At 48.4% G+C, this 52219-nt stretch overlaps 2 protein-coding genes across 3 annotated transcripts in view; both read left to right on the top strand.

Annotated features, from left to right (window-relative positions):
* The first annotated feature begins 525 nt into the window (after positions 1-525).
* ttc13 (tetratricopeptide repeat domain 13) lies at positions 526-31408 on the top strand. The gene is made up of 23 exons (XM_056294537.1): positions 526-691; positions 5255-5349; positions 5886-5961; positions 6914-6984; positions 7101-7166; positions 9062-9154; positions 10976-11092; positions 11187-11297; positions 12197-12279; positions 12381-12522; positions 13513-13687; positions 13827-13983; positions 17469-17599; positions 18900-19032; positions 20668-20760; positions 21036-21119; positions 21609-21693; positions 21966-22075; positions 22907-23042; positions 23702-23781; positions 24545-24623; positions 26116-26195; positions 27988-31408. Exons 1-23 carry the CDS (start codon positions 526-528, stop codon positions 28100-28102), a joined length of 2478 nt encoding a protein of 825 aa, XP_056150512.1. The 3' UTR covers positions 28103-31408.
* Positions 31409-46403: 14995 nt separating this feature from the next.
* The window catches only part of selenol (selenoprotein L), a 42271-nt gene continuing 36455 nt past the window's right edge, over positions 46404-52219 (top strand). Inside the window, exon 1 of one of the 2 annotated variants that reach the window (XM_056294799.1) lies at positions 46404-46492. The gene's annotated coding sequence lies outside the window, so the exon portion shown is untranslated. The remainder of the gene's footprint in view (positions 46493-52219) is intronic. The other variant, XM_056294798.1, reaches the window with a different exon arrangement.

The following is a 52219-nucleotide window of genomic DNA, read 5'->3' as shown; positions in this document are numbered from 1 at the left end:
CCGTAATGTACCCGGGTATCGAATCCCGCACCGGGCAAGAAAAGAACCGGTTACAATAATAATAATAATAATTACCTCTGTAATGGGTGAAAGGAAGAAAGATAACCGTAATGTACCCAATATTGCGTTTATCTTTTCTTTACTAATGTCATTGTATTGTAGCGAATCTATTTTCACCCCTTGTTATTCATGTTCTTGATCGCTCTCTGATGTTTGTAAGTTCATAAACGTTGCTATTAAAAAAAAAGAGAGAGAGAGAGAGAGAGAGAGAGAGAGAGAGAGAGAGAGAGAGAGAGAGAGAGAGAGAGAGAGAGAGAGAGAGAGAAAAGCTCAACAGATGCGCCAGAAAACGATAAATAGAAAAAGCGGGTTGCGGGAAGCGCGTACGGGAAATTCCCGGCGCATCCCAGCTGCGGTTTGGCGTCGGCAGATTCGCCAGGGGTGTGCGCGCGCGCGCGCGCGCGCGCGCCGCGAGGCCGCCGTCGCCGCGGCTTCCGCTTTCGTCACGCATACGCGAAGCGCAACATGGCACCTGCCGACTGGACTGTTGTGCTAGCGCTCTCGGCGCTCTGCCTGCACCGGGGAGTCTCCTCTACCGAGTACTTCTCCACCCTCACCTTCTTCAACAGCGAGCTGCACAAACACGGATGCGCCTCGCCTTCCGAATGGGAGGAGTACGCAGCCGACTGCGGTAGGTGTCTTTAGCTCGCCACGTCCTCGCCGGCGGTGGAGCCGCTAGCCGCGGTCACAAGCTAGGTTGACAAGTGACAAGCCCTCGCTGCTCCGCGCCCCTCGGCACGCCGGCACATCGCTCGCTGGACCCCGCCAGCCCACCGGGGAGACAGCAGGCGTGTGGAGCCGGAGGTCAGGGCGGCGGGCGGGGGGGGGGAGGGGGGGTCGAGTCGGTGTGGCAAGTACTGTGTGGGACCCTACAACTTGACTGCACTGTGCACTCGCCAGTTAAGGTGAGCCGTAATCCCAGTGGGCGAGACACACCCTCCTGACCCCTTTACTACCCCCGCACCTTATGAACACCCGACTTGGTGGTGGTTTTTGGTTCGTCGTCGTCGTGTCTGCCTGCCCCTTTTGCGGGCGGCTTATTGGATGCGAACTGTCAAATGAGGGGACGAGCGGCTTCCGTCCAGCGCGCCGCCCTGTACTTGCAAGAAGTGCTCCCTTCTTATGACGTCACACAGCTTGAGTATCTTAAATATGCCCCATTTAAATTGTATGCATACACAAGTATTTGTTTTTCCACCATGTGCCCAAAATGCATCCAGCTTTCAACTGAATGCATCGCTGTGATCAATATGAACGTTAACATAACCCATCTTACACTTTTGCAATGTTGACTTGGATTTTGCTTTCACTTGGGTCAGATCAAGGGCTGAAAGATAATGTGGGGATGCGGATGCTATAGCGGTATATGTTTTGCCATATATATGTTACAATATGATCAGCTGCTGGTCTGTAGGATGACTTTTGGAGCTCAAGAAGAGGAAGAGCGTGATTGCAAAGCCAAGGATGAAATGGAGGAAGTTGAAGAAGGAAGACTTGTGGAGTTCAGGCAGGAGTTAAGACAGGCACTGGGTGGTGGTGAAGAGTTGCCGGATGGCTGGGCAGCCACTGCAGAAATAGTGAGGGAGACAGCTGGGAAGGTACTTGGTGTGTCATCAGGACAGAGGAAGGAAGACAAGGAGACTTGGTGGTGGAATGAGGAAGTACAGTAAATTATACAGAGGAAGAGGTGGGCAAAGAAGAAGTGGGATAGTCAGAGAGATGAGGAAAGTAGACAGGAGTACAAGGAGATGTGGCGTAAAGCGAAGACAGACATGGTGAAGGCAAAGGCGTATGGTGAGTTTTATGTGAGGTTGGATACTAAGGAAGGAGAAAAGGACTTGTATCGATTGGCTAGACAGAGGGAGCGAACTGGGAAGGATGTGCAGCAAGTTAGGGTGATCAAGGATAGAGATGGAAATGTGCTGACAAGCCAGGGGAGTGTTTTGAGAAGGTGGAAGGAGTAGTTTGAGGGGCTGACGGATGAAGAAAAAGAGAAAGAAGGTTGGATGATGTGGGGATAGTGAATCAGGAAGTGCAGTGGATTAGCAAGGAGGAAGTGAGGGCAGCTATGAAGAGGATGAAGAGTGGAAAGGCAGTTGGTCCTGATGACATACCTGTGGAGGCATGGAGATGTTTAGGAGAGATGGCAGTGGGGTTTTTAACTAGATTGTTTAACACAATCCTGGAAAGTGAGAGGATGCCTGAGGAGTGGAGAAGAAGCATACTGGTACCGATTTTCAAGAACAAGGGCGATGTGCAGAACTGTAGCAAATACAGAGGTATAAAGTTGATCAGCCACAGCATGAAGATTTGGGAAAGAGTAATAGAAGCTAGGTTAAGAGGAGAGGTGACGATCAGCGAGCAGCAGTATGGTTTCATGCCAGGAAAGAGCACCACAGATGTGATGTTTGCTTTGAGAGTGTTGATGGAGAAGTATAGAGGAGGCCAGAAGGAGGTACATTGTGTCTTTGTAGATTTAGAGAAAGCTTATGACAGGGTGCCGAGAGAGGAGGTGTGGTATTGTATGAGGAAGTCAGGACTTGCAGAGAAGTATGTAGGAGTGGTGCAGGATATGTATGAGGGCAGTGTGACAGTGGTGAGGTGTGTGGTTGGAATGACAGATGGGTTCAAGGTGGAGGTGGGATTATATGAAGGATCAGCTCAGAGCCCTTTCTTGTTTGCAGTGGTGATGGACAGGTTGACGGACGAGATCAGGCAGGAGTCTCCATGGACTATGATGTTTGCGGACGACATTGTGATCTGTAGTGAGAGTAGGGTGCAGGTAGAGGAGAGCCTGGAGAGGTGGAGGTATGCACTGGAGAGAAGAGGAATGAAAGTCAGTAGGAGCAAGACGGAGTACCTATGCTGAATGAGAGGGAGGACAGTGGAATGGTGAGGATGCAAGGAGTAGAGGTGACGAAGGCATATGAGTTTAAATACTTGGGGTCAACTGTCCAAACTAAGGGGGAGTGCAGAAGAGAGGTGAAGAAGAGAGTGCAGGCAGGGTGGAGTGGGTGGAGACGAGTTTCATGAGTGATTTGTGACAGAAGGGTATCAGCAAGAGTTAAAGGGAAGGTTTACAAGATGGTTGTGAGACCAGCTATGTTATATGGTTTGGAGACAGTGGCACTGATGAAAAGACAGGAGGTGGAGCTGGAGGTGGCAGAGTTGAAGATGCTAAGATTTTCACTGGGAGTGATGAAGAAGGACAGGATTAGGAACGAGTATATTAGAGGGACAGCTCAGGTTGGACGGCTTGGAGACAAAGCAAGAGAGACAAGATGGAGATGGTTTGGACATGTGTGGAGGAGAGATGCTGGGTATACTGGGAGAAGGATGCTGAATATGGAGCTGTCAGGGAAGAGGAGAAGAGGAAGGCCAAAGAGGAGGTTTATGGATGTGGTGAGGGAGGACATGCAGGGGGCTGGTGTGACAGAGGAAGATGCAGAGGACAGGAAGAGATGGAAACATGATCCACTATGGCGCCTCCTAACAGGAGCAGCCGAAAGTAGTAGTAGATATGTATTACAATACTAAAGAAAAAATAGTTACATAATTTCACCATATATACTATATATATATATATATATTACTTAGCACAGAAAGTAAGGAAATGTGTGTTTGGTAGAGGATTTCTTTGTTGTAACAATGCTTCTTGGCAGTAAATCTTATACCGTTGGAAAGCCTGTTTATTTGCCTTTTAAATGGCGCCACATGTGTAAGGAACATGCATTTGTGGGATGAGCAGCAGAGCTGAGTATGTGGGTTGCGCCCATGAAAAATTTGCCAAATCTTCTCTGCCAATGCCCAGCAGCTTATTTTGCTGCTGCTATTGACTCTTGTTTTGAGCTTCTGGTACCCCAGGTGCTGACAATCAGGTGCCTGATTGCCAAAAAGCATTGTTACAACAAAGACATAATCTACCAAACACACATTTCCTTACTTTTTGTGCTAAGTTTATGTATATGTCTCCCCACCTGCCGCCAAATGCCTGCTGGCATAGGCTCCAGCATCTCCGGCATCTTCCCAGAGTTAGGATAAGTGCCTTGGCTAATGGATGGAGAGAATATGCATACATACATATATATATACATATATATATATATATACATACATATATATATATATATACACACACACATATATACACATATATATGTATGTATGTATGTATGTATGTATATATATATATATATATATATATATGTATGTATATAGGAAAAAAACGTAATACACAGCATTACAAGCTTGTTTCGTGCGTCCTTTTTCTCCCCAATTGTACCCGGCCAATTACCCCACTCTTCCCCGAGCCGTCCCGGTCTGTGCTCCACCCCCTCTGCTGATCCGGGGAGGGCTGCAGACTACCACATGCCTCCTCCCATACATGTGGAGTCACCAGCCGCTTCTTTTCACCTGACAGTGAGGAGTTTCACCAGGGGGACGTAGTGCATAGGAGGATCATGCTGTTCCCCCCAGTCCCCCCTCTCCCCTTTGAACAGGTGCCCTGACTGACCAGAGGAGGCGCTAGTGCAGTGACCAGGACACATACCCACGTCTGGCTTCCCACCCGCTGACACGGCCATTTATACATAAATTTATTTCTGATTTTTCCCTTTTTTCTCCCAATTTTAGTGGCCAATCGATCCCTATTTTGGTTCAAACACCACCCTCGTACTGCATGCGTTCGCCAACTGCATCTCTCCGGCCGGCAGTCTCGAAGGAGACGCCTCCCCACTTTCGTGACAAGGCGAATCCAGGCCGAACCACTGCTTTTTCCGACACACACAGAGACGCATTCATGTGACGAACACAAGCCGACTCCGCCCCCCCTCCCGAAGACAGCGCTGCCAATGATCGCTGCTTCACCGAGTCCGGCCATAGTCGGATCTGACGAGACCGGGGTGCGAACCCCCGGTCCCCAGTGGGCAACTGAGACATGGCCAATTATGTCTGTAGGGACGCCCGACCAAGCCGGAGGTAACCTGGGGATTCGAACTGGCGACCCCCGTGTTGGTAGGCAACGGAATAGACCGCCACGGCACGGGGACGCACCTGATTCTTTCTTAAGCATATGTTCTGTTGTTGTTGTTTTTATGTTTTTGGAAGTGTTTGCAGTGGCTGTTCTGCTGAGTCTGCATGCTGTCGCAGCCGATCCACTCCCCACCACAGATGTTGTGAATGTGTTTCTCTTCAGAGCCGTCCATTTTACAGCTGGAGGACCCAGACTGCGAAGAAGGAAGCAACCCTCCCTGTGAGTCAGTCTTCTCTCTTAACGCAGAGAAAATCCTGGTGAGAACACAATTCACTCAAACACGCACTCACACACACACACAGCCCTACACAACCTTACACGTCCAACAAGATCTGATACACGTTCCTCTCCGTAAGTATTCTGGGTTGGAAAACGAGCACATGTGGTCGTATCTGAAGTCTAAATTGGTCTGACACGGATCAGATATCCCAACGTTTTCCCGAAGGCCGATATTCCTGTCATTTGATGTTGATCTATCAGGCGATCTAACCAACGCTTTTAATGCGCTGACCTTGGACGCCCTCAGATAGTGAACCTTTTTCCTAATTCTGACATCCCTCCCTCTGCCGTCTACTGCCATTCGGCCATTTTGTCACGGCCAGTTTCAGACAGGAAGACACTATTGTGTTGTTTTAACGTGTTTCTTTGCTCTCTTGCACCCTCTCCTGCATGCGCCTGTGTGCCTGCATGCTCCGTTTGTGCGTCTCCATACTTTCACCGTTTTTGCTCATGTATGCACATGCTTCTTTTTCGCTGTTGAAGTGGTTTTTCTTTTCTTTTCTCAATCCCTCAGAGCCAGGCCAAAGTGATTATAGAACAGAAGAAAATCCCTTTCCCTGTCGATATCCACAGCACAAATGAAGAACTGGGTAAGTAGCCGAGATATAGCGGTAATGTTGCCATTCTCCCACATGTGTGTCCCCTTTGGTCTGTGAGCTTCGTTTTTCCTTCGACTTGCCTCGTTACCTGTCTCATCACGGTTTCCTGTCTCATCACGGTTTCCTGTCTCACCATGGTTTCCTGTCTCATCACGGTTTCCTGTCTCACGGTTTCCTGTCTCATCACGGTTTCCTGTCTCATCACGATTTCCTGTCTCACCATGGTTTCCTGTCTCATCACGGTTTCCTGTCTCACCATGATTTCCTGTCTCATCACGATTTCCTGTCTCACCATGGTTTCCTGTCTCATCACGGTTTCCTGTCTCACCATGATTTCCTGTCTCATCACGGTTTCCTGTCTCATCACGATTTCCTGTCTCACCATGGTTTCCTGTCTCATCACGGTTTCCTGTCTCACCATGATTTCCTGTCTCACCACGGTTTCCTGTCTCACCATGGTTTCCTGTCTCATCACGGTTTCCTGTCTCATCACGGTTTCCTGTCTCATCACGATTTCCTGTCTCACCATGGTTTCCTGTCTCACCATGATTTCCTGTCTCACCACGGTTTCCTGTCTCACCATGGTTTCCTGTCTCATCACGGTTTCCTGTCTCACCATGATTTCCTCTCTCACCACGGTTTCCTATCTCACCATGGTTTCCTGTCTCATCACGGTTTCCTGTTTCATCACGGTGTCCTGTCTTACCATGGTTTCCTGTCTCACCATGGTTTCCTGTTTCATCACGGTTTCCTGTCTCACCATGGTTTCCTGTCTCACCATCGTTTCCTGTCTCATAACGGTTTCCTGTCTCACCACGGTTTCCTGTCTCACCACGGTTTCCTGTCTCATCACGGTTTCCTGTCCCACCACGATTTCCTGTCCCACCACGGTTTCCTGTTTCATCACGGTTTCCTGTCTCATCACGGTTTCCTGTCATTGCAGCGATCGGCTATGTTCTGATAGGCAACGGCCTGTATGATGAAGCCATCAAACACTTCTCCCTTTTACTCCAGGTGTGTTTGCTTCTTGCTAAAATAAAAAAGCCACCCAATTCTCTCGTGGTGTGCGACATACAGTGTTTTACAGAGGGTGTTGTGTTGTGTTGTGTTGTGTTGTGTCCTTGATTCAGGGAGACCCGGAGTTGGTCAGCGCCATCTATGGCAGAGGGATCGCTTATGGAAAGAAAAGTCTACAAGTGAGTGGTAATGTTTTGACCGCTTGTTCTAGAGCATGCACACGATAAGAAGAGAAATAGCAAAAGCAAAACAAACCTTCCCTGATCAAAAATTGAAGGTTTTAGGGGGTGTCCGGGTAGTGTGGCGGTCTATTCCGTTGCCTACCAACACGAGGATCGGTGGTTCAAGTCCCCGTGTTTCCTCCGGCTTGGTCGGGCGTCCCTACAGACACAATTGGCCGTGTCTGCGGGTGGGAAGCCGAATGTGGGTATGTGTCCTGGTCGCTGCACCACCACCTCTGGTGGGTTGGGGCGCCTGTTTGGGGGGCAGGGGGAACTGGGGGGGAATAGCGTGAGCCTCCCACGTGCTACGTCCTCTTGGTGAAACTCCTCACTGTCAGGTGAAAAGAAGCTGCTGGTGACTCCACATGTTTGGGAGGAGACATGTGGTAGTCTGCAGCCCTCCCCGGATCGGCAGAGGGGGTGGAGCAGAGACCGGGACAGCTCGGAAGAGTGGGGTAATTGGCCAAGTACAAGTGGGGAGAAAAAGGGAGAAGGAAAAAAAAGAATGGAAGGCTTTTAAAGGGTATTAAGGTTTGGTTATTGAGGTTTTTGAGGTCTCAGTCTGTAAGTCTTGTTCTTCAAGCTACACGTGGTATTACTGATGATACAAGGGGTTCCACCTGAAGCACAAAACACAATACTGTATCTAAAATGGGGAAACAATGCTACTTTAATATTATTCAGTCGCCGTTTTAAGTACTGAGGTGGTTCTTCGAGAGAAAATAAGGAACTACTTTTTTTTTTGTAAGGTGTGTGTGCACGCTCTATTTGTCGGGTATGTGTGTGCATGTGCACATTTGGGGAAGTTGTCTGTATGAGACTTTGACATGTTCATTTTCTATATGCATTATGCACTTTCATCACTGGTTTGCGTAACTGTGAATATTTTTTGTTCTAGTTCCCTTATGTGTTGACGGTGCTATGCAGATGACACTCCACTTAAGATGACATAAAAACGGGTCCACGGTGGTGTAGCGGTCTAAGCATCGGCTTTGTGTCGATGCAGTTGCCCACTGGGGACCGGGGGTTCGCACCTCGGTCTCGTCAGATCCGACTATGGCCGGACTCGATGAAGCAGCAATAATTGGCAACGCTGTCTTCGGGAGGGGGGGCGGAGTCGGCTTGTGTTCGTCACATGAATGCGTCTCTGTGTGTGTCGGAAAAAGCGGTGGTTCGGCTTGGACTCGCCTCGTCACGAAAGTGGGGAGGCGTCTCCTTCGAGACTGTCGGCCGGAGAGATGCAGTTGGTGAACGCATGCAGTACGAGGGTGGGTGTTTGAACTAAATAGGGATCGATTGGCCACTAAAATTGGGAGAAAAAGGAAAAAATCAGAAATAAATAAATGATAAAAAAAGAAAAGATGACATAAAAACAAAGGCGCCCGTATCATGCTTTAGATTTACTAAACATTCAGTTCCAAACTAGCCGCCATCTGAAAAGTAAGGTCTTCATGTCATCCTAGTGATACTTAACCGATAATTTGATTGGACTATTTTATTTTTACACTTCTTACTTAGATTTTAAATAAATTTATTCTGTCATTTAAAATAACTATATGTAGCCTCAAAACCGACTGGTCTTTTTGCTCAGAGATTTTTACAAGTTGTGTCATGCACATTTCAAACACTTCAGTGTTCCCATAATGTTATAATGTTATTCATATCGACTGCTTACAGTTTCAGTTTTAAGATGGTGTGTGTGTCACAGTTTGAATAGTCACCCCTGGCTCTGCTGTGAAACCCTGGAGTACCTTGGTCAGCAGTTTTGTGTTGTTGCCCTTTGACTCCTGTTTGTAGGTTTTTGTTTTATAAAGTGGCCCATCTGTTTCTTTCTGTCGCCACCTCTGCACCAGGACATAAAGAACGCTGACTTGGCCCTGTATGAGCTCAGCCGAGTCATCACCCTAGAACCCAACTGGCCAGAGGTCTATGAGCAGAGAGCGGAGGTAAGGCCTGCACACAGCAATGTCTGTAGACGAGAGGAAGGTGAAAGGGGACAACTACTGTATGTTGTAATGCCAAAGCTGTCTGTCCGTATGGTTAGACGTCTGTCGTCTGGTCAAAATGTCCTATATGTAAGTTCAGCGCACTCTCTAGGGAGTTGTTCCTTATCCCATGAGAGGGTCTAACGACAGGATGTTGTGTTGCTGTAAAGCCCGCTGAGGCAAATTTGTGATATTGGGCTATGCAAATAAAACTGACTTGACTCTGCTGTGGGTTAAAAATACACCAGCTGCCACCAGACAGAGTTTTGGTTCCTCTTTTGTACCTGGAAGGAAGCTGTTCATTGTCGTGTCATCGCGTAGTTTTGACAATTTTGTAGATATTCAGGTGTCTTACAGCTGCAGCACTGACGATTGTCTTTTTTGTTTACCTTGCTGGCACCTTAGGCGATACTCGTGAGTGCATTGGGGTTTGACCCCTCTTGAGTCCCAGCGATCCATGCCTAACTCAACTGGAGTCGCCGTTGTTGTTAGGTCAGCGCCTCCCCTGTCGCTCAACAAAAATCATGGTCGAACCAGAGTTTTGGCGTTTCACGTTGTGTTTTCTGTTGGCCACGGTCATTTATGAGCTCTTCTGTCTCGTTCACCTGCTTGTGAGAAACAACAGCTTTAGTTCTTCAGACCTACCGCCACCCGTTCTGTTGCTTCTGGCTCCGATGGTGGTAAAAAGGGGGGGTGGGGAAACACCGGGGAATGGTCTTCATGACCAATGAGCAGCTATGAAAGTGTTGCCTATTTGCTCAAGTGTTGTGAACATGATTATTCATGGATTAGTTGTTGTCTTACAGGACAGATGGGCAGCTTCATTAATCCCCAGAAAGGCAGCGTGGATATATCCACACTAGACAAAGACTGCCAACACACAGTAAAAAGTAGTCACGGACTTGACATGATACGCAGAAAAAGGCACCACATCTAAACTGATGCATGTAGAAGCAGCTGGATAGCTCAGTAGGTAAGAACGCCGGCTTAACCACCAGAGATCGGGGGTTCAAAGCCCGGCCGGGACGAGCCTCCAGTGAGAGTCCATGGCTTAGACTTCTAATGCTGTACAAGCCAACTACCTCCCTGATGTACGTCGCTTTGGAGGAGAGCATCTGCTAAATGAAACTGTAAATAAACGGCAACAATAAAAAAGACCAACTGGGGCGTCCGGGTAGCGTAGCGGTCTATTCCATTGCCTAGCAACATGGGGATCTCTGGTTCGAATCCCCGTGTTGCCTCCGGCTCGGTCAATTGGCCGTGTCTGCGGGTGGGAAGCCTGGTGTGAGTATGTGTCCTGGTCGCAGCACTAGCGCCTCCTCTGGTCGGTTGGGGGTGCCTGTTTGGGGGGAGGGGGGACTGGGGGGAATAGCGTGATCTTCCCACGCGCTACGTCCCCCTGGTGAAACCCCTCACTGTCAGGTGAAAAGAAGCGGCTGGTGACTCCACATGTATCGGAGGAGGCATAGTCTGCAGCCCTCCCCGGATCGGCAGAGGGGGGTGGATCAGCAACCGGGACGACTCGGAAGAGTGGGGTAATTGGACGGGTGCAATTGGGGAGGAAAAAGGGGGAGAAATGAAGAAATAGATAAATAAATAAGAATAGAAAAGACCAAGTACAGTTACAATCCAGACAAGTTCAATACACCAGCATCTGGCCAATGACCATGTTAACTGATTTTCTGAACTGTTTTTGAAAATGTTGAGCTTTCTCATGACTGTGTGTGTATTTGTGTGTGTGTGTGTGTGTGTGTGTGTGTGTGTGTGTGTGTGTATCTCCAGATCCTATCTCCACTGGGTCGTATCAGTGAGGCATTGGGAGATTTGACCAAAGCCATCCAGTTGCAGCCTTCTGCTCGCCTCTACAGGCACAGAGGAACGCTGCTCTTCATATCGGAGGTTGGAATCCCGTACTGGCTTGTTTGTGGGTTTGTATGTTTGGACAAGATTGCATTTACCTGTGTGTTGACTCTGTGCCGCGCCTCCATGCCAGGACTATGTTGCAGCTATGGAGGACTTCCAGCAGTCTTTGGACCTCAAGAAGAACCAGCCTATCGCCGTGCTGTATAAAGGTCTCACCTTCTTCCACCGAGGCATGCTGAAGGTACAGAAACTGATTCCCCATCATTTCCTCTTCATTTTATCATACTTGTGATGTTCGTGGGTGGGGTTTGTGGTAAAGTCTTCAAAAATCAGAGCTATTACTCTGTTCTAACGGTTAGTTCTTATACGGCCATGCAGGGTTACTGTTTAAGACCCTGACCCTGGCCCTCCTGAAGGAACATTCAGTCTTTTTATTTTTTTTTTATTTTTCCCTTTTTCTCCCCAATTACCCCACTCTTCTGAGCCATCCCGGTCTCTGCTCCACCCCCTCTGCCGAGCCGGGGAGGGCTGCAGACTACCACATGCCCCCTTCGATACATGTGGATTTGCCAGCTGCTTCTTTTCACCTGACAGTGAGGAGTTTCGCCAGGGGGACGTAGCGCGTGGCAGGATCACGCTATTCCCCCCAGTTCCCCCTCCCCCCTAAACAGGCGCCCCGATCGACCAAAGGAGGCGCTAGTGCAGAAACCAGGACACATACCCACGTCTGGCTTCCCACCCGCAGACACGGCCAATTGTGTCTGTAGGGACGCCCGACCAAGCCGGAGGTAACACGGGGATTCGAACCGGCGATCCCTGTGTTGGTAGGCAACGGAATAGACCGCTATGCTACCTGGATGCCCAAGAATGAGAAAAAAGTCTTGTGGTCAAATTTATGGCTGGCTAGCTCCCAAGTCATGGCTTGGTCCAAGAACTTTGAGTATTCAAAAAGACAATTCGTATTGGACACTTGAAAAATCTCAGTCAAGGTTTACAACTGTTGAAACCCCACCTAAGATCTGTTTGCTTTGTCACACGTACCATTTTTTTAGTCCATCTGCATTATTCTTTGTAATGAACTCTGTGAACTGGGAGTTTTCCTTTTCTATGAGCCTCAGTTCTTGCCCCTCTCCTCATCAGGAAGCCATTGAGACATTCAAGGAGGCTCTGAAGTTGAAGTCTGACTTCATTGATGCCTATAAAAGCCTAGGACAGGCCTACAGGTAGGACTACTAGATGTTGACCTCATTGTTTCTTGCATTTATGTTCTTAATGTTGGAGTCCTACTAGTCTCCTATACTCATACATTGTTTTCTTCCCACAGAGAGCTAGGAGACTTTGAGGCAGCGATGGAGAGTTTCCAGAAAGCTCTAATGTTAAACCAGAACCACATCCAGTCTCTCCAGCTCAGAGGCATGATGCTGTACCATCATGGCTCACTACAGGAGGCCATAGGCAATTTCAAGGTAAAGCTACTCACAACTCTATAAATCTTGGCTGTGCTCCGCTCATCTCTTGTCAGCCATCCATCTCAACATTTTATCTGTGAAGATCAGTACAGTGCCCTGTGATGGCCTGGCGGCCTGTCCAAGGTGTCTCCCCACCTGCCGCCCAATGACTGCTGGAATAGGCTCCAGCATCCCCGCGACCCTGAGAGCAGGATAGGCAGTTAAGACGATGGATGGATTGATGGATGGCTCAGTACAGTTTCTTTACATAGCACAACTATTTTCAATGGTTCTCTTGCCAAAAATGTGGTTTAGTTGGGTCACGATTCACCAGTCACATCTGACTCGCAGCACAAGACATTCACGAAGAGATGAGATGTGCGGGGGTGTCTGGGTAGCGTGCCGGTCTGTTCCGTTGCCTACCAACATGGGGGTCACTGGATCGAATCCCCTTGTTACCTCCGGCTTGGTTTGGTGTCCCTACAGACACCATTGGCCGTGTCTGCAGGTGGGAAGCCGGATGTGGGTATGTGTCCTGGTCGCTGCGCTAGCGCCTCCTCTGGTCGGTCGGGGCACCTGTTTGGGGGGGAGGGGGAACTGGTGGGAATAGCGTGATCCTCCCACGTGTTACATCCTCCTGGTGAAACTCCTCACTGTCAGGTGAAAAGAAGCGGCTGGTGACTCCACATGTGTCAGAGGAGGCATGTGGTAGTCTGCAGCCCTCCCCGGATCGGCAGAGGGGGTGGAGCAGCGACCGGGACAGCCCAGAGAGTGGGGTAATTGGCCAAGTGCAACTGGGGAGAAAAAGGGGGGGGGGGGATCCAAAAAGAGATGAGATGTGTATATGCAAACTACTTTGAGGCCGGTTTTTGTTTTCAAAGTGCCACTCTTTAATGTTGTTATTTCCTCATCGTCATGAAGGAAAGGGTCATCAACCAATACTTGTCAAAATGTTCTTTGCCATAATTAACACTGCTTCTTTGTCCCCCCCTGCTGTCTGTCTGCTAGCGGTGTCTCCAATTGGAACCATATAATGAGGTGTGTCAGTACATGAAGGGCTTAAGTCACGTGGCCATGGGACAGTTCTATGAAGGCATTAAAGCTCAGACCAAGGTAATGTTGAACGACCCTCTACTGGGACAGAAGGCCAGCTCCGAATACCTCAAAGTCAAATACCTCAGAGGTTGGTGCAAATGCACAAGTACATCTCAACTGTTGGTTCGTTTTTTGACACTTCTGTTACTGTGCTATAATGTTGTCTGATTTCAAGCTCATCTCTCCTGTATAAAAGGCAAAAACTTCTCTCTCTCTCTCTCTCCCAGAGTACTCTCGATACCTGCACTCCCACCTTGACATCCCAGTAGCAGAGTACAACGTGGACCAGGACCTACCGGGAAACTTCAAGAATCACTGGGCCAAAAACCTGCCTTTTCTCATAGAGGACTACGAAGAACAACCAGGCCTGCAACCACACATTAAGTAGGTTGGGGGAGGTCAGGTCTTTTCCTGCTGTACTGAACCATTACAGCAGACAGGCGTGTGTAGCTCTGAACGAAATCCAAGGCTAAATAACTCTGGACAGCTCTTTCAGTTGGATCAGTCAGTTCGAGACAGGCTCTTGGTCACTGCATTTCAATTATGTAAATGAGACTTAATTTGTTTAGCATTTTGTTTACGAAATATACAGGCATCGTGTTGGGCTGTCTTAGATAATGCCAGGGTCGAACAGCTGGGCTACCTTAGTTCGTGTTACTCATCTTACCAGTCACTCCAGTGGACTGCGATCCTTGTCGTGCCAAAATGTCACTCTCCGTCTGGATTCCACTCCCCTCTGAGCGTTAAGAATCTCTGCCATCGTGTAAGCTGCAGTTGTCGTCTTCATGGCGGTACTCTTTCTTAAAGAAACAAACTATTTTCAGAAGTGCCTGACTCATACAATTCAGGCAGGCATAAAAACAGCCTTGCCAAAATTCAGTGGGGGAGTCTACAGAGTCATGCGTTTGGCAGCAAAAGGGTGTCAAGGACACATTTCTGGGTGGCGCCCAGCCCCTGAGAGCGATTTCAAGCATCATTATTCTGCCACACATAATTCCAAATGCACCCCCACCTCAATAGCTCCCTTTGTGTCCCAAAAAGCCAAAAAAACTTCCCCGGCAAGATTTCCCCGGGTGCTGCACGGCAGCTGCCCGCTGCGCCTAGCTACACAGCTAGGATGGGTTAAATGCAGAAGAAGAATTTCCCTACGGGATCAGTAGAGTATATCAAAATAGAAATAAATCAGCCCTCCATCAACATGGGCCCCCACAATGCTGCACAGTGGACACCCCCCCCCCCATCTGCTCTGGTACTGGGTGGCCATAGCCATGTCATAAGCACTGCAGTTTACATAGCATGCAGAATGGCTGTGAAGCTTCGTTCACTCCCACATGTTAGTGGAGTGTGTAAGTCAGCCGCCATTACATGCAGAATACTGAGTAAAGTCTGGTTTCAGTGTCCAGGCTAGTGTCTAGTTGAGTCAGTGTTAACAGGTACACTGTGTCTGTAATACTGAGTAAAGTCTGGTTTCAGTGTCCAGGCTAGTGTCTAGTTGAGTCAGTTGAGTCAGTGTTAACAGGTACACTGTGTCTGTAATACTGAGTAAAGTCTGGTTTCAGTGTCCAGGCTAGTGTCTAGTTTAGTCAGTGTTAACAGGTACACTGTGTCTGTAATACTGAGTAAAGTCTGGTTTCAGTGTCCAGGCTAGTGTCTAGTTGAGTCAGTGTTAACAGGTACACTGTGTCTGTAATACTGAGTAAAGTCTGGTTTCAGTGTCCAGGCTAGTGTCTAGTTGAGTCAGTGTTAACAGGTACACTGTGTCTGTAATACTGAGTAAAGTCTGGTTTCAGTGTCCAGGCTAGTGTCTAGTTGAGTCAGTTGAGTCAGTGTTAACAGGTACACTGTGTCTGTAATACTGAGTAAAGTCTGGTTTCAGTGTCCAGGCTAGTGTCTAGTTGAGTCAGTGTTAACAGGTACACTGTGTCTGTAATACTGAGTAAAGTCTGGTTTCAGTGTCCAGGCTAGTGTCTAGTTGAGTCAGTGTTAACAGGTACACTGTGTCTGTAATACTGAGTAAAGTTTGGTTTCAGTGTCCAGGCTAGTGTCTAGTTGAGTCAGTGTTAACAGGTACACTGTGTCTGTAATACTGAGTAAAGTCTGGTTTCAGTATCCAGGCTAGTGTCTAGTTGAGTCAGTTGAGTCAGTGTTAACAGGTACACTGTGTCTGTAATACTGAGTAAAGTCTGGTTTCAGTGTCCAGGCTAGTGTCTAGTTGAGTCAGTGTTAACAGGTACACTGTGTCTGTAATACTGAGTAAAGTTTGGTTTCAGTGTCCAGGCTAGTGTCTAGTTGAGTCAGTGTTAACAGGTACACTGTGTCTGTAATACTGAGTAAAGTCTGGTTTCAGTGTCCAGGCTAGTGTCTAGTTGAGTCAGTGTTAACAGGTACACTGTGTCTGTAATACTGAGTGAAGTTGGTTTCAGTGTCCAGGCTAGTGTCTAGTTGAGTCAGTTGAGTCAGTGTTAACAGGTACACTGTGTCTGTAATACTGAGTAAAGTCTGGTTTCAGTGTCCAGGCTAGTGTCTAGTTGAGTCAGTGTTAACAGGTACACTGTGTCTGTAATACTGAGTAAAGTCTGGTTTCAGTGTCCAGGCTAGTGTCTAGTTGAGTCAGTTGAGTCAGTGTTAACAGGTACACTGTGTCTGTAATACTGAGTAAAGTCTGGTTTCAGTGTCCAGGCTAGTGTCTAGTTGAGTCAGTGTTAACAGGTACACTGTGTCTGTAATACTGAGTAAAGTCTGGTTTCAGTGTCCAGGCTAGTGTCTAGTTGAGTCAGTTGAGTCAGTGTTAACAGGTACACTGTGTCTGTAAGAGTTCTGTATAGTGGGGATCTCGGAGCGAGAGAGTTCGCGGGTTCACTTGACTAAATGGGGTGGCGCAGTGGTTAGCGCAGCAGCCTCACAGCAAGAAGGTCCTGGGTTTGAACCCCGGGGTAGTTGGGGTTCAAACCCAGGACCTTGGGGATCATCCCGGGTCGTCCTCTGTGTGGCGTTTGCATGTTCTCCCCGTGTCTGCGTGGGTTTCCTCCGGAGGTTCCGGTTTCCTCCCACAGTCCAAAGACATGTAGGTCAGGTGAATCAGCCATACTACATTGCCCCTATGTGTGTGTGTGTGTGTGTGTGTTGACCCTGTGATGGCCTGGCGGCCTGTCCAGGGTGTCTCCCCGCCTGCCGCCCAATGTCTGCTGGGATAGGCTCCAGCATCCCCGCGACCCTACGTAGGGTAAGTGGTTTGGATAATGGATGGCTGTCTGGTCTACTTTCTTCATGTGCCACACAGCTTGCACAGAAATAGCTTGGGGAAATGCACTTTATAGGCATTTCCGAAGAAATCAAGTGCAGTCGTTTCAGATTGTTGCATATGGAGAGACACACTCGTCCAGTTTACTGCACCTGCTGGTCCAGTTTATATAACAAGCTGTCACGGCCCTTTAAAATCCCCCCGCAGCCATTCTGTACGCCATGTAGACCCGAGGGGAAGCCAGTAAATGCCAGGGGACAGGAGGTAAATCGAATTTTGTTCTGGGTCATTTAGGGGAGTTTGCATTGGGGGGGTGGGGGAGGGGGGGTAGCCGCCATTCCATACCACTCTGGTGGCTTCACCACTGCCAAAGTCTTACCCCCTCCTCCTCATTTTGTCGCTGCTGCCATCAGAGTCGAGGACAACTCGGGTGTCGTCGGTCTCTGTAGCTACACAGTGTGAGAGAGTCTTCATGTGCGTGGACGCCAAGCGGGTGGAATCCCGGCCGGGACTAAGACAGTGATTTGTGTTTCCGTGGCGGAGCTACCACAGACCTCCGAGTTACAGTAAATCGGCGCTGAAGATGCTGCGTGGTTTATTTTCTGGGTGTTGGTGTGTTGGGTTGCAGGGATGTGCTACCTCAGAACTTTGACAGCTACAGCAGCGACGTTAAGAAGTTGATCTGTGCAGCCGATCAGCTTGGCGCCCTAATGCAATACAACACACCGGGCTTCCTGCCCAACAGAAGAATACACAGAGGTACCACAACACAATCACAACACAATCACGATATGTGTGTGTGTGTGTGCATTCCTGAATAACTGAACGCCACTTAATGTAAGGCAGAGTCATACTGTGATGGTAAAACTACTGTGATACTAATACTGTGTCTGCATAGTAATGTCACTGATGATAAATACAAGGGTTCGAGCCCATGATGGCAAATGCCTTGTGAGGGTCGTTTGCACCACAGTCGTATAGATTCATCGCTGGGTTGACACAAACGTACACGGAAGGATATTTTTTTTTTGGATTTCCCTTTTTCTCTCCCCAATTGTACTTGGCCAATCACCCCACTCTTCCTAGCCGTCCCGGTCTCTGCTCCACCCCGTCTGCTGATCCGGGGAGGGCTGCAGACTACCACATGCCTCCTCCCATACATGTGGAGTCGCCAGCTACTTCTTTTCAGACAGTGAGGAGTTTCACCAGGGGGACGCAGCACATGGGAGGATCACGCTATTCCCCCCAGTCCAGCCCCCCCCCCCTCCAAACAGGTGCCCCGACCGACCAGAGGAGGCGCTAGTGCAGCGATCAGGACACATACCCACATTCGGCTTCCCACCCGCAGACACAGCCCATTGTGTCTGTAGGGGACGCCCAACCAAGCCGGAGGTAACACAGGGATTCAAACCGGCGATCCCCGTGGAGGTAGGCAATGGACTAGACCGCCACGCCACCCGGACGCCTAGATGGAAAGATTTTGACCAATATTTATCACTAGAATGTGTGCAAATGTAGAATTTCTTAAGTAGAGGCAGTTTGAGATGTTCTGTTTCTTTTCTTTTTTTAAACATTTTTTCCCCGCCCCTTTTTCTCCCCAACTGTACTTGGGCAGTTACCCTACTCTTCACATCTGGCTCCCCACCAAGCCGGAGGTAACACGGGGATTCGAACCGCCGACCCCACACTACCCGGGCGACTACCTCCCTTGACTCATATTTACTAAAACTGGAAGAATTTTTATTGAAGTCTGAACTTTGTGCCGTTAAGCCATGCACTCGGGGAGGTCACTCGGTTTAGTTATTACATTTTCTACCCGGTTTCATGTCAGTTGGACTAGACTGTGAGACACATGGCCTCTTAAGTGGGACATTTTTTATAAAACCGGTTTTTCTCCCGTTGGTTGTTTAGTCCGTGGACACTGTTGTGGACCGTTTTGTGTCTTGCCGTAATGTCCATCATGCGGCGTCTTACGCAAAATCATGAAAACCCGGGAAACCAAAAACGTCCCCTGCAACATAGCTGAGCTATCTAACAGTGGCGTCCCGTTCTTTTACAGCGATGGGCTTAGCAACGCTGGAGGTGATGCAGGCCATACAGCGGACATGGAGCAACTCCAAGGTGCGAGTCAACGGCAAGACCAGGCAAATGCAGTGGAGAGACATGTTCGACATCGCCGTCAAGTGGAGGAGGTTTGGCCTGTTTTTGCTCCTGTACGGTAGTCTGGCTTAAGAGATAGGAAACATTCATGCAGTGCTCTGAATGGTGCTGTCCAAGTCAAGCTGGACACATCCTGCCCCTTCCCCCATTGTCTTACAGATGTCAACATCCCCTTAGCAACACTAGCAACGGCTGCAATTCAACATCATGATGAAGAGTTTGACCGCAGTCTCTTCAAGACCTGTTTGACTTGTTCTGTCTGAAATGCAAAGATTTGCAGACTCAAAGAAGGTTGAATCAGTTCGTCTGGATACCACAGATACTCAGCTAAGTGACCTCTTCAGTCTAAACTGGCTGCAGGTATCCCCACCCTTATAAACAGCACAATACAATACAGCTGTATGACGACCGAAACCGACGACCGGTTTCATGTGCAGACATGGTAGTGACCATTAACTGCAGTGACTTATACACTGGGGTATTATACGATGGTACAACACAAGAGAGCTGAGGGCCCAGACACACCACACCGACTAGCGGCGACGAAGGCCAACTGTTGCGTCGCCTCACGTCACCTGCCATCTGGGCCAAAAAGTAGCACTTGAACACATGCTAGCTTAGCACCGATTCGCCAAGCTGAACAGCCAATCGGAGTGATCTCTCTCTCACCGATGGGCTCCGCCGATTCAGCATGTTGAATCGGCCGAAAAGCTGCCGACAGGGGTCCGACTAGTGCCAACAGTGTGGGACACACCGCAAAACCTAGGGTCACAGACGCCGACCGTCAAGCCTGGTGTGTCAGGGCTCCAACGTGTCAGGCCAGGACTCTGCAGTGTACACCCACCTACAGGCCAGTGGCCACTCTTTCAAGGACGAGGAGGTGCACGTCCTTGATAGCGAGCAACGCTGGTTTGAACGGGGAGTCAAAGAGGCCATCTATGTGAAGAGGGAACGACCATCCCTGAACTGATGGGAGGGGGGGCGGCTAAGAGTACATCTGTCATCATCTTACAATGCTGTGATTGCAACCGTCCCCCAGTCCCCTATGAACAGTACACCTGGCCCTTGTAACTCTAGTTAATGGTCACACCCATATTTACAAATGAAACTGATAGTTGGTTTGGGTGGGTATGCAGCTGTATTGTTTATAAGGGTGGGGACACCTGCAGTCAGTTGAGACTGAAGAGGTCACCCAGCAGCATCCCCGTGACCCTGAGAGCAGGAGAAGCGGGTTGGATAATGGATGGATGGCTTGATGGATGGATGTCACTTAGATGAGTGATGACACGTATCCGTCAGTAAACCCGTCCAGGTGAACTGACTCAACCTTCTGTGATCTTTTTACCTGGACTACTGAGCGTGCATCAAGACCATCTCTTCAGCACTTAGTTTCGAACAGCAGTGTCCTGGCCCGTTTGCCAGCTGGCGACGGTAAAAGCCTGGTTTTCCCACCACAGTCCTTCTTCTGTAAGGAGCTGGCACACTGCTCGCTCCGATGGGCCCGCTTCTTTCACATTCAAAGAGCTTTGCTGTTTTATGAGCTCATTTTATAATACCATGAGATCATACTTGTTCCTCTTGTCTTTATAACCCCAAAGCCAACCTTTCTTTATTTTAATTTTGTTGTGCGTTTGTGTGTGTGTGTACGTGTGTACATGTGCCTGAAGAATTGCGGATCCAGACCAACCAGTTCTGTGGCTCGACCAGATGCCCGCTCGGAGTCTCAGTCGAGGCTTCAACAATCACATCAACCTCATCAGGTAACACACCGGCCTCGGTCTGCTGCGACTCCGGGCTGTATTCGGTTACACACGGCTTAACTGACTGGCTTGTGTTGCTTTGTGTTAGTGTGTAACGTTAAAACCCGTCGTGGATTGTATCACATCGTCTGTAAAGGGCCCCCCCCCCTCCCTTTTAGAAAACGCTGACTTTCTGCAGAGTTTAAGAGGGAAGAGGGAAGCGAGCGTTGCCCGGGGGTGGTCTCCCTCTCGGGGAGCTTTCCTTGTGTCGACAGAATCTGTTTTTCTGTCTCTAGAGGGCAGATCATCAACATCAGATACCTGGCCTACTTCGACAACATCCTGGATTTCATTAAAGACCGAATACTGGTGTACCACGGGTGAGTTGCACTCCTACGCCACTCGGTGTTTTGCAGCGGGTTTCTCTGTCTTTCTGGGTGCTTCTGTCTGAAGGCTGCTGCATGCAGGGATGTCCTGGAAAGCCACATTTTAGTCACCCGTGGCGATATCATAGAATACTCCCGATCACACCCCGCCACTACGAGATACCCCCACAGCCCCCGGTTGTCTGGTTTCTGGGCGGGCTGGTGGCAGTTTGTGCCATCTCTAAATTAACATAAAATCCACTTTAATTGAAGGTGCCCTGCTGAAATCTATATTAAATACCTAACCTAGTCGGGACGACTCGGAAGAGTGGGGTAATTGGCCGGATACAGTTGGGGAGCAAAAGGGGGGAGAAATCCCCCCCCCAATAAAAAATGCAGACGACAAATTCATTGTAACATGTACAGCTGTACAACAACAACAACAAGACAAAGTGTCTCTCTTTCTTTCTTTCTTTCTGACTTGCTTGTTCATTTATCTTGCAGAGCCTACAACCCCAGAGGCTTGCTAGAGGTCCGCCAGGCTCTGGAGAATGTTAATAAAGTAGAGGATCTGCTTCCTATAATGAAGGTAGAGGGAGAAAAGGGAGAACAGTGAGGAGAGGGTATGAATGATGTCAGAATGAAGTGGGCGTGTCTCCATTCACTAAATGAAACATGTCTTCTCTTGCTTAAACCTGAGCTGCAGTTAATGGAGCTTGTGTATGGATGGATGGATGGATGGGTGTGTGTGTGTGTGTGTGTGTGTGTTTTGAAGCAGTTCTGCTTGATATTTATGTCTCGGACCAGTTCCTCAGTGAAAACCCAGAGCTGTGTGTGTGTGTGTGTGTTTGTTTCTTGAAGCAGTTCAACAGTAAAACCAGGGATGGCTTCACCGTCAACTCCAAGGTGCCCAGCATGAAGGACCCCGGGAAGGAGTATGACGGTTTCACCATCACTATAACTGGAGACAGGTGTGGTCTGCTACTCGAGTTGTTTTTTAGTGCAGTTTTCAGCTGCAAGCCTACTACTACTACTACTACTACTACTACTACTACTACTACTACTACTACTTTTGGCTGCTCTCTTTAGGGGGCGCTACAGCGGATCATCCGTTTCCATCTCGTCCTGTCCTCTGCATCTTCCTCTGCCACACCAGCCACCTGCATGTCCTCCCTCACCACATCCATAAACCTCCTCTTTGGCCTTCCTCTTCTCCTCTTCCCTGGCAGCTCCATATTCAGCATCCTTCTCCCAATATACCCAGCATCTCTCCTCCACACATGTCCACACCATCTCAATCTTGCCTCTCTTGATTTGTCTCCAAACCGTCCAACCTGAGCTGTCCCTCTAATATACTCGCTCCTAATCCTGTCCTTCTTCATCACTCCCAGTGAAAATCTTATCGTCTTCACCTCTGCCACCTCCAGCTCCACCTCCTGTCTTTTCATCAGTGCCACTGTCTCCAAACCATCTAACATAGCTGGTCTCACTACCATCTTGTAAACCTCCCCTTTAACTCTTGCTGGTACCCTTCTGTCACAAATCACTCCTGACACTCTTCTCCACCCACTCCACCCTGCCTGAATTAAAATAGCCCCCCCCCCCCCAAAAAAAACACTTCCCTAATTACTTGGTTTATACCATGTGATACACCAGTATGTATAGGCCTGGTACAGTGCTAGTTATCCGCAGTATGGTGCACCAGCGAGTTGTTGGGAGGAAATCTTGCCCCAGCTCTACCATCCCAACCTGTTGATATCAAGTTATAAAGTGCTTTGTGTGTGTATATGTGTGTGTGTTAGGGTGGGGAACATGTTGTTCTCGGTGGAGACCCAGACAACAGAGGAGCGGACCCAGCAGTACCAGTCGGAGATAGAGTCCATCTACAAAGATCTGACTGCCAAAGGGAAAGCCCTGATGCTGTCCACAGAACTGGGGGTAGGTAGGATGTGTCACTGCTGTGAGACAGTCAGACCCGTCCTGCATCAGTAATGTTACCACTGGGATTGCCATTGTGGTTTTCTGGAGCATCCCCTCGATGGCGTTGTCGTTTTCCAAGAAAGAACATAGTGCTGTGGATAACTCAAGTGTGCAGCCCGTATCACAACCCAGATGAAGGATCAGGTTTTTCACCCGGGGTCTGACTAATGTCGGTACTCATGGTGACTACCTAAGCGTTGGTTAGCTGCAAGGCAAGGCAAGTTTATTTGTATAGCACCTTGTCGTCGCAGAGGTCATTCAAACAAGTGCTTTACAGGCAAAAGATAAGCATTATAAAAGCACAGAATAAGATAAATAAAAGTACAAGACAAACTTTATAAAAGTGGAGACAAGTTTAAAACAAGAGTTGGTAAGATAAATAGAAGTGCCATCAAAACACCAAGAACTTACCCGTAGGCTGTTTTGAAAAGTAAGTTTTTAACCTGCGTTTAAATGTAGGTACTGGTTGTTTCCACTGTCTGCTGTTTGGCACTATTACAGTCTACCAGTGTCCCGATCCCTGGTGTGGGCTGGGGCTCGCAGATACAGTGACACTCCTGGACCTGTATATGGTTTTCTGGTGGACTAATATCACCCACTCTTCTTTTGTTTTTTAGGATGCAGATGCTGTGTGTAATCTCATCCTCTCCTTGGTTTACTACTTCTGCAACCTCATGCCTCTCTCCAGAGGGTCCAGGTACACTTTTTGATGAAATAGCCTCTAGGCACTGTGTGAAATTACTTGCCCCAATATTGTTTGTAGGTCCATGTGGGGAAAACCCGTTAGAGAAATACTTTGTTCCTGCACAAGGCTTTCAGGCTACTGATATGTAGTTTTGCAAGGATATCTTATTCTTTTAGCCTACCTCGGGCAGGTGTTATTTTGTCGGGTTACATCAACAGCATATAGGGCGTCCGGGTGGCGTGGCGGTCTATTACGTTGCCTACCAACATGGGGATCGCCAGTTCGAATCCCCGTGTTACCTCCGGCTCGGTCGGGCGTCCCTACAGACACAGCTAGCCGTGTCTTCGGGTGGGAAGCCGGATGTGGGTATTTGTCCTGGTTGCTGCACTGGCGCCTCCTCCGGTCGGTCGGGGCGCCAGTTCAGGGGGGAGGGGGAACTGGGGGGAATAGTGTAATCCTCCCACGTGCTACCTCCCCCTTGTGAAACTCCTCACTGTCGGGTGAAAAGAAACAGCTGGCGACTCCACACTCGGAAAAAAGCGGGGAGAAAAGGGGAGATCCCCCCCCCCCCCAAAAAAAATCAACAGCATGTGAACTATCTGGATAAAAGATGCTGTTACTACAAACTGTCAAATAATCTAAACTGCTCTCTAAATTCAATGTTTTATGTCATCAATCAACCAAATCTATTGGATTTATTTGTTCCACTGACTGCTCATTGACAGAGTGTCCCCTGGGTCGTTTCTGATGCTTCATTTTTGTGTCTCTTCTTCAGCGTGGTAGCCTACTCTGTAGTAATGGGGGCTCTAATGGCCAGTGGGAAGGAAGTCATTGGCAGGATCCCTAAAGGAAAGGTATTGTAACTGAATCATCACTGGCTGCTATATTAGTGACTAGCAGAGGTACCCGGCATTGTCCGGCGAAGATGTTCTCACCAAAACAACCAACACGATCTGATCTTTACGATATAATCGATGATGAAATATAGGATAATTTATAATGTGATACATGTGATAAACGAATCTCGAATAAACGAATGTTATTAACAAAAACTATCAAATGTCATAATTTTCAACTCATTCATCAGGCTTCTTTGCCAGCGTGTGTATTAGTCGCTCAGTGCTCAAGTGCCTCGGGGTAAACCATGTTGTGTGCCTTCAGGCTCGCATTGACAATGTTAGGTGTAGTGCCTCCCTTGATCACTGGAAGGATTTGCCGGAAGTCTCTCCAAAGCATTTAGTAAGGGAAACATATGAAAATCTGGGAACTAAATCCCTACCAAGAAATTTCTTCACCAATGTGTTTGTAAAGGTGTGTAATAGCATGTATTAAAATGTTGAAATTCACCTCCCGTGGGAAACCTCGTAAAAAACTGTTCAAAGTTGGGGTACCCAACCGATTTTCAAAAAATCGAAAATGTTTAATTTGGCCTTAAGTAACTTGTGAGGGGTCAAATTAGGGGTTTTTCATGATTCTGATTTCATGATTCAATAATTAGGCCTATTTACCATGGCAAATAATAATAAAAAAGAAACTAATTAAGCAACTTTTTAATTTACATGTACCCAGCAGTGGGAAGTGGGTGGGGGGTCTTGGGAGGGGGTGCTGCGATGATCAGGAAAAGTGGGTGTGGCTGTTTTTACACCAAGGAGTGGTTCTGATGAAAACCTAATACTTGCAATCAACTCAGAATCATGAAAAACCCCTAGTTTGACCCCTCACAAGTTATTTAAGGCCAAATTAAACATTTTTGATTTTTTGAAAATTGGTTATGGGTACCCCAACTTTGAGCAGTTTTTTACGAGGTTTCCCACAGGAGTTGAATTTCAACATTTTAATACATGCTATTACACACCTTTACAAACACATTGGTGAAGAAATTTCTTGGTAAGGATTTAGTTCCCAGATTGGTCAAATGTCTGATAAAATGCCCTTACTAATTGTTGGAATGCCTCTTTCGCAAATAATCAAATTTTTTACTTGGTTTTTGAAATATCTTTCGAACTGTGCAATCCTTGGAAAGTGCTGATTCTAAAGATACCTTTCTTTTTGTTCTACAAAGAGTATTTCTGGAGTTTTAAGTGAACATAAAAACATACACTCTCACTTTATATATATAGATAATGATGGTTAGTGGTGATGAGATGAATACACCATCTCCTAACTACTCGTGTCAAAGGCAGGTTAACCTGGTCAGTCAGCAGCAGCTATGCAGGGCTTGGCTCTCAGACCTGCTGTATATTACCTCATATATTGGTGCTGCATGTAGTTTCACATGATTGATGTACATTTTGTAACAGAGAACCTTTTTGTGTGTTTTAAACTGTTTGTTTGGCATGGACTCAGCTGGTGGATTTTGAAGCCATGACCACGCCCAGTCCAGAGAGCTTCAGTAAAACAGCAAAGAGTTGGATGAATCTCAAGAGGTAAGATGAACGTATATGCCCCTTTTCCACTACATGGTACCGGCTCAACTTGACTCGACTTTTTCGTTTTCCATTCCTGGAAAGTACCGACATTTTGGTAACTGTTACCACTTTTCTGGTACCACCTTTGTCGAGGTTCCAAAAAAACTAGCGGGTACCAAAATCAATGCAGACCAGCTACACTGAGGGGTACTATTACGGTAATGGAAAACGGCACTCGTCGAGTTGAGTTGAGCCGGTACCATAGTGGAAGAGGGGCATTAGTATTTTATTTGCTAATATCTCAAATAAAACTGGGTGGAGGGTGACACAGTGGCGCAGTGGTTAGCGTGGTCACCTCACAGCAAGAAGGTCCTGGGTTCGAACTCCGGGGTAGTCCAACGTTGGGGGTCGTCCTCTGTGTGGAGTTTTGCATGCTCTCCCCGTGTCTGCGTGGGTTTCCTCCGGGGGCTCTGGTTTTCTCCCACAGTCCAAAGACATGTAGGTCAGGTGAATGGGCTGTACTAAATTGTCCCTAGGTGTGTGTGTGCCCTATAATGGCCTGGTGGCCTGTCCAGGGTGTCTCCCTGCCTGCTGCCCAATGACTGCTGGGATAGGCTGCAGCATCCCGCAACCCTGAGAGCAGGGTAAGCGGTTCGGATAATGGACGGAAGTCTTGGCTGTGATTTCATTGAGTACGTTTACATGCGGTTGAGAAATGTGATTATTAGGAGTTATCAGTTTATGCCAATATTTCAACAGCTGTGTAAACATGGGTAATACAATTACTCTAATAGCTGTGTCTACATGACTTTGCAAAGTCGCTCTATGCTCCATGGAAACAGACCATTAACTGCCTCCCTCCATCGCTCGATTGTTTAGGCTCTACAGTGGATTTCCCTCACTTTAACTTGTATGCAGTTTTGTTTTTTATATAACTACAAAACATAACTACTGAAAGTAGATGGATATCATCACCAACTTGTGTTATTTGTACCAGGGTGTTCAAGAAGTGCGAAGACTTCTTCGACACCCTGGCAAGCATGTTCGTATAAAACTGGGTGATGGACTGATAATTGCCACCTATGCATTCCAAATGAGGGCTGTTCACCCATGGCGGCCATTTTTGTTTTTATTTGGGATGTGTGACTTGCCCCTGACATGCAAGTTTCAAAAACTGAAAGAAATCAACTAACATCCACATGCATCAAAAGATGGAAAGATTGGGCAAAAATTCAGGAGCCTTGTGGGCATCTGGGCAGTGTAGCGGTCTATTCCGTTGCCTACCATCATGGGGATCGCCGGTTCGAATCCCTATGTTACCTCCAGATTGGTCAGGGGTCCCTACAGACACAATTGGCTGTGTCTGCAGGTGGGAAGCTGGATGTGGGTATGTGTCCTGGTCGCTGCACTAGCGCCTCCTCTGGTCGGTCGGGGCTCCTGTTGGGGGGGGGGGAAATAGCGTGATCCTCCCACACGCTACGTCCCCCTGGAGAAACTCCTCACTGTCAGGTGAAAAGAAGCTGCTGGCGACTCCACATGTATCGGAGGGTGCAGCAGCGACCGGGACTGCTCGGAAAGTAAGCGTAATTGGCCGGATAGAATTGGGGAGAAAAAGGGGAGGAGGACCCCCCCCAAAAAAAAATCAGGAGCCTTAATTGGGTTTTGTATACGTCGATTAAGACTTTATACCAGTTTTGGAAATCAGATAAAAATGTTCACGTAGTCTTCCGTTAATTGCAGTATTAACACGCTCTGGGTATAATTAGTGTGAATGTGCACTCATTGTGTGGTCTGTTTGCTTCTTCAACAGTTTACCAAATTGGTATCAGAGTCTTCCGTCGGTGGCAGAGACCTTTCCCTCCACAAGAGCAATGATAGAGGTCCTCAATACTGACTCGGCTTCACACTGTGCGAAGACATCCTAACAGAACTTCTACACAAGACGCGAGTCTGTGAAGATGCACTAATGGAACTTTTACACTGGGCGAAACCAAAGGAGAATTTCCTTCTGCATCGTACACCAACTTGGCCTGGGTTTCTTTAAAGCATTTTAGCAGATGACATCACTGACTCATTAAATCATCATCATCATCATTAAATTCATCACCAGAGAAAATGATGGAACTGCTCGATGCTAACAGGAAGCTAGGCCCAGCTAGGTACTTCACTCCAACACAACCTTTGGATTGTTACAATAGATTTTCCAAAAATAGTTAATGTATGTGTTAAAAAAAAAAAACACCCAAAAATTGAATCCAAAGCCTAGCGCACAAGTCTAAACTGCAGCTATACTTAACTTGAAGAAACGTAAAAGTGGGTTTTTATCAGGCTTCATGCAGTAGGATTTCTGCTCGGCCCCCTTTTCCTTTTTCGTTTCTCTCGCTGTCTCTTGGCCTCTGCTTACAGGCCCTGCCCAAAAACCCAAAGCACAAAGTCCACTGCTTAACTCATCAGCGCACACAATCTAATGCTGTTCCATCTTAATTCTTAGCTTTATATGAGTTTTTTTTACAGTTTTAATATTGAACTCCCCTTTCACATCGGAGGAGGTGAGGCACACTGACACCGTTGAGACCTTTGGGTATTCATTGACTACGTTTACTTGATGTTAGAAAAAGTGGATTTGTTGTATTAGTCTGACGAAAACTGGACTTTTAAAATACATGTAAACGTGTTAGTCCGACTGAAATCGTATTAAATCGAATTTCTCGAGGTGGGACTAACACACCTAGATACTGCGGTTGGGGATCGATTCATTCTGGCATGTATACGCTTCAATCGGCCCCGAACTGGCCTAGGCGTTCTGCGCATGATCCATAGTTCCCATGGCGCGCTTTCATCCAGTAGCAACCAGCTGAAAGGGCGGGGGGGGGGGGCATATCGCCACCTACCGTACCGGGGTCAGACATACTACAGTCAATAAATCGATTCTCCCCCGGTTCTTGTATACTGGGACAACGACAGTATTCCAATTACATGGCCTAATCGAGCTGTAACCGTAGCTCGACTTAACTGTGCATGTAAACGCAGTCACTGACTCCTGTAAAGATATATCCATACTACCTTGGTGCTACCTGGAAAAAACGTCAAAATGAAATTTTTATGATTGTAAATTGGCACTTTACACGTATTGGCTTCTTTTAACCACCCTGCTCTTTGTATCCCAAACAATCCAGCATACCTGTGGAGAGATTTAAAGCACGTTCTGAAGTAAAAACCAACATCAGGGTCATTCTACTCCATGTGGAAAACTTGAACATATTAAGGATGAAAGCAAGCAGACACTTTTATATTTATATTTAGTTAACATCAGCAGGTGTTGACCCACTTTTAACTTGACCAGGAAAGATCCGTTTACTCCCAAACTCATCAAAGGAGGCTTGTTCCTGGCTAACTGCACAATCGGTAATGCTGGAGAACTATCTTTCTATTTAGGACCTCTAAGTTTACAGTTTCTTGAGTGTAGGATTTTTGTACCTTCATAAACCATAATTCACAAACCTTTGGCCTCCTTAGTGAAAGAGATATTGGGCTGAATTGCTAATAAAAAAAAATCAGTCAATAGGAGAAGTCTGAAAGAGTTGTAGTAGTCTGGGATGAGGTTCAATCCATTTGTAAAGCCGAGATCCCATTGAAACGATGACTTCATTTCCATTTAAGTTCACAAAGACGCTCGTGTCGCTCTCGGCTCCTGCACGTCCTCATTGCTCTCGTCTGCTCTGGTTCAGATCCAGATGAGTCCTTATGGTTGGATAAAAGCACACTAGTGTCCCAGCTGTAACATTTCTTTGTTTTGCTGTGAAAAGAATGTGATTTTAAATGGTCTCTTTCCTCCTCTCGGGATTTTTATGTCATCTTCTTAGCCTCTTTTTACCTAATTTGTTTGAGACGTTATTGAATCGACCTCATTTGAACAATTATTTTCAGAAGTTCACTAGGAAGCTTTTTTCCCCCCAAAATATTGATTAACATTTGATATGCACTCAAGTGTTTTTTCCCTCATAACGTTTCAGGCAGAAAAACTTGCCTGGTGCTTCACAGGTCTCTGGGGGAGTTGGTTTCTTAAATCTTACTAAGGCCATGTATGTAAACATCAACATGGAACAGGAGCTCATGTCCCTCTGTTGGTGTCAACCACAAGATACCAGATGTGTGCATCTTCATATCCAGTCTACAAGCATTGCTGATGATAAAGCTAGAGTATATCACATGGATCCTGCAGGGATGGGCAGTGTGATCCAGAAAGAGCCGGTGCAGGTCTTTGTTCCAACCAAGCAGTTACACACCTGATTCTATTAGTCAACCAATAGTCTTTGCTGACGACATTGATTTGTAGACTCGGGTGTGTAACTGCTTGGTTGGAACAAAGACCTGCACCGGCACTGGCCTTTTCTGGATCATGTTGAACCATCCCTGCGGGGAACAGCTGTTTATCTTTCTGAGTATCACAGATAACTTTGGTACACCCCAGCAGTCTCATTTGAGTTTCTCATATTTGATGTAGGAGTTGTCTGCATCCTCAGAGAAGGAATTTGTTATTTACAAGCACCAGCTCATAAACTAAAGACTTGAGTGTCCAAATATCGAAGACATTTTTTTGTGCTTATGTGTCTTGTGTGTAATCTAAATGGGTTGGATAGTGACTCGCCGAGGTGATTAAAAGCACAAGCAGAATAAAACTATGCTGCCTGGTTAGTTGGAAGTCGTATAATCCATCAGGAGGGGTTCACCTCGCAGATCAGATTATAGCAGACTTTTAATGATTTGTTACTGTGAACTGTTTGATTTAGGGGCCTTGAGACATCTTAAAAAAAAAATAAAAACGTCAAAACTTAAGTAGTTCCAGCTTGAATTAAACCAGCAATTCTGAGTCCCAAGAGGTGGAGCAGTTTGGCCTCTGTTGGCACATCTCTTTATTATGGAAAATAAAGACACATCAGGATGGGAGGAATGATGTTAAAGAAAAACATGCCGTTTGAGCTCTGCCATGCAACACTTATCAAAAACCCCTCAGAATAAATTATTATTATTATTATTATTATTCTCATGCAAGTCTGATTGTGCTGAGAGAATGGGTTCGTCTCATCTCTCGTTCTACCTTTTTACAAACCAGTCATTTCCACGAACAGGGCTTTTAACAGGTTAATGTCCCAACTTTGAGTTTGAAACTTGGAGGAGGCGGAAGTTTTTAATGAATGGGAACATTCAGTGATCAATAAAACAAGTTGACAAATGTGAATATTCTGATTGTTTCTTGTATTTGTTTGACTTGTTCCTTCCAGTCATGTTGGCGATGGGAGACATGGAGGGCCGACGCAGGTGGAGGAGTCGGTGTATTTATGGCCTTCAGTCACAGGCTCGCGGGATTTTATGGGTAGCTTACATAGAGGGAATCACGCTCGCTGTGTTTTCATTCATTCATTCATTCATTCATTCATTCATCTTCAACTGCCTGTCCGGAGTAGGGTCGCGGTGGCCAGCAAGCTAAGTAGGTCACTCCAGATGTCCCTCTCCCCAGCAATGCCCTCCAGTTTTTCCTGGGGGATCCCAAGGCATTCCCAGGCCAGATTGGACATGTAGTCCCTACAGCGAGTTCTGGGTCTACCACGGGGTCTCCTCCCAGTTGGCCGTGCTCGGTAAAGGTCCAAAGGAAGGTGCCCAGGAGGCATCTTAATCCGATGTCTTAACCACCTCAACTGGCTCCTTTTGACATGGAGGAGCAGTGGCTCTACTCCAAGCTCCCCCCAGATGTCCGAGCTCCTCACCCTATCTCTAAGGCTGAGCCCAGGCACCCTACAGAGGAAACTAATTTCAGCCACTTGTTTCCACGATCTCACCCTTTCGGTCACTACCCAAAGCTCATGACCATAGGAGAGGGTGGGAACGAAGGTTGACTGGTAAATTGCGAGCTTTGCCTTCTGGCTCAGCTCCTTCTTCACCACAACGGTCCGGTACAACGTCCGCATTATTGCTGATGTCGAACCAATATGCGTGTCAATCTCCCGCTCCATCCTACCCTCACTGGTGAACAAGACCCCGAGAGATTTGAACTCCTTCACTTGAGGCAACACCTCATTCCTAACCCGGAGGGAGCAATCCACCATTTTCCAGTAGAGAACCATGGCGTCAGACTTGGAGGTGCTGACTCTCATCCAGGCCATTTCACACTCAGCTGCAAACCACCCCAGTGTGAGCTGGAGGTCGAGTTCTGATGAAGCCAACAAAACCACATCATCTGCGAAGAGCAGAGATGCAATTCTGAGGTTCCCAAAATTGACACACTCCTCACCTTGGCTGCATCTTGAGATGCTGTCCATGAATATCACGAACAGAATCGGAGACAAGGGACAACCTTGGCGGAGTCCAACACCCACCGACAACGTATTTGACTTTGTGCTGAGAATATGGACACAGCTCTCACTTTTGTTATACAAGGACCGGATGGCTTGTAGCAACTGCCCAAGTACCCCATACTCCCGCAGTACCCCCCACAGAGTGCCCCGGGGTATACGGTTGTAAGCCATCTCCAAGTTCACAAGACACAAGTAGACTGACTGGTCAAACTCCCATGCTCCCCTCAGCACTTCCGCAAGGGTAAAGAGTTGGTCCATTGTTCCATGGCCAGGACGGAATCCGCATTGTTCTTCCTGGATCCGAGGTTCGACAATCGGTTGGAGCCTCCTTTCCAGCACCCTAGAGTAGACTTTCCCAGGGAGGCTGAGCAATGTGATGCCCCGATAATTGCAGCACACCCTCCGGTCCCCCTTTTTAAATATGGGAACCATCATAGAGTCTGCCACTCCACAGGATCTGTCTCCGATCTCCACATGACACTGAAGAGGCGTGTCAAACAAGACAGCCCAACAATGTTCAGAGCCTTCAGAATCTCAGGGCGAATCTCATCCACACCCAGCACCTTGCCACCGAGGAGCTTTTTAACTACCTCAGAGACCATTGCCATGGATATGGGTGGGGCTTCCCCTGAGTCTCTACCTCCTCCACTGAGGATGTGTTAGCCGGTTTCAGGAGCTCTTCAAAGTGTTCTTTCCACCGCTCGACAACATCCCAAGTCTGGGTCAACAGTCCCCCCCCCCCCTGCTGAACACAGCCTGTGTCAAGCCCTGCTTCCCCTTCCTGAGTCGCCGTATGGTTTGCCAGAACTTCCTTAGGGCCAACTGAAAGTCCTCCTCCATCACCTTGCCGAACTCCTCCCACACCTGAGATTTTGCTTATGCGACCGCCATAGCGGCAGCCCTTCTGGCCTCCTGGTATCTGTCTGCTGCTTCAGGAGACCCCTGGGTCAACCAAATCTGAAAGGCCTCCTTCTTCAGCCTGACGGCTTCCCTCACCACCGGTGTCCACTAGCAGGTTCTTAGTTTGCTGCCTCAACAGGCACTAATGACCTTATGACCACAGCTCCTGCCTGCCTCATCTGCAATAGAGGCTTTGAACATGGCCCACTCAGACTCCATGTCCCCGATACATGAGAACTTCTTCCGGAGGTGGGAGTTGAAGACCTCACAGACAGGGGCCTCCGCCAGACGTTCCCAGTTCACCCTCACTACATGTTTGGGTTTGCCAGGTCTGTCCAGCAGCCTTCCCCGCCATCTGATCCAACTCACCACCAGGTGGTGATCAGTTGACAGCTCTGCTCCTCTTTTCACCTGAGTGTCCAAAACATACGGCCACAGATCTGATGATACGACAACAAAGTCTATCATCGATCCTAAGGTGTTATGATACCAAGTACACTTATGAACTACCTTATGTTCGATCATGGTGTTTGTTATTGCCAATCCATGACTCGCACAGTAGTCCAATAACAAGGCATCACTTGAGTTCTGATCGGGGAGGCCGTTCGGGGAGGAATGCCCCTCCAGGTTTCTCTATCATTGCCCACGTGAGCATTGAAGTCCCCCAGTAGAACTATAGAGTCCCGAGCCCTATTCAGGACACCATCCAGAGACTCCAAGAAGGCCGGATACTCCAAACGGCTATTTGGTACATAAGCATACACAACAGTCAGAGCCTTCCCCCCAGCGACTCGCAGTTGTACAGAGGCGATCCTCTCATTCCCCGGGGAGAACTCCAACACAGTGGCGCTCAACCAGGGACTTGTGAGTATCCCCACACCCGCCCGTCACCTGTCACCTTGGCCAGCTTCGGAAAAGTAATGAGTCCAGCCCCTCTCCAGGAGCTTGGTACCAGAGCCCATGCTATGTATGGAGGTGAGCCCAACTATATCTAGTTGGTACTGCTCCATCTCCCACACCAAGTCAGGCTCCTTCCCTGCCAGAGAGGTGACATTCCACATCCCGAGAACCAATCTGGGATGCTGGAAGTCGGCACGCCCCGGTCCCTGCCTTTGCCTGCCGCCCGGCCTGCATTACATCCTACCCCAGTGCTTATCCCTGTGTGTGGTGGGTCCACGGGGTGGTGGCTCCATGTTGTTTTTTCGGGCTGGGCCCGACTGGGCCCCATGGGCCAAGGCCCATGAAAACCCAAAAAACCCAATGAAATTACACCAGCAGTTACAGCCCCTCTCCTGAAAAAGGGAAACCGGGGCCCCCTCCTGGAGCCAGACCTGTGGAGGGAGCTTGCCAGCGAGCTTCTTGTGGCAATATGTGTTTTCCATTGTGTTTTTCAGGTAATATTTTCACTTTCTCAATTTTGCTATTCAAGTTCGACCATGTCTCTCTGAAGTTTAAATAGTTTAAAAGTAGTATTATAGTTGTTAAAATGTTAATTTTGGTTTCAGTCGTTTCCTAACAGACATACTAACATAGTGTAACGTGCATGGATAAGAAGACACGCTGGCCGCTGGCCGCTGGCTCGCGGGGCTGACCCTTTAGTCTAGCGGTTAGCGATGCCTCCTGCGGTGCGGGCGACACGGGTTCGCTTTCCGGCCGCGGCAGTTCCTGTGGTTGCGTTGTCCCCCGAATTCGCTACAATATGTAATATGCATTAATATCTCAACTGGGTATTTATCTTGAAAGAATAGAATATAGAGTTTAAAAACCGGCCGTCATTTTGACGGCCCATGGTTGTTTTAGGTAGGAGTGAAATCCCGGTCGTTTTAATAAATCTGGAAATCATGACCAACGGAACAATAGGGCTCCTTGGTGATTTTACATAAAGGATATATAGACGAGTACTTTTAGGGAACTTGAACATCCTGCTCAACAGCCTCTCGACCGTCGAAACCTTTGTCCTCTACGATGGTTGTGCTCTACTCTGACTAATAGTTAATTCTGATCACTTCTTGTGCCAGGTATAAAAAACACACCACTAATTAGAATAGAACACGATAGTAGAGAATAGGACAGAAAATATTACTGAGGAATCTGAGGACCGGAGTTGAGAAACTTCGCTTTATAGCACAGCACATAGGGGCACTGTAATGTTTATGGCCCATAACGCATGTGACGAATGGCTGGGCGGTAAAAGAAAAGAAGAAGAAGAAGAAGAGAACCCGGAAATGTGGGATCGCTGTGGGTTGAGATTGCCAAGCACGGAAGCGAAGTAAATTCACAACGGAATGTAGTGGGAAATGCCTGGGGATGTACTTGGAATGTTGCACTGGGCTCGTGCAGCTAGAGGACCAATCACAGGTTAGCTCGCGCTGTTACAGACGCAACTATATTAGACACCGCGGGAGAGACAAAGCGCCAGAACTGTTTAGTAACCATATCCTAGACTGTCACCTTAGCGTGGGATAGAGCAGGGAAACCTAGCGTATCCTGGGCTAGACAGTAGATACGGTAGCTAGCAGTGGTAGTGTTAGCAGCAGACTGCCTCGGTACCTGTAGCTAGCTGACTACCCCCGAGAGCTTCCCCAGAGAGACTGAGAGAGACATTCACCCGGTCACACCGGAGCCAGAGTACAGAGAGAGAGAGAGACACGCACCCCGGAGAGCAGCCATCCATCTCCCGCCCCGCCTAGAGCTCAGCCGCCCTGTTCCATCACCAGCCCTGGTCCCAAGGTGAGCTTGCTAACCCATTAGCACACGGCTAACTAGCTAACTAGCAGGCTAGCCCTAGCATTGGCGCAGCTATCTAGCTAACGGTGGTGAAGCCCGGTTTGTCGCACCTAAAAGTCCCCGCCTCCATCCATAGTTATTCGGGCTATAGAAAAACCGCGACAAGTGGTGTCAGAAGTGGGATAGAAGGTTGGGATTCGCCATAATCTCAACACCGGAGGATCCTGCCCCGGTCACATGGCGGCATAATTCAGCCTGCACACTGTGAGCTAACCCAGCTAGCAAGAAGCCATTTTGTACTTCTTCGTGAAGTAGAACCCCAACGAAAAAAGTGAATAAGAAACGTCTTTATGAAGTGGAACCCAAACGAAAAAGTGAAAAAAAAGACTCATTAGTTTCTCAACGCCATTCACACTGTGAGGATATTGTTTTTCACCGAGTTTCACCCTGAAAGTGCACAAAAGGACGTCCAGTGGCGCTAGCTAATTAGCATTGACATTCTGCAGCATTTCAAAGCAGCATTTAGCAGCTTTTTGGCGGCATCGCTATAGCTAGCTAGCAACTGAGTGAGTCAGCCATTTTGTGAAGCACTGTAATTTCTTCAGTAGTCACGTAAATCAGTGGAAAAATAAAAATGTCACAGGACAAAGAAAATGTAAAAGAACAGTCTGAGTTGAGTCTGGATGGTGCTGGTGTGGGGACAGAAGACCCCGGAGAGCACGCCTGGATGAAGCTCCTCCTGGCGCAGATGGAAACCATGAACCAGACCCAGGTTCAGATGCAACGCCAGATGGAAAACATGGAACGCCAGACCCAGGTTAAGATGCAACGCCAGATAGAGATGCAGATGGAGGCCCTCACAGCGCGTATCGATGGACTAGCGGAAGCGGTGGCTAAGCGATCTCGTCCCCCCACACCTCCCATTCAGCGCACCGATTGGGCCCGTCATCGTTCAGATATCCAAGGTGAGCCTCCCGGTTTGTCGCCCATCGCTCAAGTAGTGAAGCAAGGGGTTTCTCCTAGTAGCCCTCAAAGCGATAGTGGTGTAGGGTCGGCAGGGGCTGTGCTCGGAGAACGAACTAGCAGAACGGTGCAAGACATGAGCCTACTCTCGCAGTTCACCCCGGCCCGGGTGAACCCAGGGGCCAGACAGCGAGACGGCGCTGATCACCTGTTGCCAGCAGCTATGGCCGCAGTGGCTAACTTGAGCGACCGGCGCAACGAGGAGACGCCAGCCAGGCCGAGCAGCAAAGCGGCCCCAGCAGCCCTGCGCTATACAGGAAATGGACCCAGTGAGCCCGCACCACTTACCAGCACTCCGATCGGTCATGGTGGAAAAAATGGAGCGACTGCAGTACCACCCCCCGACGGGATGCAGGGTGGCCAAATGTTCCTGGACAGCAACGGCGGCCGAAACCTGCTGGATGACAGCGTTGGAGGGCAGGCAGGTTCCTCTAGAGGTCAACAGAGCCGGACAGGAGACCTTCAAAGTCGGAGCGGCAACCGAAGCTCACAAGGTCCCGACCGAGGACACGAAAATGACATCAAGCTCCTCGCCACTTTTGATGGTAAGGGCGACTGGGATAGTTTCGTTGGACCATTCGAACGGATGGCGAGAAAGAGGGGCTGGACCGACGAGACCTGTTTGGACGCCTTGTATCTCCGACTGAGGGACAACGCCATGTCTTTTGTCATCGCGCAGCCGGCTCCGATAAAAGATGACTACCACGCGCTCATCACCCAGTTACGCCGCCGCTACGGTAAAGAGCTGCCTGAGGGAACTGCGCGCCGTAAACTCAGCGAGGTTAAGCAGGCCAGAGAGATGACCCTCTATGAGTTTGGCGAGGAAGTGAGGAGACTTGTCACACTGGCATACCCGCAGGTTGGTGTTACACTGCAGGAGGCCTACGCTGCAGAAGCCTTTCTGCGCGGGCTGAAGAACCAAAACATCGCGTATGAAGTCCTGGGGGCAGAACCCAAAACACTAGCTGAAGCAATCAGGAAGGTTGAGGCACGCGAGTATGACTTTAAAGCGACGCTGGGGCGAGAGGTTGAAGGAAAAGGGAGAATCCGGCGAGTAGCATGGGAAGACGAGCGGCGTCGCGATAGCTCTCCAAGTCCTCCGCCGGTAGGAGACAGCATGAGCACCCCCGAGCTCAAGACCCTGGCCAGTGGCATCGACAACATTAACAAGGTGCTCTTAAACATCGAGCGGTACATGGCCAAAGAACAAGTAGGAGTGGAACGGGGAAGGACGCTTGAGCGGGCTACCTACGCGCACACGGGGCAACGCGCGCAGCGGTCCCCGAGCCCAAGTTCCCGCAGCAAAGGGACCTGTTACCAGTGTGGAGAGGAGGGCCATTTCAAGCGAGAGTGTAACTCACGGTCACCAAGCCCGAGGGCTCCGAGGAAGGTCAGCGAGCAGCCATCAGTCAATCTCGGCCGAGCCTCGGGGAATGGACCCAGTCTCGTCATTCCCATCACCGTGAACAGCCTGCAGCTGAAGTGCATCGTTGACACAGGGGCCGAAGCCACGGTGATGTCCCGAGACACATTCCAACGATTAAATCTGGCCGACCAGCCGAGCGTCGGAATCGCCATTCTGCGTAACGCTGAAGAGGGTAAAGACATGGCTGAAACCCCGAAGTATAGGGTGACCATCCGCTTGGGCCCCAAGACCATCGAATGGGATGTGTTCGTCGCGCCCATCCGCGACCCCTTCCTCCTGGGCCTAGATCTCATGTTGGCCGCTCATGTCACTGTATCCGGGGGAGGCCAGGTCTACGTCGAAGGGGAGCCAGTGGCCACAGTTATCGTGGGTACGTCCGTGGGGGAGTACGCCGTCTCTCGCGTACTGCTGCAGGACTCTTTGACACTATCAGCGGAGAGCGAGCAGGACGTCTGGGGTGTGGTGGAAAGCCCCAAGGCAGGTGTCTCCGCCGTCCTGGAGCCTGCTGGCCTCACCGAGGGAGTTTCATCTGGCAGTGTGTTGGTCAACGTTGCCCCACACGTCCCTGTGCGACTGTGTAACCTGATGCCGAAAGAAGTTAGGCTGAAGAAAGGAGCCTGCCTCGGCGTGCTAGTGGAGGCGGAAGAGGAGCTTCAGGCCCCACAAGAGGACGACATGAGCCGAAAAAATGAACCAGCCACAGTCCGACGGATGGAGTCGTCACCAACTATGGGTCTGCCCGACCATCTGTCGTCCCTGTATGAGTCCGCTAGTGAAGGGTTGGATGAGGATCAGCGGAGGGCCCTGCAACAACTCCTGATTGAACACCAGGGCGTGTTCGCGGCCAGTGACGCGGACCTGGGGCGCTTCGATGCGGTCCAGCACCGAATCAACACTAGCGAAGGCCAACCTGTCCGACAACCGGCTCGGCGCACGCCCCTGGGCTTTCAACAAGAAGAGGAGCGGCACCTGAAGAGCATGCTAGAGGCCGGAGTGATTACACCATCCACTTCGGAATGGGCCTCTCCAGTGGTGTTAGTTAGAAAGAAGGACCACGACCTACGTGCTCGACAACGCACATTTCACCCTGGAGATCTAGTGTATGTCCGGGACGACACCAGGAAGAAGGGTCAATCTCCAAAGTTGAAGCCACGGTGGAGAGGTCCCGGCCTCATCACAGAGAAGATGGGAGACGTCTTGTACAGAGTCCAGGAAGGTCGTAAGGAGAGAGTCCTCCACCACGATCGACTGCTACCCTACCTCTCAGACGACGTGCCGGTCTGGATTCAGCGGAGGCGCCATGCTCTGTTGTCTGCTCCAGCACCAGCCATAGGGCCGCAGGAAACACCTGAAGGAGGTCCTCCCGCTGCTGACATGGAGGAGCCGGGGGCGCAGAGAACAGAGGAGTACGAAGGAGTGACAGAGCAGGAGGAGATCGATGAAGACCTTGATCTCCGGCTGGAGGACCTGTTCCACGCAAACGACGATGGAGGACCCAGCACACCAGGCTCCCCGGCTCGGTTCCAGCCGCTCCAACACACTGCTGCCAGCTACTCTTCAGGCGAGTCGACAATCACCCAACGTCGTGGGACAGCAGTCTGTGCTCCGGGCGGGCAGTCCAACGCCCCTGACCCAGAAGGAGACGAAGCCGACGCCACTGAGTCCCATCTCCCGTACACCACCAGACGGGGCGGGCCAGTCCGGAGGCCCGCCTGGCTCCTAGACTAACTTTGACGGACGTGACTAGTTGACTTGGGGGTTACTAGGCTAGTCACAAGAGTCCAGTATGGATAGCGACCACCCACATTTGTTTGACGCCCTTTGTTCCGGGCCTAGTTCATTTCGCGGGTGTTCTGTCCCGTTTATCGTGTTAGATTAATCAGACTGATCTTTGTAGTCTGTTGTTCATTTATGTTGAAGGGACTCAACAGTGCTGGAGGGGGGCAGTGTAGTGGGAAATGCCTGGGGATGTACTTGGAATGTTGCACTGGGCTCGTGCAGCTAGAGGACCAATCACAGGTTAGCTGGCGCTGTCACAGACGCAACTATATTAGACACCGCGGGAGAGACAAAGCGCCAGAACTGTTTAGTAACCATATCGTAGACTGTCACCTTAGCGTGGGATAGAGCAGGGAAACCTAGCGTATCCTGGGCTAGACAGTAGATACGGTAGCTAGCAGTGGTAGTGTTAGCAGCAGACTGCCTCGGTACCTGTAGCTAGCTAACTACCCCCGAGAGCTTCCCCAGAGAGACTGAGAGAGACATTCACCCGGTCACACCGGAGCCAGAGTACAGAGAGAGAGAGAGAGACGCACCCCGGAGAGCAGCCATCCATCTCCCGCCCCGCCTAGAGCTCAGCCGCCCTGTTCCATCACCAGCCCTGGTCCCAAGGTGAGCTTGCTAACCCATTAGCACACGGCTAACTAGCTAACTAGCAGGCTAGCCCTAGCATTGGCGCAGCTATCTAGCTAACGGTGGTGAAGCCCGGTTTGTCGCACCTAAAAGTCCCCGCCTCCATCCATAGTTATCCGGGCTATAGAAAAACCGCGACAGGAATTTAAACGTTTGGTGGTGTGCCAGCCTGACATTCCTTTTGCACAGTTATGAATGTATGACGAAGAACTTCTCGTCCTGTCGTGGTTGTGGTGATTCAAAGCCTTTGACAAACGTTTGTTGTCGCTACCGGCGCTCCCTCTCTTCATTCGCTCTCTAGCTAGCTTCACCATCGCTGCGCGAAGTCGACCGTGCGCATGCGCAACTCACATCAGTCAATCGCTACTGTTGAGCGAGATCGGGCAGCTACTGCGTCTCTTGTGTATCACCAATTGAAGTCCCCCTTGCTACAACAGGTAAACCGGAACTACATATTCATTCATTAAACATAAAGTTGGTGATATACAGACTACAACACAAAATATTACACACAGGTTTCGAGAATGTTCACCTAGAGAAAGAAATATCGTCACCTTCTTAAAATAATGGCCTATGTCGTATTTTCAAGTTTAACCCCCCCCCCCAAATAAACTGAAACTGAAACAAAATTTGTCAGTTTATTCTGTTTTTTTTTTAACTTGAAAATATGACTCAGGCCATCATTTTAAGAAGGTGACGATATGAAATAAAGATAACATGAACAACGTACTGACTCAGCTACATTAGCACATTTTTATGTCCACCACCAGGCGGCGTCTTAATTCACAAACACGCAGAGATAAACGCCCCCTGGTGTATCACGCGATCCCTGTCGTCAGAGGCCGCGTCATAGCTGTTTCATCTCCCTCCGCACCGTGACGTAGACCCAAAATAAACCCGTGACGTAGACAGCGCAGACATGGCGGAGGACGTGTCAAAGGAGCGTCTGACCGGTGGTTTGACTCTGTTGGTCAACTTTGGCAAGATTCTTCTACAAAATGCCAAAAAGGAAGCGGAAGGTGAGAATTGGCTTTATCTTTGCATTAGTGAAGGGAACAAGTGCAGTTAGTGGTACAGTGTAAAGCGAATGTATAATTCCCGGCTGAGCGGAACCCCCTCCTGCTAAATACTACTATACCCTACTATGTAGTGTGTTTACCCTACTATGTAGTGTGTATGTAGTGTGTTTACCCTACTATGTAGTGTGTTTACCCTACTATGTATTATGTATGTAGTGTATTTACCCTACTATGTAGTATGTATGTAGTGTGTTTACCCTACTATGTAGTGTGTATGTAGTGTGTTTACCCTACTATGTTGTGTGTTTACCCTACTATGTAGTGTGTATATAGTGTGTTTATCCTACTATGTAGTGTGTTTACCCTACTATGTAGTGTGTATGTAGTGTGTTTACCCTACTATGTAGTGTGTATGTAGTGTGTTTACCCTACTATTTAGTGTGTATGTAGTGTGTTTACCCTACTATGTAGTGTGTATGTAGTGTGTTTACCCTACTATGTAGTATGTATGTAGTGTGTTTACCCTACTATGTAGTGTGTATGTAGTGTGTTTACCCTACTATGTAGTGTGTTTACCCTACTATGTAGTGTGTATATAGTGTGTTTATTCTACTATGTAGTGTGTATGTAGTGTGTTTACCCTACTATGTAGTGTGTTTACCCTACTATGTAGTGTGTATGTAGTGTGTTTACCCTACTATATAGTGTGTTTATCCTACTATGTAGTGTGTATGTAGTGTGTTTACCCTACTATGTAGTGTGCATGTAGTGTGTTTACCCTACTATGTAGTGTGTATGTAGTGTGTTTACCCTACTATGTACTGTGTTTACCCTACTATGTAGTGTGTATGTAGTGTGTTTACCCTACTATGTAGTGTGTTTACCCTACTATGTAGTGTGTATGTAGTGTGTTTACCCTACTATGTAGTGTGTTACCCATGCTGTGTGCTCTAGCGGGCCGGTTTGACACCACATGCTATTATCCAATGATGGAGCAATGTGAATGTAGTTGTTGTCCCGTGTAGCTACTGCAATACTTGGTCGTGAGATATGGGCCGAGTGTGCAGTTAAAGCAGAACTGTTGCCCCAGCGGAGGCATGCACGAGGTCTGCGTAAAGCCCGCTAATCCCCGTCATGCCGTTTGACAGGGGTGTGAGATTGGTCAAGAGTTGCCCTCCGCTAACTGTGCCCCTTTTGTTCCACTACAGCCTCCCTGCAGGATTACGTCCCCAATAAGATCACCACCTTATTTGGCCTGATGACTGCAGGGGCAAACTTCTACAAGAGGTGGGATGCCCTTACCTCCTGCATGTGATTTGATTGACAGTTGTTTTACAGAGGATTTATTACATCTAATTTTGTGAAGCCAACACGATAGTGTCGATACAAACCCACTTATCTGCTGAAGAAAAGTGAATGCGTTGTTAAAACAAAATATCACATCGTCGCCTTCTTAAAATAATGGCCTAAGTCATGTGTTCAAAGTTTTTCAAAAAACAGAATAAACTGAAACTGAAACACAATGTGTCAGTTTATTCTGGCAGGGAAGGAGCCTGAGCTGGTGCGAGAGGTGGAGCGGCACCAACTAGACGTGGAAGAAACTGAAACTGAAACAACACTTGTCAGTTTAGTCTGTCTTTTTGAAAAACTTGAAAATATGACTTAGGCCATTATTTTAAGAAGGCGACGATATAAAAGCAATCTGACCCACATACACCAACACTTTTAATCACCAAATGTGATGAGAGGTATGTCCATGAAATATATTGGTTCAGGTACATCCTCCATTCCCTGGTTAGAAACGCATTTGTTGGGTCTATTTTCTACCCTGGAAGATTCTTTGCTTCCTGCAATGTAAGGAAACTTGCCTTTATTCATAAGTAAGTCATAAAATATATCTATTTGTGTTCTATATTAGGGCTGTTACCTATATTACTACTAGAGAAAATGTGCTAGATCGTTACTCATCTTTGCTGCCGGGTTGTCTTGGGGCAGCCACACGGCAGCGAGCGAGAGCGAGAGCAGGCTGGCGAGCTCCTGCGGGTGGAGATTTGTCCATTACATCTTGAAGTTGGTTTTATTTGCCCTTTCTGCCTTACAGGTTTGTTTATGGTGTGGGTTTGACCACGTGACCAAAAGTCACCAAAAATGTACTGTCGGCCATGTTGGAGGACAAGAACGCTTTCATCAGACATGCCTTCATTTTGTTTAATCTACAAACGTGGTAGTAATAGTGATACGTGTGAACACTCGTCGTTTTGTCGTCTTCCAGAAACACCAGGCACCAAGGAGAACGAGCCGAAGAACCGTCAGCCGAGCGACGTAGGCTGTGGCCTGCTGCTATCCGTCTAGAAGGCCCAACCGAGAAGGTTTTGGAAAACGGTGGTGTTTGCGGTGAGCAGCTTTTGAGTGGAGCAGCTGCACAGCCGTGGGAGAGATGGAGTCCTGACTGGGTACCGAGCTGGGAACCCGGGACATGACAAATCTGAAACCCAGAGCGGAAAAAGAGATGAAATGCAGGCCCGAGGTGATAGAGCAACCGAACGATGATTCTGTTCATCTAAGTTCTCGCTCCCCCAACACAGCTAACGACGACACTGTCTCAGATTCACCATTTCCATTGCACGACAATAACTCCGGTTCCTCTTCAGAGGTGGGTTCAGAATTTGCAGGTAATTCTGTTCCTATGTAAACAGCTTCGTTTCTCGGTTTGCCACTCACGTGGCATTGCGGGCAAATCCTCGCGGTTCTGGCATCGCTTGGCAGCTTTTGTAGCCCGAACAGCCAAGATGGAGACACGTTCCCTGGGGACAACGCTGGTCGTGGCATTGCAACAGTTTCTCACGGATGTTGGGCGTTTTTCCAAAAATACAAATCTGTTCTAAGTTCACTGCCTTTGCTGCATAACTTTCATTTGTGGGTGTTTGCTTGGTTGGGCTTTTCTTTGGCTTAAAGTCAGGAGGTTTTCTGCCGTGGGGGCAGCACCGTGTCTCTGGAGCTTCCTGTATAAAGAGGCGAGAGAGGGGAAACTGAAACAGGGCAAGATTCGTTTTTTCAACAAACAATTTCTTCTGATGTATTTCGCTTGTAATAACAATATCCATCTGTGTCTCTGTTGCCCTCTATTTCCAGATGTTTCCTTCTGCACCACCGTCCAAGTATTTCCGGTAAAACACAGATCCTCCAAAGTAATGACACCTTTGGTTCACACTCGCCCCAAAGATTTGGATCTGGCACGATTCTCTCGTGAACCAAACCTGTCATGTCTTCTGGGAAGGCACAGACAACAAGGTCACAATGTGAACGACCGACTGCAGGAAGTGGCTGCTGAACCTGACAATAACGGCTGTGGTTCCTTCTCAGCACATATTTTGAGCCGACCCTTTCCAAACACGACTTATTTTGAGTGTATGATTCAAAATCCATGCCCTCAGCACAAAAAGGGAATTTCACCTCCCCACACCCCTCAGCACAACAGTCACAGGAACAAAGGAAGTCTGGTGTTGCGTGGAGAAACAGGAAGTCTCTGTCGACAAATGTGCCACATTTTGAAACCTTGAAATTGTTGTGCAGAGGGTTCATCAACTTTTCATGTTCGGAAATAGCAAGATCCTCGTGGTCACTGTTACGGCCCCAGTGCCGTGTGTTATGTGCATGTGCAATTACCCTCTTATATACAAACCTGGGGTTTGTTGTTATGGGAGGGGGTAATGCCCCGTCTCCTGTGGAACTGCTGATTAAGCCCAGGTGACCCCAATTCCTCATCAGCTGGGTATATACCCTGGAGAGAGACACCCAACAGTGCCAGTGGGCCATTGTTGGTAGAGAGAGAGAGAGAGAGAGACCGAGACCGAGACCGAGACCGACCATTGTTGTCAACCAGAGAGCGAGCTCTTGTGTCAGTACTCTATACTCCTTGAGAAGGAGGTGAAAACGATGTTAGTGTTCTTGTTTCTTTCTTTTTGATCCGAGTTTGTTTTGTTAAAGCCGGGTTAGTTAAGAGCCAGCATCTCTAGTTGCCTTTTTATTCTATAGTTTGGCTGAAGGTTAATACTTGTAAATAAATCTGTGTTTACGCCTGGTTCCACGTCCCACCTCTCTTATTCCCCTGGGACACTTTTTTATGTTCTTTGTTACTTCCCCTCATCCCCTGGACCTTTAACGGGGAACGTAACGGTCACATCCATGCCTTGTTAGCTGCTGTGCTGAATTTAAAAACAGCTTATAGCCTTGATGAGTGACCGAGATGGTCGGGCCGGGTCAGTATGACAAGCTGCATAACACTTCCATGAACCAACCCTTCTGGCTCTGCTTATATAAACCACTTCCCTTTGACTGTGAAATTGTTTCCCTTCTCATAACTTTCGCATCCTGGTCTGCGATGTTCAGCTCTACTTTGTGGCACTCCCTGAGAAGCTCGTGATACCCAAGAGCGGAAAACTTTTCATCGAAAAGGTCTCTGGTTGATTTTACATTCCTTGATTTTGACAGAAACGACTCTGAATAAGGTGAAATGACTGAAAGACAGGCGGGCTTTACCTTGCATTGACTCGGAGAGCTGTAAAACTCTTCGACTTCAGCTTTACTCGGCTCTTTAGTTTCCGTTGCCTTCTCAGAGCTCTTCTCTTCTCGGTAGTCGCAGCTTCGTTGGTGTTCATTGTGTTTAATGAGTGCTCCATATCTTCCTTCAGTTTTTTAGCAGAGTTAAAACGAGTGGCATTTACCTCTGCGTATCCAATGTGCTTGACATATGGAGGCAAAAGCCACGTACAGTTCACTTGAGTGCATGATAGTTTGCCATTAAGTCACATCCACACTTCTGCATAAAACAACACACTTGCTGTGTGCGAGCAACATTCGCCCAATCTGGCCATACAACCAGTACAGTGGGCAGAAAGAACTACCCCACAGCTGGACACGTGGATCATTCATCCGTTGAGAATGCCCAACTTTCACAACCAAAACATATGTCTTGTTTATAATACAACCAAGAACGCTATTGATAAACCCAGAAACCATGTGATTGTATGCATCTCTCCATGGCGGCACGAACTCACATCTGCAGCAGCTTCACCCAGTACCGACTATGCAGTGTCTTTGTTCATGTCTACGTCTAAGTTTGTGTCTTTTGTGAGGTTTTTATTTTGATCTTGGATTTTTTTTCCCCATTTGATGGCTGGGAGAGCTGGCGTTGGATCGGTTGGGAGAGCTTGGTCTGCCGCGTCCGGTGGGCCCGGACCGCGGCCTCTCCTGGAGCTGTGCCCGAAAAGGAAGCACCGAGGGCGGTCTGACGGGACGCGGAAGCGGGGCAGGCTAAGCTAACTGCTAGCCCATACAGACTGGCAATTCCGATAACACCGAGGGCGGTCTGGTGGAGGCCTCGCCTAGCGTTGACTGTGTTTTAGTGTCGTCGTGTGGTGTGCCGAGGGTGTCTGGCTGGGAGAGCTGGCGCTGGATCGGCCCGGGGAGCCCGGTCTGCTGTGTCCGGTGTAACAATATATGTTATTTCTCAGTGGAACTTTTGAGTTTGATGTTTGTTCCTAGTAGGAAACTTGAGTGTGGCACACGTTCGCTTTGTTGTTATGTGCTTGGCGCCAGCCGCATTGTATTCTTGACGATTTCAGTAAAGAAGTTAACTTTACATTCGGTCTCTGTCATATTTATAGAGACAAACTTACTGAAACATGGTGGCAGCGGTATGAAACCTGGAGGCCATGGCTGGAAGATGTTTGGAAGTGCAACGATCGCCTTTGAGAAAACTAAGTTAGCAAGTGCAACCAGATGCTAGCTAGGACAAGGTAATTACTCCCCGCCAGCCGGAGAAGTTACAGAGTCAGAGTGCGTGAGTAGCTAACGTCACCATAGCAACCATGGAGAGCGCATTGAAACCTACAGGAAAGAGACTTTGAGGAAGGTAATCTAGCCCTTACCTGGAAAAGATGGAGGGAGGAATTCACGTTATATATGGGCCTTACAATGGAGGAAAAGGAAGAGACTGTTAAACTGGAATTGCTGTACTATTTGATCAGGGGGAAAGAGAGAGAGATATGTGAAACACTTGGGGTTGGTAGTACAAGAGACAACCTTTTTGTGGAAGAAGTACTCACAGCATTAACTGCATTTTGTGACCTTAAGAAAAATGAAACAATGGACAAATATAACTTTTTCACACGTTGTCAGGGACAGGATGAGAGTTTTGACAAACATCTCACTGAGTTAAGAACCCTGGCTGTTACATGCAACTTTGGAAATATCACAGACTCTCTTATCAGGGATAGGATAGTGTTTGGGACATGGGATTCTTGTCTGAGGGAACATTTACTCAGAGAGACAGATCTGACTTTGGACAAATGTATGCAGATTGGCTGAGGAGCGCCCGTCTATCCCCCAAAATTCTCACCAACTTCTACCACTGCAACATAGAGAGCATCCTGACCAGCTGCATCTCAGTGTGGTACAGCAACTACATCTCAGTAGACCAGAAAGCTCTGCAGCGGGTCGTCAAGGCGGCCCAGCATATCACCGGTACCCAGCTCCCAGCCATAAAAGACATTTATCACAAACGCTGCCTTCGAAGGGGTCTGAGCATCAGCAGAGATCCCACCCACCCCAACCATGGACTGTTCTCCCCCCTGCGCTCTGGGAGGCGCTACAGGAGCCTCAGAGCCCGCACTACCAGGCTCAAAACAGCTTCTTTCCCCAAGCTGTTGCCCACCTGAACCTGGCTACCCACTGAATGTCTGTAGATATTTTTTAAATATTTTGTACTCCAGCTCTCTTTTAACTTATTTTTAGCTTTTGGTCTTCATGTGTGTGTATCTTATACTGTGTTTGCTGTGTTTGTCTGTGTCTGTCTTGCACTGTTTGGTGAGGCCACAGCCCTCATTTCATTTTTAACATGTGCCTGCACATTGTTTTTAATGACAATACATTGAATTGAATTGAATTGAATTGAATTGGAAGAGTGGCAGAGCTCTCCAGGCAAAGAGCCAAGGCCATACAGGCTCAGAGTGCACAAGCAGTCCACACAGTGTCACAAAAAGACAGACCAAGACGGACAGACCCCAGTGAGGAGGTGAACACTATCCAATGCAGATACTGTGGATGGAGACATGAGAGGAAAAAAGAGAAATGCCCTGCATATGGGAAAACGTGGAAGGGCTGTGGGAAAAGCAATCACTTTGCCACAGTCTGCAAAAGGATGGGGTCGGCTAAGAAAAACAGGGTCCTGTCAATGGAACATGCTGCAGAAGAGTCAGAAAGTGAGGGAGTTGTGCTGTGTATAATGTTAAGCCCAGGGTCAGAGACTGTCGATATGGTTCAGAAGACAACCACAGAACCTGGTACTACGCTGTATGCAACCATGCTGGTGAACAGAAAACCAATCAGATTTCAGCTGGACTGTGGTGCTAGTTGCAACGTCATCCCTGTAAGCCTCACACAGGGCATGCACCTAGAGACATGCAGCCGAGTGTTGGTGATGTACAATAAGAGCACCCTCACACTAGCGGGAAGTGCACACTGACAGTGACCAATTCATGCAACAAGAAGTCATACAGGGTGGAGTTCATTGTGGTTGACAAAGACATACACAGACCCATCCTAGGCAGTACAGCTATCCAGGCAATGGAGTTGATCACAGTACAACACTATAACATACTGGCAGTCGAGACAACAGGGGCTTGGTCAGAGGAGCAGATAAAAAAGGAATACGCCGATGTTTTCATGGAGATGGGGTCCTGCCAGGCAAGCTGAAGCTGGAGGTGGACAAGCACGTAGAGCCGGTACAGCTACCGAAGAGAAGGGTTCCAGTGGCACTATACAACCCACTAAAAGAGGAACTCGCAAGTCTACAGCAGAGAGGGATCATATGTCCAGTTGAAAGAAGCATGGACTGGATCAGTAGCCTACTGGTGGTGCGCAAGCCATCTGGGAGCTTGAGAGTATGCATAGACCCAAAGCCTCTAAAGAAAGCACTCAAGAGGAGCCACTACCTGCTGGCCACAATGGATGACATGCTGCCAGACTTGAACAGGGCACGTGTTCTCTGTGGTTGATGTCAAGAATGGGTTTTGGCATGTTGAACTGGATGAGGAATCCAGCTACCTTACAACCTTCTCCATGCCTATGGGGGCACTACAGGTGGCTACATGTGCCAATGGGGATAAGCCCAGTGCCAGAGATCTTCCAGATGATATCCTGATTGTGGGAGAGGGAGAGAACGACAAGGGGCTATACAAGACCATGACATGAAACTGAGGAGGCTACTGGAAAGATGGAGGGACCTCAATGTGAAGCTGAACCCAGATAAACTGCAGCTCAGACTTAAAGAGGTGCCCTATATAGGCCACATACTGTCGTCAGATGGGTTGAATGTGGATCCAGGGAAGGTAACAGCGGTCAAAGAGATGCCTCGCCCTACAGATGTGAGAGGGGTACAGCGTTTTCTTGGCATGGTTAACTACCTAGCAAAGTTTTGTGACCATGCATCCAACCTCTGTGAACCACTGCGAGAGCTGACACACAAAGATGTGTTATGGGAATGGACAGACAGACACACAAAGGCATTCGAAAAAAATCAAGGAGACAATCTCACAGACCGCAGTACTGAAATACTACAACCCAGCGGAGCAGCTTGTGTTGCAGTGCAATGCCTCAGAGAGTGGGCTAGGAGCCGCCTTAATGCAGCTGGGACAACCGATCGCATATGCCAGCAGGGCCCTTACCGAGACAGAAAAAGGCTATGCTCAAGATCGAAAAGGAGCTACTGGCGGTGCTTTTTGGGATGGAGAGATTTCATCAGTTCACCTATGGGAGGCCTGTAGAGTTGCAGTCCGACCATAAGCCACTCGAGAGCATAATGACCAAACCGCTGCTCAGTGCACCTAAAAGACTGCAGCACATGCTGATGGGCCTGCAGGGATATGAAGTCAGACTCCGATACTGCCCAGGGAAACATTTAGTGCTGGCTGACTCCCTAAGCAGGGCGTATCTCACAGGGAAGGAGACCAGAGGCTCTGCGGAGGTGGAAGTAGAGTCAATCAACATGATGCACTATCTGCCAGTGTCAAGCGAGAGGCTCCGGTCCTTACGGCGTGCTACAGAGTTGGACACAGACCTGCAGATGCAGAAGATGGTGATTCAGCAGGGGTGGCCAGCAGTGAAAGAAGAGGTGCCCTTGGCAGCGAGCACGTATTTCCACCACAGAGACGACCTTAGTGTGCAGCATGGGGTTATCTTCAGGGGAGAGCGAGTTGTTGTGCCTGCGGCCATTCGGTCTGAGATAATGCAGAGAATACCCTGTTCCCATATAGGGATTCAGGGATGTCTGAGACAGGCCCAGGAGTGTGTCTACTGGCCTGGCATGAATGCACAGCTGAAAACCTACATGGAACAGTGCAGCACATGCAGTGCTTGGGGTGTAAAGCAGCAAAAGGAGACCTTGAGGTCACACGAAGCCCAAAACACCCCTGGGAGAAGGTAGGGACCAATCTGTTTTCATTTAGTGACAGAGAATACTTGATCAACGTGGATTATCTCTCAAACTTCTGGGAAGTGGATCAGTTGGAGAAAGATAAACAGTCGAAAACAGTGATTCGGAAGCTGAAATCACACTTTGCCAGATACGGTATACTCGACACGGTGTACTCAGACAACGGCCTTCAGTACACACCAGAAGAGTTTAAACGCTTCAGCAAGGACTGGGACTTCACACACAAAATGTCCTCTCCAGGCTATCCACAGAGTAATGGAAAAGTGGAGTGGGCAGTGAAATCAGCCAAGAGACTGATGGCTTATCTAGCCTTGCTAGACCACCGTAATACCCCATCACAAGGCACAGATAGCAGCCCCGCGATGGTGCTCATGGGAAGACGCACAAAGACACTGCTGCTGATGAGTGAAACGCTGTTGAGACCTAGAACAAACATGCATCATGAGGCAGTCAACGAAAACCAAAACCGAAAGGCAAAATACTACAACACCTCAGCCAAGGATCTCACAGAGCTGCACCGTAATGACAAGGTGAGGGTCCAGCCAGTGACAGGGCATAGACACTGGTGGCAGAGAGCGACAGTACTCAGACCAGTGGAGCAAAGGTCATATGAGGTGAGAACAGAGCAAAGCCAGGTTTTTAGGAAGGAGGAACAGGAGACACCTAAGGGAGAGCAAGGAAAGAGAGGG

Source organism: Lampris incognitus, chromosome 15, assembly GCF_029633865.1.
Source record: "Lampris incognitus isolate fLamInc1 chromosome 15, fLamInc1.hap2, whole genome shotgun sequence".
NCBI classification, from domain to species: domain Eukaryota; kingdom Metazoa; phylum Chordata; class Actinopteri; order Lampriformes; family Lampridae; genus Lampris; species Lampris incognitus.
Note: the sequence above shows the minus strand (reverse complement) of the source record. Positions and strands in the feature narration are given on the sequence as shown.

Coding starts and splice junctions, on each gene's coding strand:
- ttc13 (XM_056294537.1), top strand. CDS start 526: ATGGCACCTGCCGACTGGACTGTTGTGCTAGCGCTCTCGGCGCTCTGC. Junction 6,985..7,100: donor ACTTCTCCCTTTTACTCCAG/GTGTGTTTGCTT, acceptor TCCTTGATTCAG/GGAGACCCGGAGTTGGTCAG. Junction 13,984..17,468: donor GGCCTGCAACCACACATTAA/GTAGGTTGGGGG, acceptor GTTGGGTTGCAG/GGATGTGCTACCTCAGAACT.